Raw genomic sequence first — 72,089 nt, forward strand, 5'->3', positions numbered from 1 at the left:
CAATGAACAGTGTGTTCACATATTAACAGGTTTACCTGTTCAACTGGCCGTATTAAGGGTAAGGTAGGAGGGGAGTTTTCCCCCCGGTTCCCTGGGGACTTCCTCACCCTCCTCTCAGACATGTTGTTACAATATATTGTGTCACTGTGTGGTGGGATACGATGTAACCCTTAGCTTGATTGCTGGGGTTGTGCTAAAACTGCTTGAGGAACTGTATTTTCCTAAAAGAAAAGATTGTTTGGTAACTTTTTGTGTGTGCTTAGCAAGGCCTGTGGCCGATACTAATCGAGAATTGTGTATTCTCTCATTATGGAAAAACGGCGTTCCTCTGTAGAGTGTATTGCCATTTTTGTGGTGGTAAAGGGTTGTGTGTATCTTATGATCTACAACTGGGTTGGGTTGGCCACAGAAGCACATGTGTAAGTCTGGTACCGGGGCTCTTAAGGGGGCCCTCTCTATTCTGTGTTTTTTCCTTAGTAAGAATCAGATAGCAGGTTAGCACATGAGCTGTTCGGCACGTTACAGGGTAAGAGGGGGGGGGGAGTTTTCTGGTCCCACGCCCTGGAATATTGGGCGTGTGCACAGCAGAAATTCCCCCGCCATAGAGTACGTCACTGTGCGCGTCTCTGTTGGTAAGACTTCCGTGTGCTGTTCAGGTCCATATGATGGATCTGTTTCAGGGAGTGGTTCGGGCTCCTCCTCACGAAGCTCCTACTCGGGTCGTCTGTGAGTTAGGACTCTCCTTCCCTGTGAGGGAGCCTCCTCAGAGTTCAGAGCCTCCTCCTCAGATTGTCAAGATGAGTAGAACTTCAAAAAGGAGTTCTGCTCTATTGTGTGTGTATTCGATTCAATTCGATTATTGAGTGTATTGGTTCAGTGCCTCCTCCTCGGAGAGCCCTAATCCAAATATTACATAGCTCAATGTTGCAATATATTCTTTTCAATCTATACAGCTCGCGTGGGAAGTCTCTCTGGGGATTTCCGTCTCCTCCCTATGGGAGGGTGGTGGGATGTAAAAATGTAAACAATTTTTACCCTCAGCCTGCGTCACGAGGGATTCATGTCAGTCTGTGTTCTTTCTTTTTTGAATAAAAAGAGGAAGGTACATGAAGCGCGACGGCTCCGTGTCGTTCTCCCAGGCGACTTGGAGGAACAATGTTTGGTGTCTTGATAGACTATCCATTGATGTGTTTGGGTCGCGACACATACATAGTGCTGGCTCGGTGTGTTCTGTTCGGGGTCACACAGGGGCACACAAGTGCGCCTTGGTTGCTTGTTAAAACAGCGTTTTTATAGGGCAACTGGGATGGAGTTTTGTCTCTTCCGAGCGCCAGTTTACTAGGTTGTCTCGATGAATTCCCGTTCATATCTGGGGGATGTTAACGGAATAGATCTGAACATAGGTAGAGGGGTCTCACGCCCTTGGGGTGGGCCACTGAGCATGGTCTAAATGAGGACCGTCTGGGTGGTGCCCTCTTTTCATGTTTTAGATCGACACGCATACCTACCCCCTCTCCTGGAGTGGGCAGGTCGGCGTGGTTAGGACACGGGACTGGCCTGGTCACGCTGGTCCAGGTCAGTTAACCCGTTGTCCGCCAGGGATGCAGATCTGCTGTTCTGGTACCCTGAGGGACTTGTGCTTTTTTTGGGGGGAAAAATGCCAGGTCGGTCCGGGTGTCACAGGGTTAGGTGCTATGGAGACCCTTGTTGTGTACATATTGTACTCTGCACTACCGTAATGGCTTACGGCCATGCCAAACTGTACACGCCCGATCTCGTCAGATCTCGGCCGCTACGCAGGTTCGGTCCTGGTTAGTACTTGGTTGGGAGACCGCCTGGGAATACAAAGTGCGGTGTGCGTGGCGAAGAGGGGCCTGTTGGGGTGATCTTGGACCTCCTCTGGTAACCCTGTGCTTCCCATGCCGCCGGGCCCGGTCCGAAGTAATGTTCGTCGACCCGTAGGCCTGGAATAACCCTTTTTTGAAAACTGAAACACTTGTACTGCGGTATAGCCAGTGTGTACCCGCAGGTGTGTTTTGGAGTTTTTTCTTGAGGGGTTATAGGAACAACCACCGCATTGGGTAACGACAAGGTGGTTGATTCCCTGGTGTGTTGGAGCAGTGTCAACTCCCGGGTTACCCGGTTGAGGGTGCCCCTGCACGTTCATGACGTCTGCCAATCATGTCAGCCTTCTCTGCCTCAACCCCTCTGGGTGGCGGTTTTTTAAATGGAGGCTTGGTCATGCAACAACGCCAGCATACACCCCTTCCGCCGGGGGGGCTGTTCTCAGCTAACTCTTTTGGCGCCTGTCTCGTCCGCAGTGCTCCAGGCTCAGGTTACAGCCTGTTGCCTGGTTTTCCCCGGTGCGCTGCCTGCTTCCGTTGGTTAACCTTTTTTGTGTGCTTACGGCCATGCTGACTGCCTGTTCTGCAGGGTCAGTGTGCCAGGCGGTGTGCTATTGGGGGGAAAGGGCCCGCTCTTGGAGGGGCCTTATCCGAATACGCTGGCGATGTGGGGGGCGGTGTCACTAAGTGACCGCCTGGTGGGGTCTTGATGCCTGGCGTCATTGACCTCTCCGGGCCCCCGTTTTCCAGGGGATCCAATCCCTTCAGTGGGTCTGGGTCTTCCTTCGCGCTCCGCTGCTACGGCCTTGCCACGGGGTTGGGTTTGCTCTTGACCCCGTGATTTCTGGGGGCAGTAACGAGGTTGTTCCCTCCGTTCGTTCCCGGGTGGCATGCGGGTTGTGCGTGTGTGTAGTCGTGGGGTCAGGCCACGGTCTGCTCACCCTGTGCGTTGAGTTGCTTGAGTGCCTCTTCGCACGGTCGGATCCGTCGCCCTCCCGGGAACCTCCAATAGGGGGGGTGCCCTCCATTAGGGGGGGTCGGGGGGGCTCGGTCCTCCCTGATCTGATGGTTGTGGGGGGCCTCAGCGGGGTGTATTTGTCGGCCGATGGCTCTCGCTCGGCCTCCCTTGTGCAGTAGTGATGCCGAGCGGAGCCATACGGAACAGAACGATTCTGTCAGTTCTGTCAGTATTGGTGACGCTCGGCATCAGACGCCGCTGTTGCCCTTGATCTCACCTTGTGGTGAAAGCTTGGGAAGGAGGCGAGTATGTGGCCCCACCCCTGCTTATGTAGGTAGGCTGATAGAGGTGTGGCCAGACGAATATTGGGATGTAAAGGTACATTGTGGAATTTTTTATTCAGTGCGCGTGCACGAGCGAGGTACAGTGCAGTAGTGATGCCGAGCGTCACCAATACTGACAGAACTTGGTTATAGTCATAACCTATCGTTATATGGTAGTTCAGTTCAATAGTACTTTAGTTATATGGTATTTCATTTCAATAGTAGTTTAGTTATATAATAGTTTAGTTCTATAGTAGTTTATTTATATGGTAGTTTTGTTCTATGGTAGTTCAGTTATATGCTAGTTTAGTTATATAGTAGTTTAGTTATATGGTAGTTTAGTTCTATAGTAGTTTAGTTCTATAGTCGTTTAGTTCTATAGTCGTTTAGTTCTATAGTCGTTTAATAATAATAATAATCTTCATTTATATAGCACCTTTCATACACGGAGTGCAACTCAAAGTGTTTAACAGAGACACGTCTTATTTAAACAAGTCAAGAAGAAACAACACAATAAGTCAAGAAAAAATAAGAATACCATAAGGTCAAAAAAAAATTATAATAAACTCAAAATAAATAAATGATTGCATGCATGCATGCATGCAACACTCCCAGACATACCCCACACGAAGGTAAGGAAAAACTCACTAAAACCTAACAATAGGAAAAGAATGCACCACAGGCAATGTGGAGGAGAGAAACCTTAGAAAGGCCATTCAAGGGGGGATCTCCCTTCTTAGATGTCGGCAGTGGAGGTTTCTCTATGACAACACGTGAAACACAAATTCACTCATAATTCATAATTATTATTAATTTACATATACCTATATATATATTTTTTTTTTAATTATTATTATAATTTTTTTTATTATAAATGTTTTCCTCTGTAAAAAAATGCCAGTGAATTTTTTTTTTCTTAAAAAATTGCCAAAATTGCCAGCTCTAAGCAGGCCTGCACTGCAGTAATGCCTCCAGTAATTATTCGTGCAGTTTAACTGCACAGGTTGACCAGGTTTAAATAAATAATAAATAATAGCCAATCAAAATAGGCTATTAATGTCATCTAAGCACGGTCTGTGCAGTTAAACTCTTGCCATTGAATGGGGGATTTTTTTTTTTTTATACTTTTTAAATTATTTTATCTGGGTTGAACATGATTTGTGGAACTCCCTCTGGTGTTGTGGTCGTGGTATTCACTGACCTTTGGGAAGTATTTCGACATGCACATGGGTATCTTAGTGGTGTAGTGTATCTTGTAGACCAGGCCCATTGCAAGTTGCTGTACTCTGTCGTCTACTCTAAGCCATCCTAGGTTGTCAAAGTGGGCAGGGGTGAGGTGGGTTTTAGGAGTAAGGTCAAGCAGTAGTCTGACCAGTTTGTTTTGTGATGTTTGTAATCTTGTTTTTAGTGCCTTTGAGGTGCTTTGGTACCATGAGGTGCAAGCATAGTCGTAGTACTCTTGAATGAGTGCTCCTGTTAGAGTCTTCAAGGTATTCTTGTTTACCAGAGAGGAGATCCGGTACAGGTATCTAGTTCGTTAGTTGACTTAGTTTTATTACATTGGATCCCATTTTGTCACAGGAAAGATTTGCCTCTATAGGATGGAACCCAGGTAGGTAATTTCATCTTTCCTTTTACGATAAGATAAGATATTCCTTTATTGATCCCCTTGGGGAAATTCAGGCATCATAGCAGCATGGGGGAAGGGGGGGGGGGGGGGTTCAGGTAGTGAAAACAACACAAGCAGTGTAAACAAATAGGTCAATATAATTTACTATCTAACTAACTGAAATATATTTTCACAGTGTCACATAAGGTGCAGTATGCATAAGGTAGTGTTATAATTTACTATCTAACTAACTGAAATATACATTATTCATTATTCACAGTATCACAGTATCCACATAAGGTGCAGTATGCATAAGGTAGTGTTATTGTCCTACTTGGGTTCCTATTAGTTCTAGGTCGATGTCTGGCAGCAGTCCCTGCCCACTGTTGTGGAGCCTGATGGCCACTGGTATGAAGGACTGTCCGAGGCGGTTAGTTGAGTGTCGGGGGGGTATGAGTCTGTGGCTTCCTTGTCACCTTCACCTAATATGTTTTGATCTGGTCAGGTGCGCTGTCACCTAATATGTTTTGATCTGATCAGGTGCGCTGTCACCTAATATGTTTTGATCTGGTCAGGTGCGCTGTCACCTAATATGATTTCATCTGGTCAGGTGCGCTGTCACCTAATATGATTTCATCTGGTCAGGTGCGCTGTCACCTAATATGTTTTCATCTGGTCAGGTCCGCTGTCACCTAATGTTAATATGTTTTCATCTGTGTCCACTGACCACTGACACACAGTGGGGGATGTTTTAAAAATATAATTTAATATATAATATAATATAATAATTTGTGCTTCACCAAAAAATTTGGTCAGCAGCCTCCACTGGATGTCGGTGATATTAGTGTTGCATGTTGCATTAAAAACAGGCGAACAGTTGGTAAGCATGCACCCATGTGCGTAGTGACACACAGATGAGTGCATGCGATAGCAACTGAACATTTTGAAAAATTAAATATAGAGCTGATAGTGATAACAACTGAACATTTTATAAGATTAAAGATAGAACTGATAGTGGCTCTAGTTGAGGCACAGGGGTGCATCCTCCCGGGACGTTGTACACTTTGGTCATTACTCCGATACAGCCGAAGACAGGGAGACAGGGGGCGACGCAGAGAGGGTCGCATCCTCCCGGTCATCACGGGACGTCGAACACTCCGGTCATCACTACGAGACAGCCAGAGATAGGGAGACAGGGGGGCACGCAGAGGGGGGTCGCATCCTGGGTGGGTGTCATCACGGGACGTCCAGCACTCCGGTCATCACTCCGGGACAGCCACTCACAGGGAGACAGGGAGACGGGACAGGCATTAGACTGCACGCGTGATTGTGATGGTGATGGGCGAACATAGCAATAGATACATGTGGTAGGCATATATGAAGTAAGCATATTTTGTGAATAAAATAGAACAGTCAGTTTTGAGGAGTTGCCTCCTTGTAGGTGAGTGACACTGCTGGCCCGATGAGACTGACCGTGCAGCATGTCAGGGACAGAGAGTACAGATATGAGAGGCCTTCTGTACGTTTTGAGGGGTTGTTTCCTTATAGGTGAGTGACAGTGCTGGCTTGAGAAACTCGACCGTGCAGCATGTCAACGTTACAGAAACAAATTTACATTTTTTAATTGGGATTTTAAAATCAGCTAAAAGCAAGAGTATAAAAATAGGTCTTGAGCTGTGCTTTAAAGCTATGCACAGAGGCTGCCTGTTTTATATGTAGTGGGAGATTATTCCACGCCGTCGGCCCATAGAAACAAAAAGCTGCTTCGCCATATTTTTTATATTTCATTGTAGGCACTTCGAGCAGGTCCGCACTAGAGGACCTACAGGGGCATATACAGGGAGAACAATAAATGGCCAAGAATGGAGCCCTGCGGGATACCAGAACAGATGGTGTGTTTGTCAGAATCATAATTCGCTAGATTGACAGAGTAGCTTCTACCTGATAAGTAGGAATAAAACCAGGACAATGCCGTGCCTGACAGACCTATCCAGTACTCGAGACGGTGCATTCGAATTGTGTGGTAAATTGTGTCAAACGCAGCCGTTAAATCTAGGAGTAGGAGAACGGATACCTTTACAAGTGCTGTCTCAGTGCTATGGCCCCTCCGGAAACCAGATTGGAATTTGTTATGGACCTTATTTTTCTGTAAAAACGCATCCAGTTGATGAAACATTTTCTTTTCTAAGACCTTGCCCAGAAAAGGGAGATTAGAGATAGGTCTATAATTACTCAACACAGGGATCAAGGTTGTGTTTCTTTAGTAAGGGCCTAACTAAAGCCATTTTTAGTGAGTCTGGAAAGACGCCTGATTTGAGAGAGCTGTTTACAATTTTAAGGATATCTCCAATCACACTGTCTAAAACCTCTTTGAGGAAGGGGGTGGGAATGGCATCCAAAGAACAGGAGGATGATGACATTTGCAATATGGTTTTGCGGAGTTCCTCTTCATCAATTGCACAGAATGATGTTAGACTTCCCCTGGAGCGATTTATCCTGTTGCATATAGCACCACTAGCGGCATTTACAGTTTGAGAGTTTGTGCTAAAAGCATCACTCATAATACTAGCACTCTGTTAAGAATTGTATTATCAAAAAAGGATGCAAACTCATTACACTTATCTTTAGTGGCAGCGAGCGACTGCTTGTAGGACTGGGGGGGATTTAAAAGACGATCAATGGTGGAAAATAAAACATTTCTCTTATTCTCATTAATAATGCCTGAAAAATACGTCTGTCTTGCCAAACGCATGGCTTTGTTGTAGGCAACTGTAGATTGCTTTAAAGACTGTAGGTGGACAGTGAGCTTGGTTTTTCTCCAAAATCGCTCCACTCTACGACATTCCCTTTTTTTTTTTTTTTTTTTTACTTTTTTTTTTAGCGTTTATCGCTTTTCTGGTCAAGCATGACCGACAGTTGTAGGGTGAAACGAGAGAGAGAGCAGGGGGAGACATTCGGCAAATGACGGCGAGTCCGGGAATCGAACTCGGAGTCAACCAGATCCGTGACGCAGCACGGAGTCCCGCGACGCAGCGCGGTAACATGGTGTGCTACTGGAGCACCCCACGACATTCCCTCTTAACACTATGACGACCGGTGCGGCCCGGCGATTTAGGCCTCAGAGGACAGCAGAAAGTAAACAAACCGATGTACTTTCTAAGAGCTTTATATATCATTTATAGTATTGCTATCTGTCCATTCTCATTGTCACTTGAGTGCATAAACCGTGCCTTCATAATGGCTTAAAGAAAATAAAAATCCATCGGTTGGTTGTCATTTTATAGCTTCGTGAATATAAGGTATAACGCACTTTTCGTCTAGGCTTTTCTGCAGGAAGCTAGATAATAGGCTAAACGTTGGCGGCGTTATATCAAACGCCATTTCTGCTGTATATATACGAATGAAATAAAACAAACTGCGTAGCATCCGGACTATTACAGAGCATCTATGGATGAAATGGGGGCGGCGGGGAACGCCGATTACTATTATTGATCCGCAATACAGTATATTCAATATAGCATTTTCATTGACCGATCACGTTACGTTATAAAACAATGTCCAATCCAGCTGTAATTTGGGGTAATATTATCCTACCGTCAGGCCATGTGATCGCCGGCAGCATTTCCTCACCAGTCATCGGATTCTGGTAGATCGATATGCACATTGGCTAATCATAAATCCCATTATTCCACGCAAAAAAAAACGCTTGCCAAGCTGATCCAAGATGGGGGATGTTCGGCTGGGATCAAGGAACTATGATCCGCCCACAGAACTGTACTTTTTATTTTATTTTTTTATTCACATGATACTGCAGTAGAGCGATGGCGCCCCTAAGCGGGTTTGGCCGGTACTGCATGTTTCAAAAATCAAATATCTGAAAAGATGCTGGTAGTGGATCGGGTACCTAAGAAGCGTTATAAATATGGAATAAAACAATAACAACTCGTCATGTACTCGTGGCTCTGGTCCACAACGCTCTTTTTCGAAACACGTATGTACTCGTTCTCGGACGGCATAGTGTTAAGTGAACGCATATGTTCGGTGATCCAGGGTGTTATTCTGGCTTTATGTCTCCTCTTGGTTTTCAAGGGAGCCACTTTGTCGAGAGCTGACCTTACTTTAAGACTAAAATGTTGAACCATATCATTTACTGAGGAAGATTCAGGTAGGGGGGCGCGCACACATGCCAGATGACTTGGGAACTCACTGGCTGCTGACGGGCTAAAGAAATTTTTTTTAATAGTATAGTCTGTACTGTTTTTCTCAAGATCAGGGACAGTCATACTAAAACATAGCAGATGGTGGTCAGATAGCTCCGGCCTTTCAATAATTTTGTCGACCGTGATACTCATACCTCTAGAGATCACCAAGTCCATGGTGTGGCCGTGTTTATGTGTTGGGCCGACAACATGCTGAATAAAATTAAAGGAGTACTGTAACAACTGTAGGAAGCCCACAGCTTCAGTATCTGAAATATTCTCCACATGAAGGTTTCCGTCGCCTGTTATCAGGGTTTCGTCGTAGTTAGTAGAACAGATAGATAAAAGTTCAGCTATTTCTGTTAAAAATAAGGCTTTACTGAGCTTTGGAGGACGATAAATAGTAATTATTAGCACAGGGGATTTACTCTCAAGTATGGTGGCCTGCAGTGGAGGCTGCTGACCAATTTTTTAGGTGAAGCACAAATTATTATATTATATTATATTATTAAATTATATTTTTAAAACATCCCCCACTGTGAGTCAGTGGTCAGTGGAACAGATGAAAACATATTAACATTAGGTGACAGCGGACCTGACCAGATGAAAACATATTAGGTGACAGCGCACCTGACCAGATGAAATCATATTAGGTGACAGCGCACCTGACCAGATGAAATCATATTAGGTGACAGCGCACCTGACCAGATCAAAACATATTAGGTGACAGCGCACCTGATCAGATCAAAACATATTAGGTGAAGGTGACCGACACTCAACTAACCGCCTCGGACAGTCCTTCATACCAGTGGCCATCAGGCTCCACAACAGTGGGCAGGGACTGCTGCCAGACATCGACCTAGAACTAATAGGAACCCAAGTAGGACAATAACTCTACCTTATGCATACTGCACCTTATGTGGATACTGTGATACTGTAAATAATTAATAATGTATATTTCAGTTAGTTAGATAGTAAATTATAACACTACCTTATGCATACTGCACCTTACGTGACACTGTGAAAATATATTTCAGTTTAGTAAATTATATTGACCTATTTGTTTACACTGCTTGTGTTGTTTTCACTACCTGTACCCCCCCCCCCCCTCCCCCATGCTGCTATGATGGCTGAATTTCCCCAAGGGGATCAATAAAGGAATATCTTATCTTATCTTAAAAGGAAATATGAAATTACCTACCTGGGTTCCATCCTATAGAGGCAAATCTTTCCTGTGACAAAATGGGATCCAATGTAATAAAACTAAGTCAACCAACGAACTAGATCAAAGGCACTAAAAACAAGATTACAAACATCACAAAACAAACTGGTCAGACTACTGCTTGACCTTACTCCTAAAACCCACCTCACCCCTGCCCATTTTGACAACCTAGGATGGCTTAGAGTAGACGACAGAGTACAGCAACTTGCAATGGGCCTGGTCTACAAGATACACTACACTACCCATGTGCATGTCGAAATACTTCCCAAAGGTCAGTGAATACCACGACCACAACACCAGAGGGAGTTCCACAAATCATGTTCAACCCAGATAAAATAATTTAAAAAGTAAAAAAAAAGAAAAAAAATTATAACTTTTTTTTTAATAAAAGAAAAATCGTCATAACTTAGAAATGAGATTGCATAGGTCTATGAATCGATATCGCGATTCTGTTTCGATTAATTGCCCAGCCCTATAGTGTGTACAGTAAGTTAGCTTGGTGATCATCATTGTGATGTAGGCTAAGCTGGCTAGCTACTGTTAGCATACAAGCTTTTACAAACACTGTAGCCTACTTACTTTTTCATCCACAACTTTTCTTCTGATCCAGATGCATAAGTCCACTTCTTCATGTTGCTCAGTTGCTGGTTTATACTTCGGTCCTAATGTTGGCGCAAAGTTTAATTTAGCCTGTGTTGTTATAGCTGTACACAGCTTACTAAACTACTAGCTTGCTATGTTTCACACAGTCAAAACGGGTCCAGCTGCAGGTTCGGAGGTTAGGTTTAGCTCGGGCCAATCTCAAGTTTCTCAAGTTTCTTTATTGTTGTCATGCAGAAGTACAGAATACTTTTATACAAAATGCTTCTTTCTGTTACATTTTGTATAAAAGTATTCTGTACTTCTGTATGACAACTAATAAAGAAACTTGAGATTGGCCCGAGCTAAACCTAACCACCGAACCTGCAGCTGGACCCGTTTTGACTGTGCGATGCAGCAATCTCTGATTGGATTTTCAAGGCTGCCAATCATTCGTCCTCCGTGTATTATTGGATTGTCAAGGCTGTCAATCATTCAATCCCCCATTCAATGGCAAGAGTTTAACTGCACAGGCCGTGCTTAGATGAAGTTAATAGCCTATTTTGATTGGCTATTATTTATTATTTATTTAAATTGGGTCAACCTGTGCAGATATTCTGCCCGAATATTACTGCAGTCATTACTGCTCAGAGCTGTCAATTTAGGCATTTTTTTTTTTTTTTTTATCTTTCTTCCCCTCCTTTTCCCCGATTTTTCTCCCATCCCACCCTTCCTGGTTGTTGCGTACTTTCCCCTACTGTTGGTCCGGGAGACCGGAGACTGTCACATGCTTTCCTCCGACGCATGTGCAGCCTGGGGCAGGCCAACCTGGCCGCGCAGGTTCTCACCGGGGAGAGTGTAGCGTGTGGGAGGCCACACTATCTATCCTCAGTTCCAACCCTCGCTGAGCAGGCGCCCCGACTGAACTGTAGGGGTCGCTGTCCACAACGCCCAGGACCCACCCTTCAGCTTTCCCACCCCCTGATACAGCCAATTGTATCAGTGTGAGAGGCCAGCCAAGCTGATAGCAACGCCGGGAGCTGGATTCGAACAGGCGAATCCTAGTGTCTCCCGGTGTTGGTGACGAACGTAATCTCCGTGCGCCACCTGCCCCCCAATTTAGGCCATTTTTGAAGAAAAGAAAAAATTCACTGGCATTTCTTTTACAGGTGAAAACATTTCTAATAAAAAAAAAATAATAATAATAATAAAAAGAAAAAGAAAAAAAAGAAAAAAAAAATATATATATATATATATGTAAATGAATAATTATGAATTATGAGTGAATTTGTGTTTCACGTGTTGTCATAGAGAAACCTCCACTGGTGGCCTGGTATTCAAATGATGAATATCTGCCAAGAGTCAGAGGTTTACATTTTAAAGTGTCTGAGAAAATATTTGCCAGTCCACCTCCTTTCTTACCCTCGCGTATTGAGTGCATAAAACTATAGCCAAGCCATGTCTCTGTTCGAAAAATTATATCGCAGATGATGTCACTCACCGATGAGGACTTGTAGAGAAGTGACCTGATGTTAAATAGGGCCATCTTTATCCCATGACCATGACATTTTACTGGACTGTAATACTTTAAAGGTCGGAACCACCACCTCCAACCACCTCCAATGTACAGTCCCCCCCCACCCCCACCTACCCAATCCAATGTACAGTTTCTACGTCAAATGTATATACTCTTTTTTCTGGACTCTTTTTGTATCACAAACAGTACTGTAATTGCAAATCTGGTATGTCATAAATGTATAGATGTAGCAGTACTGTCTATCTGTATGTCATGTATGTCATATATGTTACGATGAATTGAAAATGGGGGACCCTGATGTAAACAAGACGAAAGTCTTTCTCTGGTCTGCATCCCCTTAACAATTGTATGTATTGAGCTGTACTGTACTGTACCCATTCTGCAATCTGTTAATAAAGTTTTCAATCAATCAATCAATCAATGGAGGACCATGTAAAACACTCCCACTTGAGTGAATGTATGTGTGTCTGTGTGTATCTGTGTTTGTGTCTGTGTGTGTGTATGTGTCAGTCTGTGTGTGTGTGTGTGCGTTTATGTGTGTATGTGTGTGTGTATATTTGTGTCGGTGTGTAGGCATGTGTGTGTGCGTGTCTGTGTTGTTTGTGTGCATGTACACGTGAGTGTGTGTTTATGTGGGACTAAACGAACTAACTAACTACTAACTAACTAATGGGTTATAAAAGCTGAAAGTGCCATACTTCTCACGGTCAAGACACACACACACACACACACACACACACACACACACACACACACACACACACACACACACACACACACACACACACACACACACACACACACACACACACACACACACACACACACACACACACACACAGTGGGAGCTTGTCCCATGGCTCCCATGCCTGGATAAGCACTACATGGTAAGCTGTGTAGCGTCTGGGGCTCAGAATGCATTAGGCGTCTTTCATTATGGATGTCTGTGATGAATTATGTATTTCTAGGTTTCAGTGAGCGCTTCCTTTAGCAGAGATGAGTGGGTGTGAGAAAGAGAGGTGAAAAGGTCAACGTGAAAGAGAGAATTGATGTTGATGTTGATAATGATGTAATGTATTGAATATTGTTTCTGTTGTAGTGAGGTGTTTAGGAGAAGTGGGTAGGATTCAAGCGCAGGACAATGATGGGTGATAGAGAGACGTTACAGGGGTACAAAACAAACCGAACTTAAAACACGGGAACAAAAACAAGAAGCTAGCAGGGGTGGGAGCATGTCTATGTTCCCCGGGTCCTATGTTCCCCGGGTTCTATGTTCCCCGCTTTGATTGATTGATTGATTGAACATTTTAGACCACCAGCCCCGATTCCAAACTCTAACCTTAACCAGTTTGAAAGAGGGCCTAAGCTTAACCGTTCGAAACAAGGTGGACATTAATAATTAATAAAATAATAAAAATTTATAAAATGTTCAATCTATTAATCAATCAAAGCGGGGAACATAGAACCCGGGGAACATAGGACCCGGCGAACATAGGGATGATCCCGCAGGGGCTAAGCTAGGTGCATGAGCAGCACTAGCTGCAGAGAGTCTGCTAGCAGTGGGGGATGTGCTAGCTGTAGAGGGTACACTAGCAGGAAGAGCTAAGGTGCCAGCTACAGAGGCTACATAGGCGATCTGGAGTAAGCTAGTAGGGGCTAAGCTAGGTGCAGGAGCAGCACTAGCTGCAGAGAGTCTGCTAGCAGTGGGGGATGTGCTAGCTGTAGAGGGTACACTAGCAGGAAGAGCTAGTCTTCTTAGGTTTGCTAGCCTTCTGCGACTTGCTAGCAGTGCGTGCTACGCTAGCAGGCAGGGCTCTAGTGGACTGGACTGAGGCGGTAGCTACCGAGGCTACACTAGCAGCAGGGGCTGTGCTAACCACGGAGGCCATGCTGGCCGAAGGGGCGGTCCCAGCATCTGAGGCTACGTTAGCTATAGGGCCTGTGCACGCGAGGGCAGCTAGGTAGGTAGCTACTGCAGAGGCTGCTCTATCACCAAAGGTTCTGCCAGCTGCAAAAGTCTCGCTAGCAGTAGCAGGAGGGAGTAGGCTAGTGGTAGAGAACGAGCCTACACTGAGCCTCCTAACAAGAAACCCTTGACTTAGCTGTGGGGGCAGAGGTTCTGCTAGCTGCGCAAGCTACGGGAGCTAGGCTAGCGGCAGTGCTGATAGCCTGGGCTGTGTTAGCAGAGAGAGCTAAGGGGGTAGCTGTCGAAGCTACAATGGCTGCAGGGGCTAAGCTAACCACAAGGGCCTTGCCGGCCGACGTGGCCGTCCCAGTACCAGAGGCCTTGCTAGCTATAGGGCCTGTGTTGGTTGAGAGAGCTAAAGGGATAGCTGCCGAAGCTACGATGGCTAAGCTAACCACAGGGGCCTTGCCGGCCGACGGGGCGGTCCCAGCATCAGAGGCTTTGTTAGCTATAGGGCCTGTGTATTAGAGGGGTGAGCTAAGGGGGTAGCTGCCGAAGCTACATTGGCTACAGGGGCTAAACTAACCACAGGGGCCTTGCCGGCCGACAGGGCGGTCCCAGCATCAGAGGCTTTGTTAGCTATAGGGCCTGAGCTGGCTGCCTGGGCAGTGAGGGCTGCGGAGCCTATGCTAACTGCTACAGGGACAGTACTAGCTACTGGGCTTGTGCTAGCTGCCTGGGCAGTGAGGGCCGCGGGGCCTATGCTAACTGCTACAGGGGCAGTACTAGCTACTGGGCTTGTGCTAGCTGCCTGGGCAGTGAGGGCCGCGGGGCCTATGCTAACTGCTACAGGGGCAGTGTTAAGATAAGATAAGATATTCCTTTATTGATCCCCTTGGGGAAATTCCAGTGACACACACATACAGCTCATCGTCTCATTAACAACAACATATCACAATCATTATATTTTTACAGTAACAATGGCACAACATAAATTCAAACAGACATGTACATTTGTTGACACATATCGACTACAGAATGCCTGAGACATCATATGCGATAGTCGGCTGCGACAACACCGGGGTGTCGTTGCGCCAGGTGGCGGGAGGGAGGGTGGAAAGATTGTCCAGCGGGAGGGGGCAGGGACGGGGGGGATCAGGCTTTGGTGATGAGACAGTCTTAGGCTCCCCCCCTCCAGCGCGCGTACTAGTCGGCTGCCGTCACCATCACGTGGGAGTGGCGCAGAGCGTACACACGGTTATCTCCCAGAGGGCCTTCGACTCCAGCAGCTCCCTGGTTCGACCTTGGTCCATGAATTTGTTTTGGCTGACTGACTGGCACATTTATCCCAGCCACGTCACTTTAAATTTGATTTGAATAGAGTGAAATATAACTCTATTGATTTGAGTGGAGTGAGTTTTAACAACTCCGTCCAAATGACTGAATGCATTATTAGTCCAAGCGTCTTAATCAGTTCATTTTAGTAGATCCTGTGCGCGGTAAACAGATCCAAAATCTTCTTATTGCAGTCCAAAAGCTTCGATAATCCAGAAATGACCACGTCTTCAAGTTGGTAGCCCGATTATGATGTCCCAATAGGCAGAGAGGGTTAGCCTTATTCTGCTTCTTGAAAAAAATATGCAATCCACTGATTAGATCCATTTAGATGATTTGAGTATAGTCCGGCAACCGGCACGAAGCAGAGCATAGCAGCGTCGGGCTCCATGGAGCAGTAGAGGCAGCGGTAGGAACGGCCTTGAGGACCCTGGGGAGAGGAGAGAAAGGCGACTGTCTCTGGGAAGGGCTACTGAGGTACTAGCGGCGCTTGCTACAGGGGCAATACTAGCGGTAGCGGCTATGCTAGTAGGACTAGCTGAGGTGCTAGCTACCCGTAACCCAGCAGGTGAGGCTAAGCTAGCCATCCTAGCACTACTAGCTCTCCGAGACCTACGAGCAGCGCGAGCTACGCTAGCAGACAGAGCTAACATGCTAGCAGACAGAGCTACTGAGGTCTTACTAGTAGGGAAGAGCGTGCCGGAAGCCGTGGCTTCGCTGGGGGCAGAGGAGCAGAGCGTCCGAATCATCAGTTTCAGCTGCCGGTCATGTTCCGCCAGCAGTGGCGCCTGCTCCGCGCTGCACATCTCCTTAGCGCAGGAGAGCAGCGCGTTCAGCTGCATTAGCTCCCACGAGGACGAAGAGCGGAAGTCTCCTTCGAAGAAGCGCTCCATGGTGAGCAGCATGACGCTCGCTTGGTCTCTCCCTTTGTCCGCTGAATCCTGGGGAGGTCGCGCCATTCTGTTGTAGTGAGGTGTTTAGGAGAAGTGGGTAGGATTCAAGCGCAGGACAATGATGGGTGAGAGAGAGACGAGCACGAGTCGAAGTTGCTGATAACCAGGCTTTTACTGAGCATAGTCAACAAGGCACACGTTACAGGGGTACAAAACAAACCGAACTTAAAACACGGGAACAAAAACCTCAACAGGGCTGGGAAACATGGCTAGGAAGCAGGAACTGACTCATGGGGGAAATACAGAATAACAAGGCTTTCTCGAAGGATAAGCAGAGTAGCACGACAGGATAACAGGGAGGGCGAGATCCTAAATACTAAACACGTGATTGCTAAACAGGAACAGCTGGGGAACAGAGGATAAGAATACTGACACAAGAATACAAGGGAACAAGAATGAATACCACAAGACAAGGACACTAGACTAACAGGCAGGGATAATAGAGACACATAATAATAGGCAGCAAGGTCTTGAGCCAGGCAGGGATTAAACATTGTAAACATAACAACACAAGGACCACAGTAGACAGGAGGAGTTCATTCCCCGATAAACCACAAGGTGGTGCCAGAGGGTAATGTTCGGAATTGTTCAGAGAGTTCCTGAGTCCAAAGGGCAGATTATGACAGTATTGTTGAATAGCTTTTGTCAGGTGCAAAAGCTAATGGGGATCCTAAATAAACATAAACAACCATTTATATGATGGTGAAAATGTCAATGTGAAAGAGGTCAACGTATTTTTGTATTTATTCATTAACACAAAGAGTTAAACAAAAGTAAAAAATAATACATAATAACTAGGGATGCTCGATATTGGCTTTTTTACCGATACCGATATTCCGATATTGTCCAACTCTTAATTTCCGATACCGATATCAACCGATACCGATATATGCAGGGTTTCCCCGTCCAAAAAACTGAATAATTTCAGGTAACTAATAATTTCACTGGATATATATATATAACAAATATTGTTATTGTTTTTTTTTGTTTTTAAACCGATACCGATATTTTCCGATATCACATTTTACTGCCGATATCGGCCGATAATATCGGTCGGCCGATAATATCGGACATCCCTAATAATAACCATATTGTGTAGGAGAAGTTTAGAAGCCTAGAGGCTTATCGAGAACTTCCCCTGTTTTGTAAAATCAAACTGTGAAAGAGAGACTACCTTTTAGTGATGGTGAAAAGGTCAATGTGAAAATTGAATGACCCCCTATGAGCTACTGGATAGGTTTCAGGGGAAGATAACGACTGAAGCTACAACTTGTTATTGGATTGGCAAGCTAACAGGTTTCTGTGGAGCACCCTTGCTAGGCTTCAGATGAAGAGCCACAATGGTAGGTTTATTACTTTACCTTGCAATCTAATACAATATTCACCTGCGATGTGTTAACTTGTCAGCTATGTTAGCTAGTTATAGCCAGCAAGCTAACCTGGCTAGTATAGCTCTGATTGCACTAACAGAGAGAACCGGGTGAGAGAGAGAGAGAGAGAGAGACAGATATAAATGCATAACGTTACATGCATAAATTACACTGGAAAAAAACATGGCTAATTTCTCAGCAATATATTGTTATATTGTTAATTTTTCTGTGAAGAAACTAGCATTATTGGGGCGGCTAGGTGGTGTAGTGGGCAAGGCGCTCGCCACCAATGCAGGAGACGCTGGGTTCGAGCCCAGCTCTCCGCATTGCTATCAGCTTGGCTGGTCGTTCATAATAACACAATTGGCAGTGTTAGGGGTGGGAAAGCTGATGGGTGGGGATCGGACGTTGTGGACAGCGACTCCTACAGGTCGGTTGGTGCGCCTGCGCAGCAGAATCAGGAAGCGATGGGGGCGGCGTGTCCCTCCCACGTAGACCCCCGCCGCTGAGAGATCGCGCTGTGCAGGTGAAAAGATGCGACGGCTGCTTCCTCGAGTACCGGAGGGGACACGTGATGTAAGGCTTCGTCCACATTGCAGCCGGCTTGTGGGAGGCATGGCCTAACAGCGTTCGAGACAGGGGAGGGTAGAATTGGACGATCCGAAATTGGGATGGGAGAAAAAATTGAAAATGGGAGAAAAAAGTAGATAAAAAAACAAGCATTATTTAAATGTTTTTTTTTATTGTTTTGTTTTTATTAAATTTTTTATCTGACAGGTGAACAATTTATTATTGATGATGATAACTCACTGATACTGTAGGGAATGTTTAAAAAAAATTGCCTGGAACATCATTGAAACATACTAGTACTGTTGTCATGTGGGAACCCAACCTGAGTAAATGGGAGCCAGCCTCATTGAAACATACTGGTACTGTTGCTGTGTCTGAACCTGGCGTACCACTAATTATATTTCAAATAAAATCAAATGTATTTGTATAGCCCAAGATCACATGGAATAGCCCCCATGGGCTGTACAAGTGTTCTTGTACAAGTCAGGAAGAAACATCACAATAGATCAAAAACAAAAACCAACATAAAATCCACAATATACAACACACCCAGACTTTTCCCAATGAAGATAAGGAACGACTCACTAAAAACCTAGCAATAGGAGAAAACAAAGCACCACAGGCGGCGAGGAGGAGAGAAACCTCAGATGGGCTGTTCAAAGGGGATCATCCCCCAACAGGATGTCAGTGATAATATAGTGTTGCTATGGATGATAGATGGATGGAGAATAGAACAGGAGAATAATTGGTATGTATATATGTATATACATGTAATGAAACACATATATATATATATATATATATATATATATATATATATATATATATGTTAGCAATAGTATCTAAGGTACATCATTTTTTATTTAATTAACCCTTTCACTACCGCACCACCAAATGGTTAACCCTTTCACTGCGACAATACTGAATGTTAACCCTTTCACTGCCACACAGCAAAGGGTTAACCCTTTCACTACCACACTACATAAGGTAGTGTGATAGTAAAGGGTTAACCTTCTGTAGTGTTGTAGTGAAAGGGTTCAAATGAATAGAGCTAAGAAACTATGCGTTTAAGAACCACTGACATGAGGCATTTCATCTGTTCAACTTTAACAAATAGAAGCGCACGTGTTGAAACACAACAGGCGCTCACTGTACACGTGGGGTTGTTGCAAGGGTAGGACATAGCCTCTAGGTTCATTGCTTCGAATATATATATATTACACAGTTTATTGTTAATTAGTAGAGCATCTTCAAAGGCTGTTGAAACAGTTGATTTCACCTCCAGACAAGTCCACACTCACAGCGGCTGCAGCTCTGTCTGTTTCCTGTGTGCCCGGGAGGTGGCGAGGGGGCGGGGCCGCTAAGAGGCAATCGTACTGTGAACTGAGTGCAAATGATCCCATCTGCTGTGTTTTCCCCCTTCTTCTACACAGAGTTAATTGGTAATTATATTAAGGCATCTTCAAATACTGTCGATGTGGGTTTTTTACCCCCCCCCCCGGTAAAACACACACAGCAGCTGTAGCTGTCCTCCGTGTTCCTACGGAGACGGTGAACAGTAGTGCGTCTGCTGGGCTCCTGAGTGTGAATCACCATTCTCTGAATACTGAATGGTAAAAATGGTAAAAATGGGTTTATATAGCAGCTTTTTATCCAAAACGCTTTTTTGTTTTTGTTCCACACGTTTTTACCCATTCACTCAGACATTCACACACCGATGGCTGGAGGCGACCATGCAAAGGTGCCAACCTGCACATAGGGAGAACTTAGGGGTTAAGTGTCTTGCTCAAGGGCACTTCGACACACTGCCCGGGGAGGAGCGGGAATCGAGCCGGGAACCGTCTGGCTACCAGACGACTGCTCTACCGCCTGAGCCACTGTCGCCCCTAGTGAAATAATAATATGATACATATACTGTCTATACTACCCAAACACACTCTAATAATAATAATAATAATAATAATAATAATAATAATAATAATAATAATAATAATAATAATAATAATAATAATAACAATAATAATAATAATAACTAGGGCACCCACACAAACAATAATACATATTATTATTATTATTATTAGCAGTAGTGGTAATAGTAGTGCCACTATTTGTATGAAAATGTGTACTATTTTCACAGAATATGTCAGAATTATTAAGTAACAAAAGAGCTTATTATGTTTGATGATTCTGTATGCTTTTTTTTCTTTTTTAACTAATACATTATCACAGTATTATTATCAATGCTCTGGCTTGGTCATAAGTCATGGTGCCACATTTTTTGTGTAGACAATGGTGCCGGTGTCCATTACAATACAAATTAAGTAATTATATATAGAAAACAACTAAACAACCAACCAAACAAACATGATGATCTCTCAGCAGTTCACCACCTTACCAGCTATTATTTGGATATACGAATATGGTTATTTATCCATTTCTTTGTAAGAAAGTCCTTGGTGAGTTTCTGTTCCAGTGTACCAATTAGCTGGATGTCTGTCAGCGATCAAAAAGCCACTCTTAATCCAAATGAAAACACTGACGCCGCCTGGCCATCTGTGTTACTGCCCTGGAGACCAAACAAACACACAGGGAAGGTGTGTGTGTATGCATGCGTGTGTGTGTGTGTGTGCATGCATGTGTGTGTGCATGCGTGTGTGTGTGTGTGTGTGTGTGTGTGTGTGTGTGTGTGTGTGTGTGTGTGCGTGTGTGTGTGCATGTGTGCATATGCTCAGTATGTCTTGAAATTAGATGGTTTGAGAGAGAGAAAGACAGACAGAAACAGAGTGTGTGTGTATACAGTATATTTGTGTGTGTGTGTCCATGCGTGTATGTATAGTGCATGTTAATGCGAGATAGTTGGTGTGTTTCACTCTGTCTGTCTGTGTGTGTGTGTGTGTGTGTGTGTGTGTGTGTGTGTGTGTGTGTGTGTGTATGTTGTGTTTTAAAATAACCCTACCTCTGCTAAGTGGGTCTCAGAGGTGGTCCAGCAGTGTTGAGGCGTGCTAATTAATTAGTTTAATTGGCTTAATTACTGAGAGCCAATGCTGAGAGGACACACTACATCTCCCCGGCTGCTCCCTCGTCTTTTTTCTTGCTGTCTCTTGTTTTCTCGCTGTCTCTCGCTCTCCATCGCTCTGCCTCTCCATCTCTCTGCGTTATGCAGAAGTGCTTATCGGGTGAACACACACACATAACACACACACACACACAGTCAAATTTGCAGTGTCAAATTAACACTTAAAGAGTCGAATTTAACACTATTCCAGAGTGTATATGACTCCAACTACGAATAGTGTTAAATCGACTCTTGCTCCTGTGTTAACATTTTTGAGTTAAATTAACTCTAAATAGAGTACAAATTTAACACTCGCTTACACTGTATGGTGTTATTTAAACTTAACACTATAGGTTTAATAACACTTGAGAGTGTAATTATTATTCTCAGAAGTGTTGATAATTTACTCTTATGTGATAACAAATTAACTCTGATTGAGTTGAATTCCAATGCTCATTAACACTGCATTGCGTTATTAAAAGTTAACACTGAGGTCAAATAACTCTGCTGAAGTGTTGACATTACACAGTACTGTGTTGATAATTTACTCACTTGCAGTGAAAAAACAGCTCTGAAAATAACACCCATTAACACTGCACAGTGTCAATGAAACCGGACACTATATTGGTGAAAATAAACCTCACTGGTGTTAATTTTACACTTAATTTACTCTTGTATAGTGTGAAATTGCATTTACATACAATATACATTAAAAATCACAAGTTACCACAAAATAATGAATTCAACAATTTTATTGTTGGTCAGGCAGGGTCAGGCAGGCTTATAAAAAAATAAAACATAAACAACAATTACATTGACCTCAGCAGGTCTGCATAAAGTGCAATATGGAACAATACTTTGAGCAATCTGTGGTTTGAAGTAACACAGCTGATTTATACAACACCTTTACAACTAGGGTTGGGCATCGTTTGGATTTGAACGATTCCGGTTCCGATTTTTTTTGAAAATTTAAAAAAAATTTCATACTATTCACATTTTCAGTTGACTTGATACAGTTTAATTTGGTTGCTGTACTGTAACCATGGTATTAATTAACAAAGTAAAAAAAAATAAAAAATTAAGAATCGAAATGCAAATATGTTACTTCCGGTTCCAGAACCGGAAGTTAGGAACCGGTTGCTATTAGAACCGGTTTTCGGTACCCAACCCTATTTACAACTCCGTCTGGATGCAGTAATAAAACAATCACATTAGCAGGTCTGCATAAAGTGGCAATATGGAACAATATACTTTGAGCAATCTGTCGTTCGATAATTCATTTGAATATCAAATGGTTTGAAGTAACACAGCTGATTCATATCCAATACCTTTACAACTCCGTCTGGATGCAGTAATAAAACAATCACATTGACCTCAGCAGGTCTGCATAAAGTGGCAATATGGAACAATATACTTTGAGCAATCTGTCGTTCGATAATTCATTTGAATATCAAATGGTTTGAAGTAACACAGCTGATTTATATCCAAGACCTTTACAACTCCGTCTGGATGCAGTCTGACCTTAAAGGCATGGTAATGGTCATCAAAACACATGGTTTCCATCAGTTTTCCACAGAGCAATACACTGTCATCTTTCACAGCAATAGTCTTGATCTTACAAAACACAGGCATCTCAAATGCTACCTCAGTACAGATAATCAAGTCACAGCGGTACTCTGTACCATGATGTTTTATCCACTTGGCAGAAAAAACGTTAGGTTATGACTATAACCAAGTTCTGTTAGTTAGGGGCGATGCTTGGCATCGCCTTCTGCACTATCTCGCGTACGTGCACGCGTACTGAATAAACCACAAATGTACCTCTAATACCAGTATTAGTCTGACCACACCCCTCATCAGCTTACCTTCATAAGCAGGTGTGTGGTCACCTGCTCTCCTCCTTCCCAAGCTTTCACCACAAGGTGAGGACAAGGGCTGCAGCGGCGTCCGATGCCAAGCATCGCCCCTAACTAACAGAACTTGGTTATAGTCATAACCTAACGTTCTGTATCGTTAGTGGCTTAGCTTGGCATCGCCTTCTGCACAAGGGAGGCCAAGCGGAGCCACTTGGCTGACAAATACACCCCGCTGACAGCCCCCCAAAACCATCAGAACAGGGAGGGCCGAGCCCCCCCGACCCCCCCTAATGGAGGGTAGCCCCCCTATTAGGGACGTCACGGGAGGGCGACGGACCCGACCGTGCGAAGAGGCACTCAAGCAACTCAACGCACAGGGTGAGCAGACCGTGGCTTGACCCACGACTACACACACGCACAACCCGCATGCCACCCGGGAACGAACGGAGGAACAACCTCGTTACTGCCCCCAGAATCACGGGGTCAAGGGCAAACCCAACCCCGTGGCAAGGCCGTAGCAGCGGAGCACGAAGGAAGACCCAGACCCACCAAAAGGACTGGACTCCCTGGAATGGGGGCCCGGAGAAGTCCATGATGCCAGCATCAAGACCCCACCAGGTGGGCACGTAGTGCCCCGCCCCCCACATCGCCAGCGTATTCGGACAAAGGCCCCTCAGTTACTGCACCTGGTATTCCCAGGCGGAACCAACCAGGCCAGTAAGCCGAGCGGGCCCCGTCCCCCCAATAGTACACCGCCTGGCACACTGACCCTGCAGAATAGGCAGTCAGCATGGCCGTAAGCACACAAAAAAGGTTAACCAACGGAAGCAGACAGCGCACCGGGGAAAAACCAGGCAACAGGCTGTTAACCCTAGCCTGGAGACTGCGGACGAGACAGGCGCCAGAGGGGACAGCTGAACACAGCCGCCCCGGCGGAAGGAGCGTAAGCTGGCGGTGTTGCATGACCAAGCCTCCATTTAACAACCCCCACCCAGAGGGGTCGAGGCAGAGAAGGCTGACACGATTGGCAGACGTCATGAACGTGCAGGGGCACCCTCAACCGGTGAACCCGGGAGTTGACACTGCTCCAACACACCAGGGAATCAACCACCTCGGTGTTACCCAATGCGGTGGTTGTTCCTATAACCCCTCAAGAAAAAACTCCAAAACACACCTGCGGGTATACACCGGCTATACCGCAGTACAAGTGTTTCAGTTTCCAAAAAGGGTTAACCCAGGCCTACGGGTCGCAAACATCACTTCGGACCGGGCCTGGCGGTACGGGAAGCACAGGGTCACCAGAGGAGGTCAAAAAACCACCCCCACAGGCCCCTCTTCGCCATGCGTGAGAGAGGAGCGAAAAACAATGGAGAACCAGCCCCTAAGCACACCGTACCTGGTATTCCCCGGCGGTCTCCCAACCAAGTACTAACCAGGACCAACCTGTGTAGCGGCCGAGATCCGACGAGATCGAGCGTGTACAGAATGGCATGGCTGTAAGCCATGACGACAGTGCTGAGTAAAAACATACCCAACCAGGGTCTCCATAGCGCTTAACCCTGTGACACCCAGACCGACCTGGCATTTTTCCCCCTGAAAAAAGCCCAAGTCCCTCAGGGTACCAGAACAGCAGATCTGCATCCCCGGCGGACAACGGGTTCAACTGATCTGGACCAGCGTGACCAGAACCAGTCCCGTGCCCTAACCACGCCGACATGCCCCAGGAAAAGGGCAGATATGCGTGTTGATCTTAACATGAAAAGAAGGCGCCACCCAGACGTCGGGACGAACCGCGCCTGGTGGCCCACCCCAAGGGCGTGAGACCCCACTACATATGTTCAGATCCATCCCGTCATCATCCCCCAGACATGAACGAGGATCCGTCGACAACCCACCCAGGTCATGGGATGTGGTCGCCGGAAGAGGAAAAACCCCCATCTCAGTTGCTTTATAAAAACGCTGTTTCAACCACAAGCAACTAAGGCGTGCCAGTCAATCGCCTGTTTACAGCGAGCTAGCACTATACGTGCGTCGGGACACACCCCCATCAATGAACAGGCTATTTAGACCTGCCATTGAATCCCCAAGGCGCCCAGGGGAACGACAAGAGGGGTGTGACACTCCCTAACTCCAACACTTCTGGAATAGAAAGAAGGAAGCATCAACAGTATGTATCCCAGTCTACACAGCCGGGGTAAAAAATGTTCACATTTTTACATCCCACCACCCTCCCATAGGAAAGAGACGGGGATCCCCAGAGAGACTTCCCACGCGAGCTGTACAGATTGAAAAGAATATATTGCACCTTGAGCCATGTAAAAAACTGGTTTTAGGGCCTCCGGGGAAGAGGCACCGAACCCATACACACTCAATAAACGAATTGAATCGAATATACATACAATAGAAAAGGACCCTTCTAGAGGGTCCACTCACTTTGACAATCTGAGGAGGAAGGCTCTGTACTCTGATGGAGGCTTCCTCACATGGATCACATGGAAGAAGGAGTCCGAACTCACAGAAGGCCTGAGTAGGCGCTTGGTGAGGAGGAGCCCTGACCACCCCCCCTGAAAACAGATCCATCACATGGACCTGAACAGCACACGGAAGTCCTACCAACAGAGACGCGCACGGTGACGTACTCTATGGCGGGGGAATTCCTGCGGTGCACACGCCCAATATACCAGGCCGTGGGACCAGGAACTCCCTCCCCCCCCCCCCCCCCCCCCCCCCCGTAACGTGCCGAACCGCCACGTGACGGGAACCTTGAAGGACAGGGGGTGTACCCCTGACCGACAGAACAACGGGGAGAGGAAAGGTTACCAGTTCACCCCTTTACGACCCCACACCCATGATACGACGTAACGACAAAAAGAGAATATGACACAGTCATAGTCAACCCTATGAAGCGTTTCACAGCTCCACACAGCGCACGAGCTAACCTGCTATCTGATTTTTACTAAGGAAAAACACAGAATAGAGAGGGCTCTAAGAACCCCGGTCCAACATACACATGTGCTTCTGTGGTCAGTACAACCCAGTTGTAGGTCACATGACACACACAACCCATCATCATCACAATGAGAGAATACATCATTCTTGATTAGTATCGACCACAGGCCTTGCTAAGCACACATGACAGCAACCAGACCAATTTCCCTTTAGGAAATAAGTTTCTCCAGCAGATTTAGCACAACCTCAGCAATCAAGCTGAGAGTTACATCGTATCCCTACCACACAAAAGACACAATTAATGCACAACATGTCTGATAGGAGGTGATAAAGTCCCCAGGGAACCGGGGGGGGAAAAACACAATCCTCCTATTTTACCCTCAATACGGCCAGTTAAAACAGGAAAACCTGTTAATGTGTGAACTCACTGTCCATTGTCATTACAGTCTGAGAAAGAACATTCTTTTACTCACTCGTCACCAAGCATAGCTTCATAGGTTAGTTGCCTTAGTAGTGAGTACACGGTACACATAAACACCATGATGTTTCTCACACAACAACCAGATCAATACATCACGACCTGCACAGAGAAGCTACTGCCAGTGACAAAAACAGCTCACACACAACCCGCAACGTATCTCAAATGCATTGCAACAACACACGTTTTGGGAAAAAACACCGTCATTCACAATACATTTAGCAAGGTAAAACCAGAAGACGTGTTATGAGGGTCTGGCCAACCCCGTACCTGCCCGGAACGCAGATCAGCGAAGTGCAGTTATAAGCCACCGTAGAACACAGCCCTCTTTGTTGACGCAATCCCCGTCTAGGCTCAGGCAGGGTTGACGAACATCCCCTGTCAAAGATGACGTTGTGGTCAAGAGTGTAAAACATGTTAAAAATCAAAGCACGTTCAACAGAATAGCATCAAGCTAACGGCTGCTCCAACCGTTCGGGTGCTATCGCTTCCGCTCGCGAGACGCCGATCTACGACGCACGCGATCAGGAGCGAGCTCCCGGCGGCGCGCGAGAAGCCTAAGCTACCCCGCGCCAGGCCACCGACCGGCTAACCGTAAGCTATGAACATGTAAACAATGACATAACACTCACCCAGACAGGCCGCCGTTCTGAACCCTCCTCACTTTTTAAGAGAAAAGAGAAAACAAGACGTCAACACCGCTTTACAACGGTGACATTAACACGTCCGGCGGAATCAGCACAGTACCAACTGGCCTGTATAGCTGACTTTGAACATGAATCTGCCGCTATCGCACATTACATGCACATATCCCCTCGTGAAGGAATACTCTCATTTGGATATGAAAGATGGGGTCTTAACACGGTGACAGAGAGAATCCACTCGTCCAGAACACACAGGGATCACCAGTGTCAATGGTCGCGGCCCACTAGTTAAAACTATAATGGTCGCCAGACCAAGGCCTTCTGTCGCCTAGACGGCTAAACAAAGGACCCTAGCCTGGGGCCGGTTTCCATAAACTTTGTCTAGTAGCCCCCATAGCACTAACAGACAAGTGGAGCCCGCCAGCAAACACTACTCACCCAACCTGGAACGCACCGCTCCTCACAACAGCGGCATGTCCGACAGTTCAGCTGTGGCCTGACAGGTTTCACCCCAACAAACACAGCAAGGAACTGCAGTTGAGAAGCATGCAGCGGCGTGCTCCCAATACGAAAACCGGTGGAGGGTTTGTAGAATGATCATCATCTTCTAGACACTCCAGTACGAAGACAATATCGCCGTATTTTCTCGAAAATAGTGAGAGAGAAAATAAAGATATGATGTCAACGTATCCTTGTTTCCCAAGCTGTTCCTAATCCAATTTCTTCCATCATGGTGTCAAGTGTGGGGATCTACCGAGGCACCTCTTCCTTGTGGTGAAAGCGAGAAGGAGGAGAGCAGGTGACCACACACCTGCTTATGAAGGTAAGCTGATGAGGGGTGTGGTCAGACTAATACTGGTATTAGAGGTACATTTGTGGTTTATTCAGTACGCGTGCACGTACGCGAGATAGTGCAGAAGGCGATGCCAAGCTAAGCCACTAACGATACAGAACACTGGTTACATCTCCAAATAAGGAAGCAATCTCTGGACCTTCTTTGAGCTCAACAAGTGCCACCATCTTTCCTGGACCTATGGTTAATCTTTCTTTGGTAAAGGACTCCCGATACATTGCCATACAACTTTGGTGCTTTTGGGCTAATGTCTTTGTAATGTTTTTAAAGCTTTTTAATTGTCTCTTAAAGAAGTTATGTTTAGCTTCATAACGCATGCACCACATGTGCAGAATTGGGCCAATGTTCCTTATATTACGAGGGTAATGTATCATGAAGTGATGCTTTGGCAATAGGTTGCTTCTAGGAAATAACTGCTTGAAGAGCCGATGATGATCAGTGATTACATGTTTGAGATAAATGGTCATGCCATATGACAGGACTGGTGAAAATACAATGTTAACAATCTGTAGAAGCAAAAGCAGAAGATGCCAGTACTTATCATCAGTCTGTATTAAATCACCAAATAGCAGAGGCATATTGCGCAACAAGCACCAATACTGTGTGGCATTCAACCCCAAATCCTTACTTTCATCTAACAACTTGACTCTTGGCGGACGGTTTCGCTGCTGATTGTAACCATAGTCAAAAGCATGTATTCTGCCAGCCAGTTGTTCAGCATTTAGAAGTTTCTCCTGAAGAATGTACTTGAGAATAAGTTTCACCTCAAACTGAGCAACCCCCTCTAAAATATCATGCATGATATCTACAGAGAAGTTGGTGGCTGTGTTGAAATACTCAAGTGAATTCAACAGACAACTGCGTTTCACGCCATATATATGAGGTAGCGTAGGATCTGTCTGTATAGTTTGACAGTGTTGTGCGTGCATCTCAACAGTTCTTAGTACAACAGCCGGATCATCTTCACAGAATACAGTCTGAAAACGAGATTTCTCAAGGAGACAGAAACGATAGCAATACCGAGCCCCAAATGACTCCACAAACCCAAACAGACCATGCAAGCCAAGGTTATCCCCAGTGACCTGAACTATGGTACCACGAATCACGTGTCTAAACATGGGAATTTTAAGTCCCTCTGTCTCCAGTACTTTCAGATCATTGACAAGTGGCTCAAGTATCAAATTGAAATCATACTGGAGTGTATATAAACGAGCACCTAACAAAGAAGAATTCTGAAATAGCTTGGTATGGCCGTGCCCTCAGAAAGCAAAACAAGATCCAAGCAACCTGGTCAAGAAATGGAAAAGTATTTATAAAGTTAAACGGACCACCAGAGCAGGCCAGGGTGGTTGCGGTACGAAATCTGAATGATCTGGAGCAATACAAGTGACAATGCCTAAATATATTTTTTTTGGGACCGATGACTTGGATTTCATTCATGCTGTTTACCTTATTGACTGAGTTTTTTTCTGGTAGGCCTGTATGGCCAAGATGTTTTCTGTCTGGACATGTGGAAGATATGTTTTTTTTATGTTTTTTTTGTTCTTTGTTTTTTTTGGCTTTTTCATTTTCAACTTTATGGCATTCTTTGGTTGGCATAGAACCTATGGTCTGAAAGAGATATCATGGATTATTTTTTATCGATACTGTCTATTGGGATTCCATTTTCTTTTTTTGGACTGGGATTCTGTTTCCTACCGCATGTTGAATGCATGGATACTGCAGACTGAAAGAGAGAACTTTAATTACTTTTTGCTCGACTATGGACATGGACTATTGTTTTCAATTTTGGATCTGGGTGTGTATATGTTTTCCACGGACAGTTATGGCATGGACTACTTTTGTGGAGAGGCATTGTGGACAACTACAGCATGGACTATGGAGATGTGTCTTGGGCAGCCAAGGGCTCATGTTGGCCAGCTGTATGGTATGGTCAACTTGGGTGGAATTGTATTTGGAGATACATACATGGGTGACTTTAAAGAAGTAGGCTCACTGGAGCCCGGAAATCAAGTACATAACCACAATGTCGGATACGGAAGAAATATATGATTTTGAATATGATGTTGATCCTGAGACTCATGTGTTTAATGCAATTAATAATACCTGTAAATATTATACAGATGAACAGCTTAATGACATTGTTAAACCAGAAAATAGGTTTTCGTTGATACACCTAAATTGTAGAAGCCTTTATGCGAATTTCACCAAGATTAATGAATACTTAAAAACATTTAATAATAGATTTTCAGTTATAGCATTATCTGAAACGTGGTTAAAGCAGGAGAATTGTGCTGATTTTCACTTGGAGGGTTATGAGCTGTATCACCTGGATAGAAACAACAAAAGGGGAGGGGGCGTGGCCCTGTATGTGGACAGTGACTTGAAATGTAAACAAGTGCAAAGTATAGTAATCGATGACTTAATGGAAGGTATAACTGTGGAAATTGAAATGGATAAGGTGAAGAATATTGTTGTTACTTGTGTATACAGAACACCAGGGTCAAGCATAGAATCATTTAAAGACAGTTTGGAAGAGTTATTGAATGGGTTAAATGAGAGCAAAACATGTCTGATTTGTGGAGACTTTAACATTGATCTCTTAAAGCAATCTAATCACTGCACGTCAGATTTTGTGGATGCTCTATACGGCAGAGGGTTCTACCCACTGATCACAAAACCCAGTAGAGTAACCTCAACTTGTGCTACATTAATTGACAATATTTTTATAAACACTTTGGAGAACAATATTAAAAGCGGACTTGTGATAAATGATATTAGTGACCACTTACCTATATTTGTAATATATGACTGTCAAATTAAGACAAAGAAGGAAGAAAACTCCCTTAGATACACAAGGGTAAGAACTGATGACACAATAGCCAAGTTCAGGAATGATCTGGTTAATGAGGAGTGGAAAGGGGTTTATGTGGAAGAAGTAAATGCTGCATATGAGGCATTTTTGGACATTTACTTGTCGCTGTATGAAGAACACTGTCCAATGGTAGTACGGAAGCAAAAATGTAATTATAAAATAAAACCCTGGATGATAGAGATTTTATCAAATTAAGAACAAAAAAGGCTGAAAATCAATATAAAGCTTACAAAAATAAATTAACTACTATAATTAGAAATGCAAAGAAAGAACACTATAATAATGTCTTAAAGGAAAATATAAATAATATCAAAGAAACTTGGAAGATTTTACGAAATGTCATTGGAAGCAAAGCTGTATCTGCAGATTTACCCAATTACTTCATTAATGACAACAATACGGTTATTAAAAACGTGAATGAAGTGGTAAATGAATTTAATTTATTTTTTGTAAATGTAGGCCCAAACCTTGCTAAGAATATCCAAAGTCATAATGAAGGGAAAGCAAATAAAGACTGGACAGGGGAAAGTAAAGTGTTGCAGTCTATGTTTCTAGGACATGTAAGTGAAAGACAAATTATAGAAATAGCATTAAATTCAAAAAATAAGACATCAACTGACAGTGATGGAATTGACATGATAATTGTGAAGAAGACCATTGATTGTATAATTAACCCCCTGTGTCATATTTTTAATCTTTCCTTTCAAACAGGCACCTTTCCAGACAGAATGAAAATAGCAAAGGTTATTCCTCTATTTAAATCTGGGGACAAACACAGCTTTACCAACTACAGACCAGTGTCTTTGCTTTCACAATTTTCCAAGATTCTTGAAAAAGTGTTTGCTCATAAATTAGATAGTTTTATTGAAAAGAATAACCTGCTGAGTGAGAGTCAGTATGGATTCAGGGCAAATCGATCAACAGCCTTAGCCTTAATGAATATATATGAAGAAATAACCACAGCAGTAGATGAGAGGAATTACACAATAGGGGTGTTTATTGACTTAAAAAAAGCATTTGATACGATAGATCATCACATTTTAATTTCTAAATTACAAACATACGGTGTGAGAGGGGTGGCGATGAACTGGTTAAGTAGCTATCTTGAAAATAGACAACAATATGTACAACTCTCTGGTTACACATCTGAATGTATGAATATTGAATGTGGTGTCCCTCAAGGTTCGGTCCTGGGGCCCAAACTTTTTATTTTATATATTAATGATATATGTGAAGTGTCAAACATATTGCAATTTGTTTTATTTGCTGACGATACAAATTTCTTCATTTCAGGAAAATACCTTAAAAAATGTGCAGATGACATTGTAAATGAAATGTGTAAACTTAAGATATGGTTTGATAACAATAAGCTATCCCTAAATTTGGAAAAAACGAAATTTATGATATTTACTAATCGAAAGAAGGACAATGTGGCATTATGTATTGACGGAGTTAATATTGAAAGAGTATCTGAGTTAAAATTTTTGGGTGTTATGTTGGATGAGAAATTGACATGGAAGCCACATATAATGTACATAAAAAATAAGGTAGCCAAGAGTGTTTTTGTTTTGAACAAGGCAAAGAATGTGCTTGATTATAATTCTATGCAAATATTATATTGTTCACTCATCCTACCATATTTGAGTTACTGTGTGGAAGTGTGGGGTAACACGTATGAAAGCAACATAAAGCCATTATTTATATTACAGAAGAGAGCAGTAAGAATAGTTCACAATGTAGATTCAAGAGAACATACCAACAAATTATTTATTAAATCCAGACTATTGAAACTTAAAGAGTTAGCTGAAATACAGACTTTATTAGTTTTGTTTAGAGCAAAATGCAGAGTATTACCAGCAAATATACAGAGGTTGTTCGTTCCTGTCCAGATGACAGCAGAAGGAAATTAAATTTTAAACACCAATTTGCACGAACAACCTTAAAACAAAGGTGCACCTCAGTTATAGGTATCAAACTATGGAACTCTTTGCAGAACGATGAAAAGAATTCCAATAATATATTTCACTTCAAAAGGTTGTGCAAAGAAAAGATACATAGACAGTATAGCACAGTTTAGTATAATATTGCAGTTTAGCGTGTCAGGATGACGTAGCATAGAGTTGTAGTGTAGGCCAGTATGAGTATAGTAATATAGTATATAGCAGCGTAACATAGAATAATAATATATTAAAATATTGTATAATACTGTACCAATATGGTGTAGAATAAATAGTATGATTTAGTTATATTATAATAAAATAGAAATTAGATAGTATATAGAAGTATAATACATTATATAAGTGTGTGTGTGTGGGGGTGTGTGTGTGTAAATGAATTAACCTAAATATGTAGTTTGACTGATAGATAGACAAAATGGGTTTATTTATGTTGATTTAATTTGGTTGTGTTGATGTTACATTTTTATTTATTTTTTGCAAAATGGGTATCTGTTTGGTTTTACACAATATGTCTATCGGTGTGTTGTACGTGTGTAGGGGCAGGTATATATAAGATTTTTTCTTCTTCCTGTTCCTTTCGGCCATGGTATTTTTTGTGAATTATGTGAATATGTACTGTTGGACTGTGGTGATTCCATGTACGAATAAATAAAATGATGATCTCTCAAGTCTGCATACACACCTTCCTTAGTCATGTGCCTGGGCTTTAACATGTCTGCAAGTTCTGGGTTTTGAAAAATGCTCTTCAGCGTTTCCAAAATGGGAACATATGCAAACTTATCAGTTACAATGACCTGGTCATATGTCCCAGTAGTTTTGTTTCTTCTGCTGTCAAATCTTGTGCCAAGCACCTTTTTAACGGGTTAAACTTTTCCCCATTTCTCTTTGAAGTGTTTGTTTATTTTTGCCTCAGAATTTAAGTGTGTGAATGGGTTTTCCAACTTTTGGAATGACTGTTCTATGCTGTTCTTATTTTCTGTGTCCTGTGGAGATAAGCACTGTAGAGCTGCATCTTTAGCGTGACTATGAATCTCAGAAATCACTTCTTCCATGGTTGAGACAAAACTTTTTACAGTAGACTGACTGGTTCCAGCAGCCTTGAGTTGTGCAACAGCAGTTGCACACATATCGAGAGTGCTCCTATTAGAGTTTCTGAACAGTCCACATGTGGCCGTCGCATCGACATCAGATGTTGTGGCGGTCTCATCTACATTAGCGATCACCGCCTCTCCTACACTGTTTACATTAACATCAGTGTCAACCTCTTGGTCAATATACTCAGTGTGTTTGTTGTCTAAATGTTTCCTAAAACCTGAAAACGTACCAAACCTATAGCCACATCCAGTCTGAGCACATTTAAGGCGAAGCTTTTTTCCTTGAACGTAACCGTGAACTATTCGCAAATGCCTAACAAGCCTATTTGTACAACCTAACTCCTTCCGACAATCAAAACACTTCATGGCGGAGGAGAAGCCTCATGCACTAATGAAGCAACCTCGCCCTAACTTCAGCAACACGAGGACTCTCCTTGACTTTCCCAACATCAATACTGTACACAGTGGTCTGGAGGAACGTGTACATGTTGCGCAGCATGGTGTTGTATGCTGTGCCAAACACATAATGTGCCTTAAAGAGTTCATCTAAAGCACCAAGAGAAGAGATTGACTTGCAAGAATGATGTAGAACCGGTTGATCGCATTCTTCTTCACTCCAACAGCCAGGAGATAGGGTTGATTGCTGGTAGTGATGGCATCAAGATGCTCTTGGATGCTTGTTCCAGTCTGAGAAGACAAACACACATGGAGAAACAATTAGAATTACATGATTGTGGCGGCTGGGTGGCGAAGCGGGCAATGCGCTCGTCACCAACGCAGGAGATACTGGTATCGAGCCCAGCTCTCTGCGTTGCTTCCGACTTGGCCGGCCGTCATACTAACACAATTGGCAGTGCATTATTTCCGGCGTTGGGTGCATGATGCGCATGCGCTGTGATCACAGCACAGGCGCACCAGGCAGCCAAATACGGAAATACAGCCGTTTTGAGCAGTGTTGACCAGTTTATAAAAAATATTTAAAATGTTTATTAGCAACGCAGAGCTTTCAAACCCTGCCGCGTGTGTGTGTGAAACCCTAATGGAACGCTGGGTACCTTTGAAATATCTACGTGATATAATTGACCCACCGCTCACTTTTAAGCAGTGCTTGATGTGCACATTAACATGGCTAGTAACGTGGGAGCCAGTGACTGCGTATTCAAGCCCCTGGCTTGCATCGCAGTCACGAAAGGGGCTAAGAATTGGCATAACGACTAACATTGGGATGGGAGAAAAACAGAGAAAAGGGAGGGGGGGGGGGGGGGGGGGATATAAATTTTTTTTTTATAATTACATGATTGTAGCATTATAATCATAAATTCATACATACATTAGGAGAAAATACCAACCTTCTTGAAGATCACAAGATGCTGCTCCGCGTTGGACGCCGACACCTTCCCTGGTCTCTTCCGCCCCTGAGTAGAGGGTGGGATCAAGTGCAACAGCAGTAGAATCGATGAGAGTTCACTGTCCCAACCTGTAACGATACAAGTTGGATGTTAAGACACTTGAATTATGTAGACCATAAACAAAATTCAGTCCATCTGCAATGTTAGCAGTATTTTTTACAAAATAAGATAAAAGACAGCAGTTCATCACAAGAAGCTCTGCCACTCAAAATATGAATATACAGTACCAGTAAAAAGCTTGGATGCACTCATTCAAGTGAATGGGAAGACACTTTTGACTGGTTGAAAATGCCTCGTACATTTTTCACAGAAGTTCAGTGAAAAACAACAAGAATGGTATGCTCAAAAGCAGTTTACCAACGTCAGCATCCACTTCAGTGTCATCCTCAGGAGGATCAGCTATCAGCAGGAGCTCTTGAAGCTCACTGGTGGATGGAAGCCGTCTGCATTGTTGGATGATCTTTTTCTTGTATGTGGTCGGCCACTTTTCCAGAAGCTTGCCTGATACACCTTCTCCAAACATCAGAACGAAATCCTGTTCAACCTGGAGAGGGGGGATTGGGGGACAATTTCAGGATTTCACAGCCAACCAAAGTTAGTGGGTGCTAGTTGAGGTACAATACATCTACCGTCTATCATTCAAGTGTCACAAAATGGTCAAAATAATGGCAGATAATTACCACAGGCCGAAACGTTGTGTTCAAGTATATTAAAACTTGGGAACACTACAGACGGTGTGCAGACTTTTTTTCCACAACATTACAGATCTATTTTGAGTCTAGCACCCGTGACTACACTTGGGATGTGCGTGAGTCTTTTCTACTAACTATAGATAATTACCAAGCCCTTGACGTCTTGGAAACGTGGAAAGTCAGACAGTATGCTGCTTGACTGCTGGGGGTCGAGGACCTTGTTGTGCCTATAGTCAAATGTCAGTTTTATCTTGTTCTTCACTGTGTCCTCATCAGCTGAATGTTTCATTCGTGAGATCGCTTCCTTGCACTCCTCTTCGCTCAGGGCAGTCTCTGCAACAACATGGGAATCTCGTCTGGCAGTTGGTCCTCCTCCACGAGATGGTTCTCCACAGGATTCTACAGAATATGGGGAAAAACAAAAAAAAAAAAGAATCTACCAAAGGCCTGATTGATGGAGTTCTGCAGGTACACAGTCATGGCCGTAGCCAGCTATGAGGCCACCGAGGTCAAACTCCCCAAACAAACAAGCACACCATTGATTTAATTGACATATAAATCACACATAAAGATCTAACTATTACTCCTCTGAGCATGAATATAAAACAGGTGATCTATTAACTGTGTAAACATTATGCAATATTCATCATTGATATTTGGATACTTGAAATCTGTATGAACTAAGTAGTTAGTATCAAATGAAATAAGATGGAACAGCTCCATGCATTAATTGCTCATATTTGCTCATTACCAGTATGGTATTGTTTAAATTGTACAGCCTTTTGTGTCTCTGTCTTTGTCTGTCCTTATTTTGTGTACTTTCAGTGAGCCAAGAAGTGGAGAAATATGTTAATACTTCAGTAAAAAACATTTTTTTTTACCAACAACAGGTGACTTTATTATAGATAATGCATTTTGAATGAATAGGTTGGGTTGTATAACTCATTTTGGTAAGACATCAGGGGTGTTAGCTGTAATATTAGAGAACACAGAATCATCATTGCACAGGTTAAACATGCTTGGCTTCACAGTAGAATGCTTAAACACACACACACACACACACAGGGCAAATCCATGGTGAGTGTACAAATGAGTAATTGTTGAAACTGGATATATATTTGACATGGCCTACAAGGTCCAGAAACATGTGTTGGGTCACTAAACACATTCTCCCTGCCCTGCCCCGGTGCTTTACTCACCCTGCCGCTGCACACACTGCCATGCCCCGGTCGCCTGTATCAGTTCCGCAACCGTTCCTATTTCCGGGGTAGGCCTGATTAGCCCCGACAGGCACGTGACCCGCCGCGGCCACGCCCCGCGGCAGCCCCAGGATGCGGCAACGAGGCTGCCGTGGTTCACCGCCGCTTTCCGCCTTCAACGCTGCAGAGTTACCATACGCTATACAATATACTATGCAATGTACTAATATACAATACGGCTCACTTTTCCCACTTCAATGATAGAGCCGCTGTTTAATAATATTGTCGCGGCGGAGCTCCGTCGCGGCAGCATTATGTAGCAGTAATCCCCCGTTTCTTACCATCAACGTCAAACAGCGCATCTCATCAGACATTTGAATCCCAGTTACAATATCACAATAACGTGTGAGTGATGATACAATTCAACAATCCTCAGATTCCTCGTAATTCATAATCCACAAAAACCACAATCCACGCATAGACACTTCAATTTTATGCTTGAATGAAACACAATCCGGGCGCTCCGTTAAGCAAATCTACAGCGGAGAATATATGAAACTAATCAGAGCCAAACGGCCGATAGGTTTCATTCATTAAAAATATCCCCGCGGGATTCACATTTGCAATGCGCCGTTATTAAAATAACCACATGCAGCGTGTATCGCGACTCCGAGCGCCGTATATGACGTGCATTATTTTATTTAGGACAAAGTAAATCTATAGGCTGAATATGATTTATTATCAGCATTTAGTTCTATTATTATACATTTCAAAAGCCCCCTCTAGGAAAACGAAGCACAAAAACATAATTCAGAATGGTATAATGGGATCTAGACTGTGAGAAATATTTCAGGAAGCAAGCTGGCATTTCTTTGCGGGGGCGTGGCCATGGTTCATCCAGCTAACTGAACTTAACCCTGCTCCCGACCAGGTTCAAACTTTCTGATCTGTTACCATGGTGATTTAGAAAGTCCGACTTCGGGGAACAGAAAGGTCTGGCTTAAGTCAAGCTATGCTGGAAATTATCCGGCTAACTCAGTTAGCCGGGTACGGGGAACGGGGCCTCAAGTGCTCAATCTTCCCACGTTTACAATATTCCATGTACATAGTAAACACGCCGCTCACAGGGTAATTCATGCTCTCAAACATCTAAAACCTTAATTAACTAACTTCCTCGATGCCTCTCCTAAAATTCACGCTAATTGTTTACCCAACCAAACTACTTTTACTGCTCTTTGTCTTCTCATTAGAACTAATTGGAAACACTAATTAGCCGGCTCTGATTTGTGGGGGGGGGGACAACATTGAGGGATGTTTACATGTTGTTTTAATGTAGGCCATAAAAAATTATATACAGTTATATCCATATAAAACTCTTGCATCTCATAAAACGATGCGACAGAAATTCATTTTCTGTTTAGTTTGTTGTTTGTTTCCATTTTTCTAAACGGAGGGATTTGCCCTCAAGCACTTGCAAAGAGATTAAATCAGCAGTCGAATATTTCTTACTTTCAAACAGAATGCGTTATGAAATATAATGCAGTGGGTTCGCTGCTCCCTCTTCATCTCTCGCGGTCTGTTCTCTCCCCGAGCAGCCACGTCTAGAAGCGCGGCAGGTTTCAATTGATTTCCGATGTAGAAGAGCGTGTGAAGTACCTGCCGTTGTACCTGGTGGCTGCATACGCTCCTCTACACTTTACTGCTTTTTGTGACAACAAACCATCCGGGTGACCGTGCGTGTGTGAGTACTTGTATTTCTATACTACAGGGGACACTGACTTGTTTACACACTCACGCAATGGGTACCAAAAACATTATGCGGACACCCGGTCCCATAACACAAATTAGGTTATGGTTAGGGACAGGGCCGCCTGGGAGAAATGCGAGGCCCTGTGCGAGATTTAAACGTTTCTTAAATAATAGCGCTGCCCGAGGCTGGGCATGATACAGTCAACATATAGCAAGAGAGAGAGCGAGAGAGAGCTCCCGTTCTACAGTCAATATACAGTGTTATCGCTGCACAGACCCGGCAATGCCCCTGACCCTCCACCAGAGCAAGGCCAGAGAGAGAGAGATAGAGAGAGAGCATGTCTGTTTGTGTGTGTGTGTTAGAGAGAGAGCATGTATATGTGTGTTAGAAAGAGAGAGAAATATATAGAGAGAGAGCATGTCATTTTGTGTGTTAGAGAGAGATATAGAGCATGTCTGTGTGTTAGAAAGAGAGAGAGAGAGAGATAGCATGTGTGTTTGTGTGTTAGAGAGAGAGAGCATGTCTGTGTGTGTGTGTTAGAGAGAGAGCATGTATGAGAGAGATAAGCAAAGATGAGCCCCTAAAGGATATTCAACTTTTAATGGAAGAACAAAACAGAAGGAAAAGATAACTTCACAAAGGCAACATGAATATACATAGATCCAAAAGGACAAAGATCAACACTTAAATCCAAAGAGAAGAGGGTATATACCAGAGAAAACGAAGTAGCAAGGAGCCAATGGCCGACATCAGCTAAATAGGCTAACTGCAAATAGAGTAGCCAGGTACTGACACCAGGCCACACACAGCTTTGGCCAACGCTACCCAAGCTACACAAACGACCAAGACAATTCACACACAGCACATGTCGTATCTCCAAATGTTGTGAAGTAACATATGTTTTGCCTGGAAAAAAACATCGTTATTAACAAAACATTCGGGAGGGGAAGGAAGGAAGAGTGGGGTAATGTCCAATGGACATCTTACCTGCACCAAGGAACGCAAAGCGAAAGGCCGCAACACAGGTCTCCACGTTGACGAAAGGCCTCTCGCTGGCGGGACAAAAAGAAGCTATGGCCGGAGCCTTGTCATGGTGCAGGCCCGACTACATCTTCTGTCAAAGATGATGTCGTAGTCAGAGTGCCAGGGCCTGCTATTCTCACGGCTAATGTCAATGGTCGTAGCACAAGCTAACAGCTAACTCTAGGCTAACTGATAGCATCAAGCTAACGTTCCCAGCCGAGCGAAAACGAGCAGCTAACGTTGTAGCTAAACAGCTAACTGGCTAACAGTTAGCTCAACCCGGCTATCGCTAACCACTAGCTAACGCAGAAGCAAGCTATGCGGCTACCACTGAAAAACTGTACAACGTGAGAAAAGCAATACAGGCCAACACTTCAGACAGCCGCTGTGTTTTCCTTTTCACATCCGAAGAGGGAAGGGAAAAAGAAGGCAATACACATCCCACTACAGAGTGGTGTTTACCATAGCGGTGCCGGCAACAAGTCCCTCGCGGACTATAGCCGACTTGAGCATGGAGATATTCTCATAATGAAACACCAAGCTCACCTCCCTCGCACCAGGTGCTGACACCAGGCCACACACCGTTAGCTACTACAACAGCTAGCCGGCCCGTTTGGCTCCGGAGAGAGAGAGAGAGAGAGAGAGAGATATATCCACGGCGGGAATAGAATAGAGTGCATTAAAAACTCACCAAACGTCCAAGAGGATGGAGACAACCGCGTGGAGTTGACGAAGTTCATCTGCCGAATGACCGTCCTCTTCATCTTGGCATAACAATGCTGCACGCGCTCTCTCTAGGTTAGCTAACGCTAGTTAGCCTTTAGCTAAGCTAGCTACTAGCCGACATCATCATGGCTATCCCGACTGAACCACACGTTAGCACTCAATTTATAACGTAGCTAAAGCTAACTAGCTGTCCCTGCCTTTAGCCGGGATGGCTAGCCTGACTGAACTGTCTAACATGCAATAACTTTCATCTTCAGTCCATCTGCCGAATGACCGTCCTCTTCGTTTTGGCTGGCATAACTAAGCATAACCTCCAAAGCTGCACGTGCAAAATAGCCAAACGCAGCTGACGCATGCCGGCGTACACATGATGTAACCCCTCCCCTCAATGAAACCAATAGTATATCTGCTGCAGAGCCTCAGAGCTCCAATTGTGTATCTGCAGAGCCGCAGAGCCAGGAACAAGTCAGACACATTCTACAAACGTGTCTAATGTGAAATATATAAGCATATAAGCAAAACTAGATTTTAGGTCTGTGATGAAAAAGGGCCTCGCAGGAAGGGGGGCCTTGCAAAAAAAAATAATAATAATAAGAAATAATAAAAAAAATAATAAATAAAAAATATTTTCTTTTTATTTTTTTTTATTTTTTTTTGTGCGAGGCCCCCCTTCCCGCGAGGCCCTGTGCGACCGCACTGCTCGCACACCCCCTGAAGCGGCCCTGGTTAGGGATACGGTTAGGGTTAGTTACAGAATGTTAGTCTATGTAATGTCCCCATATTTCACATAAACAAACATGAGTTGTGTGTGTGTGTGTGTGTGTGTGTGTGTGTGTGTGTGTGTGTGTGTGTGTGTGTGTGTGTGTGTGTGTGTGTGTGTGTGTGTGTGTCTGTGTGTGTGTGTGTGTGTGTGTGTGAGTGTGAGACAGTGTGTGTGTGTGTTCATACCAATTGGCTACAAGGTGTGGCAACGGGAGTGGCCTGTCGGAAAAAGGTGCATAACTTCCAAATTGGAAAGGGTCATTGTTGGGCAAGTTACTTTTAAAAAGTAACTAGTTACAGTTACTAGTTACTTCTTCCAAAAAGTAACTAAATTACTTACTCAGTTACAAATTATAACAGTAACTAGTTACTTCAGAAAGTAACTATTGCGTTACTTTCAAGTAAATTTTTTACATAAACAACATACACAAATCTAAACTATTTTAATGTTGCTGTGGGACAAAGTGAGACTAGCCTCCAATCAAATCCCATGTATGTAGATATTATAATTACTATGTTTATATAGTGGATCATACTAATACAAACACAATAGATGTTTTGGAACTTTTGTATTGCCCCTCAACAGGCCACAACTGGGCAACATTAAATTATGCTTGTTAAGCACTATACCAAAAATAAATTACAAATATACTGATTGATTGCAGAATGCAGAATGGGTACAGTACAGTACAGCTCAATACACACAATTGTTAAGGGTATGCAGACCAGAGAAAGACTTTCGTCTTGTTTACATCATGGTCCCCCATTTTCAATTCATGACATTTATGACATACACAACATACAGATATAAGAATCGAATCTAATCATCGGCCTAAAGGCTTCTGTACCTGCCACAGACCACCTCCTCTAAAGGCTTCTGCGCCTGCCACAGTGTCAGGTATCTATGAGAAATGTTACACTAGCAGGGACGGCGACAACAGGGTGTGGATTTCAGCTCAAGATATCAACATGCTCTGTAAAGAAATTGTAATACAAATAAATAAAACTTTCTTTCATAGCCTTCAGACTACACAGCTGACTATCTGTTGTGTGAAATACTGCTTTCTTCACATCTTGTGGATAAATTAAAACTTGAATCTCTTTCCTTTTCTCATTATTTTCCTTTGCCTTATTGGTGAGGCCATAGTTCATATCCTTGAGTTCTGGTATTTCTGCTCACTAACATTCAGGGTTTCATGTACATTACTAAAGTCAAGTTGTGGCTGTTGTTTCTTTTACACAATTAAAAAGGCAAATCACTTTTTTTCCCACCTCAAAACAAAACAGGGATGTTTTAATGCCACACCTGTTTGTGATTTGGCCACTGATTCTGTTGCAACCAGCTGTCACTAATTGTCTCAATTAAGCCTCAAGGAGTTGGAGTGCCAACATAAGGAGAGGCCAGCTCTTCACTGATTCATCCAGGAGAGCTCGTGCAGTAAGTTCAATTGAACTACCATAGCTCAAACCATAGCTTCTGGGGAGTTTCACTGGGTGCTGCTTCTCTGCTAATAGCCATGGCTCTTGGGCTCCTTTTCAGGTAAGCCTCATTGACCTTTTATTAGTTCTTGGACTCTCGTGTTTAATTGAATTAGGCTTTTTAAGTGTTTGGAATATTTAAAATGCTGGCCTCTTGTGTTTTAGGGTTTTCTGGATTTGTGTTCTGTTATTTGGTGGCAGTACTGGTTCAAGTATAAAGGGTAATGCATTTTTTATCTTAAATACTACATCAGGCATTACATTTTCCCACTGTTACTTCATCTGAACGTTTAAACTTGTCAGGTTATGGATATCCACAACAAGCTGATTCCTACAACCTGGGGGATGATGTAGATGATGAAGCCCTCAACTTTGACACCGCTGATCCAGCTGAGTGGGACGATTCCTATGTTCCAGCTTCTGCATACACTGGTTACTGGGCACCTTCACCACAGGATTCTGTCCTCGCTCATCAACACCTGAGCAACATACCCAGTGTTCCTGAGGTAGATGGACTAATTAATGCCAATACAAGAGACTGGGGACAATACCAGCCTGACGAACCCATCACATTCTCTCTCAAAACCAGTTTGCAAGGTCTGATGTTTCAGCCAGGCTCTATGCCAAGTCAATCGCAACAGGCTCAAACTAGTGGTGTTGCTTCTACCCATAGTGGTACATTTGTTCCAAGCACTGGCGGTTCCAGTGGCTATGATGGCCTCAATGTGTACTCTCACCCCAACCCCTCATCTACCATTACTCAGTCTTCCAGCTTAAAGTATTCTAGCTTGGCCACTCTGCAGCCTGAACCAGCCTATAGCAGTAGTTATGAAGACGCTAGCTTGGCCAGTCTGCAGCCTGAACCATCCTTTAGCAGTAGTTATGAAGACGCTAGCTTGGCCAGTCTGCAGCCTGAACCAGCCTATAGCACTAGTTATGAAGATGCTAGCTTGGACACGCTGCAGCCTGAACCAGCCTCTAGCAGTAGTTATGAAGGCATTGACTCCAGATTTGTTAAGGACTATTCCTTCATTGGTGGCTCCAGCAAAGGAGGTTCTCCAAGCGACGCACCCCATCTCGCCTATGAGGATGTGTTTACATACCCAACCTCTCAAAGTGCTGATGATGCTGGTGGCTATGGGAGTGACCTGTTCTACCAAGGCTATGGTGGTAAATCGGGTCATGATGGAGGTCACCAGCCAAGCCAAGATTCTCATGGCTCTAACCCAGCAGAAGAGCCCACAGTACAGGAGTCTAATGTCCTTAGTTACATTTCTAACTGGGAAGGGCAGCCTGAAGTCTACTCTCCTGAGAAAGGAAGCCCTTCTAGTTCAGCTGAAGCCACAAGTCCCCATGAGGAGCAGCCACAGCCAAGTCCCCATGAGGAGCAGCCACAGCCAAGTCTCCATGAGGAGCAACCGCATTATGTGAGTGAGCCACTCGTGCCACCAGCTCCTCCAACCAGTTACATTATCCAGTCGACTAACGGACACAGGAGAGGCAGACTGGCGTTCTCTCAAACCAGTTACTCCCCGGTGTTTCCAGAGCTCCGCAAACGTGCACCTCATACAAAAGGGTAGGTGAATTTCTGTTCTACTCTTGATGGTCATTTTACTAGTGTGCATACTGAGAACTCTCTTTTGTCCACAGAAACGAGATGCTGCTGTGATTGTCTCGTGGAGTCGTGGGACAGGTAAAATGAGAGCATTAATCTATCCCAATGTTTTTTTTAGTGCACATGCCCAGTATGATAACTCTGTCTGTCCCCAACAGGTATTTTTCCACTTGCCAGAGGATTGCCCTGATTCCGCAGTTGTAAAATAAAAATTCAAATTTTTAATTATTTGCATGTCTGGTTTTTGGTTCTCAAATGTGAGGCTTTGGGTAAATTTCGTGGGATTCAAACTTCACTAACTTTACCATCATGGGCTCTGTGCAGTAGTGTTGCAACCATATACATACTGTATAGACTATGCACTTCTGAAAAGAGCCTGTTCCTCATGGCTTGAGACCATGTGTATGGGAAATGACTGTTCTCGTGTGTTACTGCCACCTAGAGGCCTTGATCAATGGTTACTGATCATCACTCTCCTTTTTTTTATTTTAATTAATTGGACTCTTATGGCACGGTAGCAGTGGGAACATCTGCTGCGCTAGCTTTTATCTCGTTGGTTGCAACCAGTGGCGGCTGCTGACCAAATTTCTTGGTGAAGCACAAAATTATTATATTTTTTTTAAACATCCCCAACACTGCAACACCCCCAGGCTCCTCATTCGCTTTCATTTTGGGGACCATGTTTAAATATCAATACTTCTGAAGTATAAACAAACTATACTGCTGTGACGATTTCAATAAAACATACTATTCTGAGTCAATGGTACAGCAAAACTGTATATTGGTAAACATATTTGTCCCGTGGGATTATGCCCCCCCTCACCGGGGCGATATTAATATTTGATTAGAAACGCAAGGAAGGCTTGCCGCGACTCATGTGGTCCTTGGGGGCTACCTTATTATTACACATGCAAGGCCACAGCGGGCCAATGACTTCTGAAGTATAAACAAACTATACTGCTGTGACGATTTCAATAAAACATACTATTCTGAGTCAATGGTACAGCAAAACTGTCCATTGGAATATTGGTAAACATATCGGTCAATCCTTGTCCCGTGGGATTATGCCCCTCCCTGCAGCGATATTAATATTTGATTAAAAACGCAAGCAAGGCTTGCCGCGACTCATGTGGTCCTTGGGGGCTACCTTATTATGCCACAGCGGGCCAATGATTTCATAATCACTGTAAAATATATATATATATTTTAAATGCACTCGCCACACAACAGCCAAAGCAGTGACCGATCTCATCTTCCATTGAATATTGCAGCTTCCTTCCTTATAACACTGACGCCAGTTTGATTGATTGAAAACTTTATTAACAGATTGCAGAATGGGTACAGTACAGCTCAATACATACAATTGTTAAGGGGATGCAGACCAGAGAAAGACTTTCGTCTTGTTTACATCAGGGTCCCCCATTTTCAATTCATCGTAACATATATGACATACAGATAGACAGTACTGCTACATCTATACATTTATGACATACCAGATTTGCAAATACAGTACGGTTTGTGATACAAAAAGAGTCCAGAAAAAAAGAGTATATACATTTGACGTAGAAACTGTACATTGGATTGGGTAGGTGGGGGGGGTGGGGGGGACTGTACATTGGAGGTGGGTGGGGGGGAGGTTGGGTAGGAGGGGTGGGTGGGGGACACTGTACAACTGTACAAACAAAACTGTACATTGGAATATTGACAAGACCATACTTGGTAATTTACTGTACATTGGAGGGGGTTGTGTTCGGACATTTACAGGGGCCAGTTTCGAGTTGCAGTCTCCCTTAAGTGTTTTTTGAGTGTTTTTGAAAGTGGGTAGTGATTCACATTCCTTTACAGCTTTGGGTAGGGCGTTCCACATTGATGTGGCATAATTGCGAAACGTGTTTAGTCCCTTGTTTGAGCCGAATCTGGGTTTAACATGATTTGTGGAGCTCCCTCTGGTGTTGTGATCGTGGTATTCACTGACCTTTGGGAAGTATTTTGACATGTACATGGGTACCTTGGTCGTGTAGTGTATCTTGTAGACCAGGCCCATTGCAAGTTGCTGTACTCTGTCGTCTACTCTAAGCCATCCTAGGTTGTCAAAGTGGGCAGGGGTGAGGTGGGTTCTAGGAGTAAGGTCAAGCAGTAGTCTGACCAGTTTGTTTTGAGATGTTTGTTCAAGTTCAAGTTCTTTAATAGTTGTCATACAGAAGTACAGAATACTTTCATACAAAATGCTTCTTACTGTTACGCTCCAGAGACTGTGCTAGACAAGATAGTATCAAATAACATAATAACATAATATAGCATGAATTTAGAAGAAGAAAATGAGGTCACAGTTGTTCGGTATAGACATATGTACAATGTTCTGAGTTACCATATAATATACAATACACAACTATGCAGTGTACTAATGTACAGTACTATCTAGTGCAAAGCAGAAATGGGATGAGGTACAATTTTAGGTACAATTTACAGTAAGGTGTACGAGTTGTAGTGCAATCCTTCATCCATAAATATAAAGTGTGGGGAGTGGGTGCTACAGTGTGTTTGTTTAAAGTGGGTGTGTGCTATAAAGTGTGTGTAGTGGGTGCTACAGTGTGTTTGTTTAAAGTGAGTGTGTGCGTGTGGATGTGTGTGCTATGTGTGTTTGGTGGTTGTTGTTGTGTAGTGTTCATTCATTGTTCGTTTAGCAGCCTGATGGCCTGGGGATAGAAGCTACTTCTGAGTCTTTCTGTGCTCGCCTTGAGACTCCTGTATCGCTTGCCTGACGGCAGCAGTTCAAAGAGGCAGTTGTTCGGGTGGCTCGAGTCCTTAATAATTCTCTTAGCCTTCCCCTTGCAACGCTTGTAGTAAATGTTCTGGAGGGTGGGGAGCCCCCCTCCAATTGTGCGTTCGGCTGAACGTGTCACTCTTTGTAGTCTGCTTTGGTCTTTTGCAGTGCTATTCCCAAACCAGGAGGTGATGTTGCCGGTCAAGATGCTCTCTATTGTACATGAGTAGAAGTTCTTAAGGATCTTCTGGCTGACTTGGAACTTCCTTAGGCGCCTGAGGAAGTAGAGGCGTTGTCGTGCCTTCTTCACCACACTGTTAATGTGTATGGTCCATTTCAAGTCCTCGGATATGTGGGCTCCGAGGTACTTGAAGCTGTTGACTCTCTCAACCGGTGCCCCGTCGATGCTGAGGGGGCTGTAGTCCTTGACCCCCGACCTCCTGAAGTCCACAATCATCTCCTTTGTTTTGCTGACGTTCAGGGAGAGGCTGTTTTCCTGGCACCATCCCGCCAGGACCTTGACCTCTTCCAGGTAGGCCCTCTCGTCGTTGGCAGAGATCAGGCCCACCACCACTGTGTCGTCAGCAAATTTGACGATTGTATTGCTACTCCGCTGAGCCACACAGTCGTGTGTGTACAGGGAGTAGAGGAGGGGACTCAGAACACAGCCCTGGGGGGCCCCTATGTTGAGGGTGATGGATGAGGAGGTGCAGTTGCCTGCTCTCACCACCTGGGGTCTGCCAGTCAGGAAGTCCAAGACCCACTGGCAGAGGTCATAGCCCAAGCCCAGGTCCCTGAGCTTGGCTATGAGTATGGAGGGGACTATGGTATTGAATGCCGAGCTGTAGTCGATGAATAGCATTCTCACATAGTTCCCCTGCCTCTTGTCCAGGTGTGATGCTGCTGTGTGCAGCACATGGGATATGGCGTCCTCCGTGGACCTGTTGGGGCGGTATGCAAATTGCAGGGGGTCCATGTTGATGGGGAGGGAGGAGCAGATGTAGCCCTTTACTAGCTTCTCAAAGCACTTCATGGCTATGGAGGTGAGAGCTACAGGGCGGTAGTCGTTGAGGCAAGCAGGCTTGGATTTTTTGGGTACAGGGATAATAGTGGACTTCTTCAGGCAGGTGGGGATGACAGCCTGTTCTAAGGACAGGTTAAATATGTCAGTGAATACTGGGGCCAGTTGGTCGGCACAGACTTTTAGGACGCGGCCGGGGATGCCGTCCGGACCTGCTGCCTTCCTGATATTCACTTTTTTAAAGGTCCGCCTCACCTCATGCTCTGTTACCCTGAACACTGCGCCTCCATCAGCAGCCGACCCCCCCCCCCCCATTGCCGAGGCTTGTGAGCTGGTGTTGTTATTACCAGCATCAAACCTCGCATAGAAGGTATTGAGGTCGTTTGCTAAGGAGATGTCACTGTTCAGTTTGAGGGAGGCGCCTTTGTAGTCTGTCATCGTTTTGAGCCCCTGCCACATAGCTCTAGAGTCAGCTTGTTCAAACTGGAGTTCAATTTTATCCCTGTAGCGCCGTTTGGCCTCTGACACTGTCCTCCTTACGTTGTGTTGCGCCACCTTGTGGTCGTTCATGTTGCCTGCCACTAGGCCGTCATTGTATGCTTTGGTGCGCTCTCTCAGAGCTTCACGGACGGATTTGTCTACCCAGGGTTTTTGATTTGGGTAAACTTTCATTTTGGTAGTGGGGATTGTAATTTTGTTTTTAGCGCCTTTTGAGGTGCTTTGGTACCATGAGTCCAGCTGCAGCTGTGCAGGTATACGCACTGTCTGGCATTGCCAGGTATTCTCTGATTGGAGTTCAAGGCTGTCAATCATTCAATCCCCGTTCGTGAATGGCAAGAGTTTAGATGCACGCACCGGGCTTAGATGACGTTAATAGCCTATTTTGATTGTCCGAGAGGGAAGCGACAGTTGTTTTATTATGTCCATGTTTATTTACTGGTGCTTATTTTATCATTATTGTTTAATTAGGTGAGATACCTTCATAAACCTCTAGTTCTTTTTCTTTATCTCACCTGGAGATTCTGTTTCATTTGTTGCTTTGATATTTTTCATTTCATTCTGTTTCATTCTGCAAATAAATAAACATAACTCACATTAGCAGTGTCTCATCACTCTCTTTGGTCGCCAGGCTTATATTCATAATAAACCATCCCACGCCAGCTCTATTTATCTATGGCTCTATTTATCTACCCCTTCTTTGCAGGGCTATAACTTTTTAAATTGTATTGCTAAATTGACATTACTAGGGCCCATTCAACGTCAAGTATCTATTGTTCAGGGTGTAGCAACGTTATACTTTTTCATTCACATATTCATACTAAAATACGGTCTAAAGTATAAGTATGTTTTTATCGTTTTCTGCAGCATTTTCCAGAACGTGATTTATAGCCCTAAATGCATTATATTGATGATCAAATACAGTTTGATAGCGATCTGCGTGAGATAAAAAATGTCAAATGGACGTGCTTCTAGAAGTTACTACTTACTAGCAGTTTATATCGAACACGTTAAAAAAAAAAAACGCTGAATCTCACCGTAGCTTCCTCGTAGCGTTGGGCGATGAGCGTGGAGCAGAAATATTCCTATTATGGGATGTAGAAATATGCGATCCATCTCCAGGTTGTATAATACGTCCAAATCATGTTGTTTATCGAGTTATTGGTAACGGATTGCTATCCATTGTGTCTAGCTCGAGTCCTGGGACTATTAGCGAGTGATCGGACCGAATTGGAATGAGCACCAGCTTCCATTTCCTGTTTCCGGTTTTGGCGATCCGCCGATCGGCCACCAGATGGCGCTCTTGAACCGTTGGAGAGTTGAGAAGGGATCAACAGTAGATCTCAAGTCTCCGGGGGAGAAATATGATTGTGATCACAGATTTTTGAAATATTGATATCAAAGACGTGGTACGGCGTCTTTGGCAGAATGAGCATGGCGGGGAATGACGTGGTAAGGCGTTTTTGGCGACCAAAGTGAAGCCCTGATCTGTCTTCTATATTCTTGCCTACAGTATTTGAACATACACTATACACACAAATACACACTTTGTCCTGTAAAGTCACTCCAGTGCTCAATCTTCCCTCGTTTACAATATTCCATGTAGATAGTAAACACGCCGCTCACAGGGTAATTCATGCTCTCAAACATCTAAAACCTTAATTAACGAACTTCCTCGATGCCTCTCCTAAAATTCACGCTAATTGTATACCCAACCAAACTACTTTTACTGCTCTTTGTCTTCTCATTAGAACTAATTGGAAACACTAATTAGCAGGCTCTGATTTGTGGGGGGGACAACATTGAGGGATGTTTACATGTTGTTTTAATGTAGGCCATAAAAAATTATATACAGTTATATCTATATAAAACTCACGCATCTCATAAAACGATGCAACAGAAATTCATTTTCTGTTTAGTTTGTTGTTTGTTTCCATTTTTCTAAACGGAGGGATTTGCCCTCAAGCACTTGCAAAGAGATTAAATCAGCAGTCGAATATTTCTTACTTTCAAACAGAATGCGTTATGAAATATAATGCAGTGGGTTCGCTGCTCCCTCTTCATCTCTCGCGGTCTGTTCTCTCCCCGAGCAGCCACGTCTAGAAGCGCGGCAGGTTTCAATTGATTTCCAATGTAGAAGAGCGTGTGAAGTACCTGCCGTTGTACCTGGTGGCTGCATACGCTCCTCTACACTTTACTGCTTTTTGTGACAACAAATCATCCGGGTGACCGTGCGTATGTGAGTACTTGTATTTCTATACTACAGGGGACACTGACTTGTTTACACACTCACGCAATGGGTACCAAAAGCATTATGCCGACACCCGGTCCCATAACACAAATTAGGTTATGGTTATGGTTATGATTAAGTTATGGCTAGGTTTAGGTTATGGTTAGGATTAGGTTATGGTTAGGGATACGGTTAGGGTTAGTTACAGAATGTTAGTCTATGTCAGGGGTAGGCAACCCTAGGCACGCGGGCATTTATATAGGCACAGGGGGCTGCAACATTTTTTTTTTTTGCTTTTAAATATTATAGTGAAATATTTTGCACTGTTGTTGCATTTATCTTGTTGAAATCCTCACACAGGTTCTTTTTACTACCACATATTTAATTGAGACCCTTTATTTGTTTATTATTTCAATTTAGCTGGAAATACATTGCTACATCATTCAGTAACATTCGCAGAGCCTTATAACAAAAACATTATTACGGTCACCATTGTGACCAGTGGGATTAATCAACCAATTTTATTATTTATTTTTCTATTTCATTGAACATTGCACATGTTAAAAGCACATTTTTTTACTCAAAATGTGAGTATTACCAAGTCAACTTGTGTTCTTAAAACAATGACAATAAACATAGTTTTATTAGGTTGAAATAATGTGGTTGTGTACTTATTTTTCTGTTAACTTATTATGGATTGAAAACTGAAAACCTTAATGCACAGTAACTGAACTCAATATTTTTAAGTTCTGGTAACTTATTATTATTTAATTTTTTACAGTGTAGTCTTGCGATCAATCAAAACTTATTTACACGATATACCTCACATTCACCCTCCATTCACATCCTGGTGTTCTCCTGGTGTTCTCCATTAGGCCTGTAGGTGGAGCTATGACAGCACACGTACAGTACACACACCGATGGTGTGTGATGTGTCCAAAAATGAATGGGCAAATGTGAGTGAAATGGTCACACTGTATGCAGCTGTTTGTCTGCATTGTATTCCCCCCCCCCCCCCCCCCCCCAACTCAGATTTAGGGTTGATACAACCATCATAATAATATTGTTAATAATAACAATAACAATAATAATGTAAAAATTATCATTAACACTTTAATCGCCGAAAACGCCGGACTCGTCTTTCCTAGCCATGCTCATTCTGCCGAAGACGCCGTAACTCGTCTTTGATGTCAATATTTAAAAAATCTGTCATCGAAATCATATTTCCTTTCCGGAGCCCTGAGACACACTGCTGATCTCCTCTCAACTCTCTAGCGGTTCAAGAGCGCCATCTGGTGGCCGATCGGCAGATCGCCAAACGGAAATTAACCTTTGAACCGGTAGTGCTCATCCATATGTGGTCCCGCCACTTGCTATCGTTAGAGAGACTCCGTCTTGATACAGTGAACATCGATCGGTGCAAATAACTCGACAAAACAACATGATTTGGACGTATATACTATTATACAACCTGGAAATGGATCGGGCATTTCTACATCCCATAATAGAAAAAATTCTGTTCCACGCTCATCTGCCAGCGGCGCGAGGAAGCCACGGTAAGATTCAGCGTTATATTCTAACGTGTTCTTTACTAACTGCTCTGATGAACATATGACCCACTCTGGATGAATCATCTAACGCTGCCCACGGAATTATAAACGATCCCCCGCCCATCCGGTCATCATCAGATGATACGTAGAAACTTCTAGAAGCACGTCCATTTGAATTTTTTTTATCTCGCACAGATTCCTACCAAACTGTATTTGATCATCAATATAATGCATTTAGGGCTATAAATCACGTTCTGAAGAAAGCTGCAGAAAACGATAAAAACATACTTATACTTTAGACCATATTTTACTATGAATATGTGAATGAAAAAGTTTAACGTAGCTACACCCTGAACAATACATATAGGACATTGAATGGGCCATAATAATGGCAATTTAGCAATAGAATTTAAAAAGTTATAGCCCTGCAAAGAAGGGGAACTTCTCCATGTTAAATAGGGCTGGCAAGGGATGGTAAATTATGAATTTAACCCCGGCGATTAAAGTGTTAAAAAGACCTGATTATGAGGAAAAAAATATTACGATGCATGGAATATTGTTGAGGCACACTAGTTACAAATATATTTCTAACAGGCACTCCATGTCAAAAAGGTTGCTGACCCCTGGTCTATGTAATGTCCCCAGATTTCACATAAACAAACGTGTGTGTGTGTGGGTGTGTTTGGGTTCATACCAATTGGCTACAAGGTGTGGCAACGGGAGTTATGCTTGTTAAGCACTATACCAAAAATAAATTACAAATATACTGATTGATTGCAGAATGGGTACAGTACAGCTCAATACACACAATTGTTAAGGGTATGCAGACCAGAGAAAGACTTTCCCCCATTTTCAATTCATGACATTTATGACATACACAACATACAGATATAAGAACCGAATCTAATCATCGGCCTAAAGGCTTCTGTACCTGCCACAGACCACCTCCTCTAAAGGCTTCTGCGCCTGCCACAGTGTCAGGTATCTATGAGAAATGTTACACTAGCAGGGACGGCGACAACAGGGTGTGGATTTCAGCTCAAGATATCAACATGCTCTGTAAAGAAATTGTAATACAAATAAATAAAACTTTCTTTCATAGCCTTCAGACTACACAGCTGACTACTGTATGTGTTGTGTGAAATACTGCTTTCTTCACATCTTGTGGATAAATTAAAACTTGAATCTCTTTCCTTTTCTCATTATTTTCCTTTGCCTTATTGGTGAGGCCATAGTTCATATCCTTTAGTTCTGGTATTTCTGCTCACTAACATTCAGGGTTTCATGTACATTACTAAAGTGAAGTTGTGGCTGTTGTTTCTTTTACACAATTAAAAAGGCAAATCACTTTTTTCCCCACCTCAAAACAAAACAGGGATGTTTTAATGCCACACCTGTTTGTGATTTGGCCACTGATTCTGTTGCAACCAGCTGTCACTAATTGTCTCAATTAAGCCTCAAGGTGTTGGAGTGCCAACATAAGGAGAGGCCAGCTCTTCACTGATTCATCCAGGAGAGCTTGTGCAGTAAGTTCAGCTGAACTACCATAGCTCAAACCATAGCTTCTGGGGAGTTTTACTGGGTGCTGCTTCTCTGCTAATAGCCATGGCTCTTGGGCTCCTTTTCAGGTAAGCCTCATTGACCTTTTATTAGTTCTTGGACTCTCATGTTTAATTGAATTAGGCTTTTTAAGTGTTTGGAATATTTAAAATGCTGGCCTCTTGTGTTTTAGGGTTTTCTGGATTTGTCTTCTGTTATTTGGTGGCAGTACTGGTTCAAGTATAAAGGGTAATGCATTTTTTATCTTAAATACTACATCAGGCATTACATTTTCCCACTGTTACTTCATCTGAACTTTTAAACTTGTCAGGTTATGGATATCCACAACAAGCTGATTCCTACAACCTGGGGGATGATGTAGATGATGAAGCCCTCAACTTTGACACCGCTGATCCAGCTGAGTGGGACGATTCCTATGTTCCAGCTTCTGCATACACTGGTTACTGGGCACCTTCACCACAGGATTCTGTCCTCGCTCATCAACACCTGAGCAACATACCCAGTGTTCCTGAGGTAGATGGACTAATTAATGCCAATACAAGAGACTGGGGACAATACCAGCCTGACGAACCCATCACATTCTCCCTCAAAACCAGTTTGCAAGGTCTGATGTTTCAGCCAGGCTCTATGCCAAGTCAATCGCAACAGGCTCAATCTAGTGGTGTTGCTTCTATCCATAGTGGTACATTTGTTCCAAGCACTGGCGGTTCCAGTGGCTATGATGGCCTCACTGTGTACTCTAACCCCAACCCCTCATCTACCATTACTCAGTCTTCCAGCTTAAAGTATTCTAGCTTGGCCACTCTGCAGCCTGAACCAGCCTATAGCAGTAGTTATGAAGACGCTAGCTTGGCCATGCTGCAGCCTGAACCAGCCTATAGCAGTAGTTATGAAGACGCTGGCTTGGCCACGCTGCAGCCTGAACCAGCCTATAGCAGTACTTATGAAGACGCTGGCTTGGACACGCTGCAGCCTGAACTAGCCTCTAGCAGTAGTTATGAAGGCATTGACTCCAGATTTGTTAAGGACTATTCCTTCATTGGTGGCTCCAGCAAAGGAGGTTCTCCAAGCGACGCACCCCATCTCGCCTATGAGGATGTGTTTACATACCCAACCTCTCAAAGTGCTGATGATGCTGGTGGCTATGGGAGTGACCTGTTCTACCAAGGCTATGGTGGTAAATCGGGTCATGATGGAGGTCACCAGCCAAGTCTAGATTCTCATGGCTATAACTCAGCAGAAGAGCCCACAGTACAAGAGTCTAATGCCCTTAGTTACACTTCTAACTGGGGAGGGCAGCCTGAAGTCTACTCCCCTGAGAAAGGAAGCCCTTCTAGTTCAGCTGAAGCCACAAGTCCCCATGAGGAGCAGCCACAGCCAATTCCCCATGAGGAGCAACCGCATTATGTGAGTGAGCCACTCGTGCCACCAGCTCCTCCAACCAGTTACATTATCCAGTCGACTAACGGGCACAGAAGAGGCAGACTGGCGTTCTCCCAAACCAGTTACTCCCCGGTGTTTCCAGAGCTCCGCAAACGTGCACCTCATACAAAAGGGTAGGTGCATTTCTGTTCTACTCTTGATGGTCATTTTACTAGTGTGCATACTGAGAACTCTCTTTTGTCCACAGAAACGAGATGCTGCTGTGATTGTCTCGTGGAGTTGTGGGACAGGTAAAATGAGAGCATTAATCTATCCCAATGTTTTTTTTAGTGCACATGCCCAGTATGATAACTTTGTCTGTCCCCAACAGGTATTCTTCCACTTGCCAGAGGATTGCCCTGATTCCGCAGTTGTAAAATAAAAATTCTAATTTTTAATTATTTGCATGTCTGGTTTTTGGTTCTCAAATGTGAGGCTTTGGGTAAATTTCGTGGGATTCAAACTTCACTAACTTTACCATCATGCGCTCTGTGCAGTAGTGTTGCAACCATATACATATAGACCATGCACTTCTGAAAAGAGCCTGTTCCTCATGGCTTGAGACCATGTGTATGGGAAATGACTGTTCTCATGTGTTACTGCCACCTAGAGGCCTTGATTAATGGTTACTGATCATCACTCTTGCCTTTTTAATTTTTTTTAATTGGACTCTTATGGCACGGTAGCAGTGGGAACATCTGCTGCGCTAGCTTTGATCTCGTTGGTTGCAACTGACTGTGACATTGCAACCCAGTGCTGAATGAACACTTTCTGTCTGGCTCGCCCTAAACCATGAATCCCTGTTAACTTGGTCCATAACTGACACGGTACATCCTTGTACAGATGCACATGCAAGAAAAACATGCTGTGAGGTTGGTGTCAGCTGTCAGGGCTCCACACTAGCCAGTAACTAGGAGGGCATCCTAACTGCATTGGCAAATGGGAGGGCTGTCAAGTTAGAATATCAACCTGATGCATGTGGTTTTCAAGTGCTGTGTGGACTGCTTGGTTACCTTGGCACTGACATCCTTGTTTACGAAATCCCCTAGAGTTTTTATTTGCCACATGGACAGTGTTGGGAAAGTTCACTTTCTACATGAACTAGTTCAGTTCATAGTTCATAATTCAAAATGTTGAACTTAAGTTCATGGTTTCAAAAATGTTTTGAGAAAATGTATATAGATGTTTCACGTACAGTTACTTACATTACAAAAACACACATTGGGACAAGGGGGGGGGGGGGGGGGGGTCCTCCAGTTCATCTCTGCCATCATCTACACCATAAGCAAGACAAAGAAACAAGCAAATAGGAAAGCAAACCAAGACGGCCACTGTACAGTATTGCACTTGCCTCGAGCCCATTCACATATTTATTTTTTCCTATCCTAGGTCTGTCCATACAATGGGGCACTGGGCCTTTAGAAGGATCTGAGAAATTTCAGCAGGAAAATAGTTTAATAGTGGGGCCCACACCTCCTGAAAGGAAGCATCGTTGCCTCTATGCATTGCACAGTGTCTTTCATGGGGTAGCACACCGAAGATCTCTCTATACCATGTAATGTATATACTCTCTTTTCTGGACTCTTTTGTATCACAAACTGTACTGTATTTGCAAATCTGGTATGTCATAAATGTATAGATGTAGCAGTACTGTCTTATCTGTATGTCATGTTATGATTAATTGAAAATTGGGGGCGCTGATGTAAACAAGACAAGTCTTTCTCTGGTCTGCATCCCCTTAACAATTGTATGTTTGATAATAAACAGATTGCAGAATGGGTACAGTACAGCTCATATACAATTGTTAAGGGGATGCAGACCAGAGAAGACTTTTGTCTTGTTTACATCAGGGTCCCCCATTTTCAATTCATCATATATGACTGAGCTGTACTGTACTGTACCCATTCTGCAATCTGTTCAAGTGTTCAATCAATCACTTGGCCCCAGAACCTGGATAAACACTTAGATTCCCAAAAGTAGTGATGGACTGTAGGTACCCAGGTCTGTTTGACATTTCGAACATAAAGGAGATATTGAACGGCCCATTTTGTTAGTTCTTTTTTCAATACGTTGCTGCGAGCTATTATTTGTAAAAATTATTGAACCACAGACGGCAATCGGAATACTGGCATTTCCATAACGCTTTGCTGCCGCCCATTCAGTCCACACTAGTAGCTGCAGCTTTCATCTCTACAGTATATTTTCAAAAACATGAGAAACTTTGCTTGAATTGTCTTTATGAAAACTAAAACAGGACGTTTGCATATTCTCAATGTTGCTGTCGACGACTCAACGTTGATGTGCGGACTTGCTTCTTCAAACGGGGTGGACAAAGTTTACAGACAAACGTTAGATTGTTTCCCTCTGAGTCAGTACTGACTTTAACGTTAAACTCTTTTAAATGATCAAACGCCGACGTCTAGAGGTAGAGTCTGACTCTGAGCGAGTGCTGCTGCAGCTCTCGGCTTCTGCGATTCCGCTGTTCCACTGCTGGTTGTGATGACATAGCCAGGGGTGACAGGCGTGTTGCCAGATCGGGTGGTTTTTCTGCATACATTTGAAGCCTGTTTACAGTGTGTTTTAACTGGGTTTTCGGCTGAAATGCATATGAAATCTGGCACATCTTTGAACGCAGTTATAATAGTGCTGAGAATGAACGCACGATTGAACGCCGTTATACAGCACTGAGAATGAACGCTTTCTCAATTGCGTTCATTTAGCGGATATACAGTACGTTCAGTTCTCGTTCGCCACAAAATACGAACGCGTTCATGAACTATCGTTCATTGAACGCGTTCGGGTACATCACTGCACATGGAATCATACAATCAGAGTTTCTTCATTACACAATCATAAATATCTTTCCATGGACAAAAGGAGCAGGAAGAAGAATAAATCTTATAGTTACCTGCCCCTTATTCCTAAACTAAACGAGTATTTACTTAATGGTCGGCGTACAACCTAATTTGCACAAATAATAATTTATACCATTATACAAGAAACACACAATCCACAGTTAAACAAGAAAAAATTAAATAATAATAAGAATAAAGAATAAAGAATAAAAAAGAGAATCTCACTATTCAGATCACATTTGATTTTCATACTGACTAAATATTTTTTTTGAAACACTATTGCATCCCTTAAGCTCGCTATGGAGAGAATTCCACAACTTTACACCAATAACTGAAGGACACATCTGTTGGTATGTGCAAACTGATGTTTAAAATTGTATTTTCACCTACTAAACTCACTTTCTAAATGAGAAATATTTTGTTGTTTTCTGGCAGTGTATTATTTCTTGCCCTAAACATAATTAACATTGTTTGAAACTTAACCATGTCTTCAAGTTTAATTATTCTAGATTTTATAAATAATGTATTTGTGTTCTCGATAACTTACTGTGATTCTTACAGCCCTCTTCTGTAGTATATATATAATGGTTTTATATTGGTCCCATAAGTATTCCCCCATACTTCAACACAATGCTATGTGCGATTTCCATGTTAATTTATCATCCATAATCACACCAAGAAAACGAAATTCATTAACTCTCTCTATATCAACTCCATCTATGGTCGGTACTATATTTTCATCTAGTTTTCAATTGCCAAAAATCATAAATTTCGTTTTTTTCAGATTCAGTGATAGCTTATTTACATCAAACCATTTCTTTAGCTTTGTCATTTCATACACAATAATATTCAGCTAGTTCCTTTAAATTATTTCCAGAGCAAAAAAAATTGGTATCATCAGCAAACATCACAAATATCATTAATATATAAGAGAGTTTGGGCCCCAAAACCGAACCGTGCGGTACCCCACATTCAATTTTCATGAGCTCAGATTTGACATCTGCCAACTGCACATATTGTTGCCTATTGTGGAGATAACTACTCAACCATTCTAGAACCATTCCTCTCACACCATATGAACGTAATTTAGAAATTAGAATATTATGATCTAAGTTATCAAATGCCTTTTTTAAATCGATAAACACCCCAGAGAGAGAAGTAGGATTGATATTGTGGCAGACCCTATAAGGGCATATAGCCACGCCCCTTTAGTTTGATTGATTGTATCCACGCCCCTTTTTGGAGATGATTTATGACCCCATAAGACCCGCCCCCTTCTCTGATTGGTCAATGATTCAAGGAGGCGGGACATCCGGTTTCGGAGGGGGCGGGACATCCTGTTATGGAAGGGGAGGGGTTATAAGGGCGGGGACATCCGGTTTCAGATTTTTCTTCAAAATAAAAGATTCAAAATAAAAGTTTTTTTTAATTTTCGGATTAAACATTTCAGAATAAACATTTCACAATAAATGTATGTGGACATAAACATTTCAAATGTGTGTAGGGGATTTAAGAATAAGTGTATATCTTCAGAATGTGTGTGTGTGTGTGTGTGTGTGTGTGTGTGTGTGTGTTTTCTTAATGCCAAATGCCAAATGCAAAATACAATGTGTGTTTTCTTCCAAGTGGCATGGTTTCTACCAACCCCATGTGGCATGCATCTCCCCTCTGTTTCTGTCTACCTCTCAGTAGACTGAATATCTCTCCCTCTCTGTCAAACTGAGAGTCTCCCTCTCAGTAGACTGAATGTGACTTTCTGAAGTGACAGCCCGCACGCTGTTTCTCAGTAGAGTGTTTCTGAAATGACAGCCCCCTTCGCTCTCACAGAAGGAGGAGTATGACGATAGCGAATAGGGGAGCCTGAAACTACTGTATTCAGGTCCTGTCAATGGCAACAGATTTATGACCCAGTAAGTCCAACTTCCCCTTTCTGGGGGGAGTCCTGAAAACTTCTGTGTGTGGGTGTGTGTGTATGTTTGTGTGTGTTTGCATGGATAAAGCCGAATGCATGTTAGGGGAATATTTTTTAAGAAAAATACAATGTCACAATGTCACAAACATTTGTGTTCAGAAAATTACAATGTGTCTATATTTTAGTTTCTTGGAGAATATCATAATCTTTAGACACTTGTGTTCAGAAAATTACAATGTGTCTATATTTTAGTTTCATGGAGAATATCATAATCTTTAGACACTTGTGTTGAGAAAATTACAAATGTTGTGAGAACTGGGGTCTGGAGCACAGCCCAATTGCTGAATACACGAGAAGAGAAAGGAGCGGTTTCAAGGGTGTTTAATGGTAATTGAGCAACACAGGAAATGGGGGGAAATAGAACGGGGTTATGTTCTGTCCTGTGGCTGCCATGGCGGCAGTGAGCGAGCAAGCAGTCCTGTTGCTTGTCGGGGGAGCTGCTGGGTGGCAGCGGGTGAATAGGTGTTCCTCTTCGGGAACAGGTGACGTCCAGACAGGGACGCTGGAGCTGCTGGGTGGCAGCGGGAGATTAGGTGTTCCTCTTTGGGAACCGGTGACGTCCAGACAGGGACGCTGGAGCTGCTGGGTGGCAGCGGGAGATTAGGTGTTCCTCTTCGGGAACAGGTGACGTCCAGACAGGGACGGCGGTCCTGGACAGTGGTAATTAATACCACGACAGCTTCTGGTCAGCGTCGAGGTGTAGATATAGTCCCCTCATCAGGGGAGGATAGGGTGCAGCTGGGAAGAGTGGGGTGCTTGCCCGTGTGTGAATTAGGGGGATGGAATACAGCTGGGTGAATGAGGGTGAAGGAAGGGGTGACTGAAGAAAGAGAGGATGATGAGGAGTGCACAGTGGATAGAGAGGGGGATGAAGAGGAGCGTGTGGAGGACGTGAGGGGAAAAGGAGGGGGAGTGAAGTAGGCCCGTGCTGTGATTATGACAAATGTAATGTGTCTATATTTTAGTTTCATGGATAAAGACACAATCTTTAGACACTTGTGTTTAAGCAAAAGTGTAATTAAAAGAAAATACAATGTAAGTGAATGATATGGTAATTATTAAAGAAGTAATTGAGTCTATTGTAAAACCTTTGACCTATTATGCAATCTGTCTTTTCAAAGAGGTGTTTTTCCTAATAATATGAAACCAGCAAAGGTAATACCAATATATAAAAATGGAGATAAACATCAAATGGACAATTATAGACCAGTGTCCCTACTTCCTCAATTTTCAAAAATATTAGAGAAACTATTTGTGAAACAACTGGATCTTTTCATTGGCAAATACAAAATACTGAGTGAACACCAGTATTGGTTTAGGAAAAATAGAAATACTACATGTGCAGTGATGGAGATGGTAGAAGAAATAACTAAAGCAGTTGAAAATGACAAGTGTTCTATTGGTATTTATATTGACCTACAGAAGGCTTTTGATACAATAGATCACAGCATATTAGTGAGAAAACTGGAGAAGTATGGGATACGAGGTATAGCTAACTCTTGGCTAAAGAGCTACTTGGAAAACAGACAGCAATGTGTGCAAATCAATGACACTGTGTCAGGATTTAGGAAGATCACCTGTGGAGTACCTCAGGGATCTGTGATAGGTCCAAAACTATTTATACATTATATTAATGATATGTGCAATGTTGCTGAACTGTTAAAGTTTGTTATTTTTGCAGATGATACAAATTTATATTGCTCAGGAAGTAATTTAAAGGAACTTTTGCCTGATATTGAAAGAGAGCTTGAAACTCTCAAAACTTGGTTTGATGTTAATAAATTGTCTCTCAATATTAAGAAAACAAAATTTATGGTTTTTGGAAATCGAAAAGAAATAGAGGGGGAGATAGAGTTAAAAATATGTGATGTAAAAATAGAAAGAGTTTTTGAGATAAAATTTCTAGGGGTAGTTATTGACCAGAAATTAACATGGAAACAACATGTTAACTATATTCAAGGAAAAATATCTAAGTCAGTAGCAATATTGTATAAATGTAAGGATATATTAAACTACAAAGCCTTGCACATAATTTACTGCTCACTTATACTTCCTTACATTTCTTACTGTGTGGAAGTATGGGGGTCGACATTTAAAAATACATCCAATAGTCGTACTGCAAAAGCGGGCCATTCGGAACCTTTTCAAGGCTGGTTACTATGAACACACAAATCCATTGTTTATAAAGTCTCATATTATGAAATTTAATGATTTGGTTTACTATAAAAATATGCAAATAATGTACAGAGCTAAAGCAAAGTTACTCCCAGGTGGGGTGCAAAGGTTTTTTTCAACACATGAAAGAAAATATGATTTGAGAGATATTTGTACATTTACTGTTCAGAAAGCTAAGAAAGGGATTAAAAGGAGGTGTATTTCTATTATTGGGGTTAACTTGTGGAACAATGCAGATATACAGTTAAGAATGAGTAATTCGATTTTGGTTTTTAAGAAAAAGGTTTGTAAAGCAATTTTTGAAAAATAAAAGGGTGAATAACACTGTTTTGTTTGCTTTTTTTCTTTTTTCTTTTAGAATACTGTTTTGGAATCTACATTTTTGTATTTTTTATTTTATTTTTTTTTAATGCTAAATTTTGAAAAACTACAAGGGTGAAAAACACTGTTTTGCTTGCTTTTTTCTTTTCTTTATAATACTGTTTTGGAGTAAAAAAAAAAAAAAAAAAAAAAAAATTGTAAGAATATAGGACAGGCACATATAAGCACTATGCTTCAGTCTGTACCTTTCTCAGTCACTGTAAATAATCAAATATTGATAAATGATGATGTATATTGTACGTTTTTTTGATGACTGAACAAAATAAACTACTACTACTATGTATGTATGTATGTATGTATGTATGTATGTATGTATATATGTATATATGTATATATGTATGTATGTATGTATGTATGTATGTATGTATGTATGTATGTATGTATGTATGTAATATGTAGTGTTTGGTTATATGCATGGAGGCTAAGTTCTGCTAGATGGCTGCAACACAGGGGTGAGGGCCTGATTACAACCACTGTTGTAAAACTGGTGAAACGTTTTATTTAAAAAAAAAAGTTGCATTACAGTGATTTGTATTACTATTCACATTAATTATTACAGTTAAAGATATGATTAGGTATAAAAGTTATATGTGATAGCTTAAAGAGTTGTGTTGAAACTATAAAGTACAGAAAATATCTGTCTGTGAGGATCTCTGTGTGTGTGTGTGGGGGGTGTGAATTGGGGGCCCTCTTAGGTGTTAAAACGCCGCATGGTGGCGTGAAGATTAGGGGACATGCAGACTTAGAGTAAAACTCTGACATATTTACAGGCAACATTCAAAAACAAATGGTTTATATCTTTGTAACATGAAAGTTAGTGTACAACATTATACTCATAGCATATTTTTAGTTCACACAATGGATGGGTTCACATGAACATAATCTGACCAAAGATTTTGACAATGTATTTTTTCTTAAAAAATATTCCCATAAACATACATATGTCCTAATAAACTAACCTACACTATAACATGCAATACTTTGATGAATATTGTTACACAGCTGACAGAGTTGTAATGCCAACTATTTGACAGTTTGGGACACAGTGGTGATTCTTATTTTCTTATCTCTTATTTCTTATTTCGTAAAACTAATACAATGTTGACTGGAAAATGAGTCTTTGACAAGGTTAAGAGGCTACATGCCATAGAAAGACTTTTGTATTGTTTACATCCCTCATTTTCAATTCACCATGGCATACAGGACATACATGACATACAGATAGACAGTAATGCTACATCCATACATTTAGGACATACCAGATTGCAAATACAGCAATGTTTGTGATACAAAACAACAAAAAGAGAGTCCAGAAAAAATATGTCTGTGTCTGTCCAAGCTGTTTTAACTGTTTCAATAGGGGTATTTCATCTGTCTTAAATTAAGACTTATTTTTGGATATAGATCACTTCAAAGCATGAATGTCCATCTACTGTATCAATGCTAGGCCTACATTTATAGGTCAACTACCGAATTTAGCATGGTTCAAACCTCACCAACACATCTAACCCCAATTTATGTCACAGTACCCTGAAAATAGCCTTGAGTTTGGGGAAAAGGCCTTCATGTGATAGCTAGGTCTGTAATGGACTTTAAAATAAAAACTTTGAAACTATAGGCCCTCAATACCTTCCATCCTATTTTTTAGCCCAAAAAACCCATGCAATATAGTTTGCTCCACCTCAAATGTAACCCCAGGGCCCACTTTGCCTCGTGTATGTCTCAGTAAGCGTTCTGTGTATTTTAAGGTCTTTGTTGTTGCAGTCAATTGGGACCAGGTCTAGCTAAGAAAGGGATCTATGATCTCAAATGACTACATGGTAAAAAGGTATAACAACTTTCGTGAAAGAATTGCATCTCTAACGTGTTACACATGAGTAAATCAGCCATAATATTTGCAAACACTATAGTTCTAAACAGTGTATTACAAAATATTTGTATCTAATGTAGACAATATGCAATTATATCATTGTCACCTGAAAACATATTGCAGGATATTTAGCAGAAACTATGGTAAATGTACTTTGATGCATGTAAAAACATGAGTTTCAAGTTTCTTTATTAGTTGTCATACAGAACTACAGAATACTTTTATACAAAATCTTTCTTTCTGTTATGCTCCAGAGACTGTGCTAGACAAGAGATTGTATGAAATAAAATAGTATAGCATGTAAAACTAGAAGTCACGTAGACACAATGTTCGATGCAGAATAGAAGTAACTGATTTACCATACAATATACTATGCAATACGAATATACAATAATATATAGTACAAGGCAGAAAAAGGGGTGAAGTACAATTTTAGGCATAATTTACAGTAAGGTGTACACAGGTATGGGGTGTAGTGCAAATCCATTACCATTAAATATAAAGTGTGTTTAGGTGTTTAGTGTGTAAAGTGTGGAGAATGGGTGCTGCAATGTGTTGTTTGTTTAAAGTGAGTGTGTGCGTTTGGATGTGTATGTTTTGAGTGCATATGATGCTTGTTGCATAGTGTTATTATTCGTTACGTGATAACACATAATCCTATTGAATTCTGAATTTTTTGTTTATTGACAGAGTGTCAAGGATACACATAAAACGTTAGGTTATGACTATAACAAAGTTCTGTTAGTATAGCGACGCTCGGCGTCACTCTCTGCACTGTCCTCGCACACGTGCACACGCACTGAATAAAGACCACAATGTACCTTTAATCCCAATATTTGTCTGACCACACCCCTATCAGCTTACTCATATAAGCAGGGGTGGGGCCACCCACTCGCCTCCTTCCCAAGCTTTCACCACAAGGCGAGATCAAGGGCTGCAGCGGCGTCGGACGCCGAGCGTCGCTATACTAACAGAACTTGGTTATAGTCATAACCTAACGTTCTGTATCGTATTAGCTCTCGCTCGGCGTCACTCTCTGCACAAGGGAGGCCGAGCGAGAGCCATTGGCCGACAAATACACCCCGCTGAAAGCCCCCCACAACCATCAGAACAGTGAGGACCGATCCCCCCCGACCCACCCTAATGGAGGGCACCCCCCCTATTGGGGCTTCACAGGAGGGCGACGGACCCGACCGTGCGAAGAGGCACTCAAGCAACTCAACGCACAGGGTGAGCAGACCGTGGCTTGACCCCACGACTACACACACGCACAACCCGCATGCCACCCGGGACCGAACGGAGGAAACAACCTCGTTACTGCCCCCAGAATCACGGGGTCAAGGGCAAACCCAACCCCGTGGCAAGGCCGTAGCAGCGGAGCGCGAAGGAAGACCCAGACCCACCAAAGGGACTGGACCCCTGGAACGGGGGCCCGGAGAAGTCCATGATGCCAGCATCAAGACCCCGCCAGGTGGGCACTTAGTGACCCCGCCCCCCACATCGCCAGCGTATTCGGACAAAGGCCCCTCAGCCGAGCAGGCCCTGTCCCCCCAATAGTACACCGCCTGGCACACTGACCCTGCAGAACAGGCAGTCAGCATGGGGAGTAGTAAGGGAGTAGTGAGTCATAGTGATCAGGAGGTTGCACACACTGGCGAATGGGTTAACTCTCCCTTACGTGATCTTAACATGGATGGTGGTGCTATTAGGAAGGATGGTAGTACGGCCGGAGCTGAATGTGAGGCCGCGGGCGATTCGGATAAAGACTCCACGTCTTCTGGCCATGCGCGCTCTAGTCTGCGTTTGGCCCGTCTCCAGATGGAGGAGAGAGCGCTGTTGCGCAGAGAGGACAGAGACAGGGAGGACAGAGCAGCTGACAGAGAGGACAGAGCAGCTGAGAGAGATAGACGGGACAGAGCTGACAGAGAGGACAAAGCAGCTGAGAGAGATAGACAGGATAGACGGGACAGAGCTGACAGAGAGGACAAAGCAGCTGAGAGAGATAGACAGGACAGAGCAGCTGATAGAGATAGAGAGCTCCAGATTACACTGAAGAGGATGGAGCTGGGGAGTGTTGGCTCTTCTTCACCCTCATCTGAAGGTGGCCATGGCAGTTTTAATGTTGGGCAACATATTGCTATGGTTCCTGTTTTTCGAGAATCTGAGGTGGAGACATTTTTTTTGAATTTTGAGCGGGTAGCGGGGGCTGCGCATTGGCCGGAGGATCAGTGGGCACTATTAGTGCAATATAGGCTCACGGGTAGGGCTCAAGACGCATGCCAGTTTTTATCGAAGGAGGACAGCATGGTATATGTGAAAGTGAAGGGTGCTGTCTTGCGCGTGTATGAACTGGTGCCGGAGGCTTATAGGCAGCGGTTTAGGGGACTAAGTAAAGCTCCCTCGCAAACACATGTCGCATTTTCCCATGAACAACGGATGGTGTTCACTCGTTGGTGTGAAGCGTGTAAAGTGGATGGGGTCGAGGCTTTGAGCGAGTTAATCCTCATGGAACAATTTAAAAAATGTGTGCCCGAACACATGATAATACAGTTGGAGGAGCGAAAGGTTTCTACCCTCCAGGAAGCTGCAGTTTTGTGTGACGAGTTGGCAATGATCCACAAAAATGTTTCTGCATCACATGGTTCTGTGCGAAATGATGTGTATGTAGGAGGCGACGAGCGATCATTTCGACCACGCTCGCCTCCGTCAGAAAAGAGACATTGTGATTATTGTAGCAAGCAAGGTCATTTGGCGGCGGACTGTTATGCATTTGTGCGCGATCGGCAAAATACTGACAGGCCAGCTCAGGAACCAAAGGTGGTGGGGTTGGTTAGCACTGTCTCACGCCCTGGGCGGAGGAAACCGGACAGTTGTTTTGATCCTTTTATATCTTCTGGTTTTGTGTCACTGTCGGGTAAGGTCTGTGACCAGCGCAAGGTGAGGATCCTTCGTGATACAGGTGGTTCACAGTCCTTTATGCTGGCGGATGTATTGCCGTTAAGTGTGGAGTCGTCTTGTAATACAAGTGCTATTGTGTGCGGAATAGAGATGGGCTACACGCCCGCTCCGTTACATATGATACATGTGAGGTCAAAACTAGTCACAGGTTGTTTTCCCGTCACGGTTCGTTCCTCTTTTCCGGTAGCCGGAATTGATTTTATCATGGGAAATGATATAGCTGGGGGGAAAGTTCTGTGCGATGCGTTGATTGGGTCGGCAATCCGGCCACGCTCGCCGCCGTCTAGGAGACCGGTGGTGTGCAATTATTGTAAAGAGACAGGCCATGTGGTGAAAGGATGTCGTACGCTGAGGAAGCGACAGGACAAAATCACAAAGTCAGCCCAGAAACCAAAAGGTGTGAGTGTTGATTTTGTCGTGGCGAGCAAGTTTGCTGGGGAGAGTGTGATTCCTGTAGTGGGGGTTGAAAAGGCTCCATTGGCTGACTTGTGTTGTGATAATGTTGATAATAATCACCCCAATGTGTTTTCTGCTTGTGTTGTCACCAAGGCACAGGACGGAATGCGAACTCAAGTTTTGTCGCTGAGTGACTCTGTCGGTGGCGAGGCGGCTCTCGCCGAGGACAGGGGGCCATCTGTTGGAGAGATGGAAGAGGTTGCTGTATGTAGCGTTCAGGGGGAGCTGGTAGTTCCCGAACCCTTTATTGGAGAGTGGATGATGGAAGACATACCACTACCACCTGAAGTTGCATTCGTCAAGCAGGGTCGCCCGAGCAGAAAAACTCTAAAGCGAGCTCTAAAGCGGTGGAGGCTGGGTGTGTAGCTGACCATGTGCATTTGACATGGTTTTTTTTGTGTGAGTTAGATCTCACCGCATTTTTGAGACCGGTTTGCATTCGGTAGTCGGTGTGTGCTACATGCAGTTTTCAATGACGTCACTGCGCGTCTATTTTTGCATACGTGCATTGATTGTGAGAGGAGAATTTTGTTTTTGTTGTTTCTGTTTTCCCTGGTGGGTGGTACTAATCGGATGTTGGGTAATAAGTAATAATGTTTTGCTAACCCTACAGGTTCGCTCTTATGGGGGGAGGTGTGACGTACCTTGGGTACGTGGGTTGGTCATTACCATTATTACTGTATTTATGATACCTTCTGAACATCAGGTTAGTATATTTAATGTGTTGTTTTGTATATGATGTGTGTGTGTGTGAACATGAGAGCTAATGCTGTCTCTTCTCTCCCTGTCAGGTGCTGCCCATCCCTACTGAAGAGTGCTGATTGCTAATGGATGACAGCTGATTGGCAATCAGCTCAAGAGGGATGGGTAGCCAAATACCTGACAGCACACACACATCTAGGCGCCTCATTCTGTCAATTGCTGGTGACTAAGAGTGAGGTTGCCATTGTTGTGTTCATATATATATATTGTTGGCCTAGGTGCCTATTTTCCACTTCTCTGCCTGAGTGAGTATCCTCTTGTTGGCCTTTGTGCCTATCTCCACTGAGTGTGGAGTGATACCTTGCTGCCCTTTTGCTAGTGTTCCCTTCACGTGGAACTGTATGTATATATGTATTTGTTGGTAGGCTGTATGCCATTGCCACTTTATTTATATGTCTGGTTTGTCCTCTATTACCTTTCCCCTTTGTCTGTGCGTGGGTTGAAATCCCCACCGACAACATCCCCTTTTCCTTTTGGGAAAAGGGCAGTGGGTTGAAACCCCCACTATATAATAAAAACCTGATTTACCATTTGAAAACGTCTTTGTTTACTATCTGCCTACCCGGGACTGTTTGAGAAGCATTTTTCTACTGAGGGGGTTGTTTTTTGCTCATGTAACACCTGCCCAGATTACTATCTTGTATGGTCAATATACCTCTGTACATGACACACGCCGACATGCCTACTTCAGGAGAAAGGGCAGATATGCGTGTTGATCTTAACATGAAAAGAAGGCGCCACCCAGACGTTCGGGCGAACCGCGCCCGGTGGCCCACCGCCAGGGCGTGAGACCCCTCTACATATGTTCAGATCCATTCCGTCATCATCCCCCAGACATGAACGAGAATCCGTCGATAACCAACCCAGGTCGTGGGATGTGGTCGTCGGAAGAGGAAAAACCTCCATCCCAGTTGCTCTATAAAAACGCCGTTTTAACCTCAAGCAACCAAGGCGTGCCAGTCAGTCGCCTGTTTACAGCGAGCTAGCACTATACGTGCGTCGGGACACACCCACATCAATGAACAGGCTATTTAGACCTGTCATTGAATCCCCAAGGCGCCCAGGGGAACGACAAGAGGGGTGTGACACTTCCTAACTCCAACTCTTTCTTAATAGAAAAGAAGGAAGCACCAACAGTATGTATCCCAGTCTACACAGCCGGGGGTAAAAATTGTTCACATTTTTACATCCACCACCCTCCCATAGGAAGGAGACGGGAATCCCCAGAGAGACTTCCCACACGAGCTGTACAGATTGAAAAGAATATATTGCACCTTGAGCCATGTAAAAAATTGGTTTTAGGGCTCTCCGGGGAAGAGGCACTGAACCCATACACACTCAATAATCGAATTGAATCGAATACATACACAATAGAATAGGACACCTTCTAGAGGGTCCACTCACTTTGACAATCTGAGGAGGAGGCTCTGTACTCTGATGGAGGCTCCCTCACATGGAAGGAGGAGTCCGAACTCACAGAAGGCCCGAATAGGCGCTTGGTGAGGATGAGCCCTGACCACCCCCCCGAAACAGATCCATCACATGGACCTGAACAGCACACGGAAGTCCTACCAACAGAGACGCGCACGGTGACGTACTCTATGGCGGGGGAATTTCTGCGGTGCACACGCCCAATATCCCAGGCCGTGGTACCAGGAAACTCCCCCCCCCCCCCCCCTCACCCCGTAACGTGCCGAACCGCAACGTGACAGGAACCTTGAAGGACAGGGGGTGTACCCCTGACCAACAGAAAAAAGGGGGAGAGGAAAGGTTACCAGTTCACCCCTTTACGACCCCACACCCATGATACGATGTAATGACAAAAAGAGAATATGACATATGTCATAGTCAGCTCTATGAAGCGTTTGACAGCTTCACACAGCGCATGAGCTAACCTGCTATCTGATTTTTACTAAGGAAAAAACACAGAATAGAGAGGGCTCTCTAAGAGCCCCGGTCCAACTCACACATGTGCTTCTGTGGCCAGTCCAACCCAGTTGTAGGTCACATGACACACACAACCCATCATCACCTACAAAAAATGGCAAAAACACTCTACAGAGGAACGCCGTTTTTCATAATGAGAGAATACATAATTTTCGATTAGTATCGGCCACAGGCCTTGCTAAGCACACACGAAAGCGACCAAACAATCTTTTCTTTTAGGAAAATAAAGTTTCATTTTCACATCTGTAACAACAACCCGATTTGCACGGAGAAGCTAATTACCAGTGACAAAGACAATTCACACAAAACTTGCGTCGTATCCTAAATGTATTGCAGAAACACACGTTTTTGAAAAACAGCGTTATTTACAAAACATGTAGAAGGTAAAGCCAGAAGACGCGTATAAGGTCTGGCCAAACCTTTGTCCTACCCGGAGCGTAGATCAGCGAAGTGCAGTCTCAAGGCCCCGTAGAAAACACAGCAGTCCTGTGTTGTTCGAACTGGGCAGCGTCGCCGCACCAACCCGTCGTTACGGTCCCCTTTGTTGACGCAGGCTTTGCCGTCCTGGCCCAGGGCAGGTTCGACGAACATCCTCTGTCAAAGATGACGTCGTAGTCAAGAGTGTTTAAAACATGTTATAATCAAAGCACGTTCAACAGAGTAGCATTAAGCTAACGGCCGCTCCAACCGTCAGTCGCTACTGCCCCTGCCCGCGAGACGCCGAGCGAACGGCGCACGCGATCAGAGGGGAGCTCGCGGTGGCGCGCGAGGAGCCGGAGCTACCCTGCGCTGGGCCTTGGCCGATAGCAGCAAGCTAACGTTTCCTAGTGATCACAGCAAGCTAGC

This window comes from Notolepis coatsorum, assembly GCF_963971535.1.
Source record: "Notolepis coatsorum genome assembly, chromosome: 16".
NCBI lineage: Eukaryota > Metazoa > Chordata > Actinopteri > Aulopiformes > Paralepididae > Notolepis > Notolepis coatsorum.